General features: G+C 34.5%; 1 long non-coding RNA gene across 1 annotated transcript; it reads right to left on the bottom strand.

The window, feature by feature from the left end:
- Nucleotides 1–17,194: 17,194 nt before the first annotated feature.
- LOC116557258 lies at nt 17,195–36,169 on the bottom strand. Its single transcript, XR_004271448.1, has 3 exons — nt 36,159–36,169; nt 24,679–24,683; nt 17,195–17,937 (listed from the first exon to the last, which is right to left on the bottom strand). It is a non-coding gene; the product is annotated as an uncharacterized LOC116557258 (long non-coding RNA).
- Nucleotides 36,170–72,089: the final 35,920 nt, after the last annotated feature.

Raw genomic sequence — 72,089 nt, 5'->3', positions numbered from 1 at the left:
TAAATTTCCACTTTAGGTTTTCATTCCCATTTTAGGTTCGGGGTACATGTGCAGGTTTGTTACACAGGTAAATTGTGTGTTGTAAAGGGCTGGTGTACAGATTATTTTGTCACCTGTGTTATTAGCATAGTCACCAATAAGTCGTTTTTCAATCCTCACCTCCTCCCACCTGAAATTTTCAAAAAGGAAAAACTAGAGAGATAGATAGTAAAATGATCAGTGGTTTCCAGAGGTCTGGAGAGAGCGGAGAAGTGGTGAGTAGGTGAGATTTGTAGGGTGTTAAAACCATTCTACATGAAACTGTAATGGTGGATGCATGAAATGTTGCATTTGTCAAAACTGTAGAAAAATACAACACAAACAGTGAAACTTACTGTAAGCTAGGAACATTAGTTAATGACACTGTACCATATCGGTTCATTAATTATAAGAGATGTAGAACACTAATGCAAGATGTGTGCTGGCAACATGGGGAAGGAGAAGGGTATACAGCAACTCTGAACTATTTGCTTAATTTCTCTGCAAAGGTAATACTGTCCTAAAAATAAAGAGTATTAATTCTGAAAGATGATTTCTCTACCAAACTGAACAGAATTAGACAATAAAATAACCTGTGTGAAAAATATAAGTTGTTTGTATATCACAGTGGTTCTCCACCAAGGGTTATTTTGCGCCCCAGGAAACATCTGCAATGTCTCCAAATGTTTCTGATTGTCATGACTAGGGCACAGGCAATGCTAGTGACATAAAGTGAGTAAAAGTCAGGGATCTTGTTAAACATCCTATAATCCACAGAAAAGCTCCTCAAAATAACTGTCCCAAATATCAATATAGATGAAACTGAGAAAACTTGGGCTAATGTGTTTTGTGGGCCCAAGAGTGGAAGGCAAGACTTAAAACATAGGTTATTTTGACAACCATACTGAGAAATTTGAAACTTACCCTAAATACTGTGGATGTCTTTCAAAGGAATTTTAGCAAGATACAATGTGATTAAACTTATATTTTTTAAGAGTCACCTCGGTAGCAGTGTACAAAAGCTTTTCTTAACCTCAGTGTCTTCCCAATCCACTGTGTTCTGATTAGGAGGTATATTGCAAACTATTTGTTACTCATCATGCAATCAGAACTTTAAAAATCTTTACCAAACAACCATGCAATAAGTGAATCCAAAGTTAACTTTCATAAAACCATTCACTCACTTGCATCAAGTCATATCTTTGCAGAAGAGTTGCTAAAATGATGACTTGGACAAAGAGTGTCTTTCCTGAATGATATGCACCATGATGTTTAGGAGAGGTAGAATTACATTCATAAATAATGATGTAGAAAAAAACTGTAAAGATGGAAGAGCAATTACAAACTGTTTCTATCACCCGAGCAGATAATTTAAAAGCCTAAACGAAAGCAATGACAGCTGCAAGGGGAAAGGAGAGTAGGGATGCCAGAGATGGGGTGCCATGTGACTCTATATTCCCACTGTCTCTAGTATAACATGAAGACTATGTATGTGTGTATATATGTCTACAAATATATGTGTATGTGTGTATATACATATATATTAGACTTATTAAGTGAATAGTATGGCTGTTCATAAAAATAAATATTGGTATACTACACCATTATTCTAGCTAGTGCTGTCACTCAAAAAGATTGGGTATGGGAAGGAGAGAGAGAAACACAGAGAAGGTGGGAATTGTTTGCTCTTTCAGAGTACAGAAATGATTTAGAATACTAGCAGGGTTTAGAAGACAGGAAGCAGAAGCATATATCCTTGCTTCATTTCAGCATGGTATAGCCAAGAACATCCTAAGTTGTTAGCTAAGATAGTTTGTTACCTGAATTTTTATCCTCTGTGCTACTAAATATCTATGTGATTTTAAAACTCTCATTAAATTGACCAATAACAATTGAGTGTATTTATGAGATAGAATGTTATGTTTTGAGCTATGTGTAAATTGAAGACTGAGTCAAGCTAAAAACTATACCCATCACTTCACCAACTCATTTTTCGTGATGAGAACATTAAAAAATCTATTTTTAGCAACTTTGAAATAGACAATATATTATTACTGCCATCACTATGCAGTCAATAGAACACCAAAATACATTCCTCCAGTCTAACTGGAACTGTGTATTCTTTGATTAGTATCGTCCCTTTCCCCATCCCTCCTTTTCCACCACAGCCACTGGCAGCCATTCTTCTAGAATTACTGGGTATGCAATTATAAACAGATATTTTCTGTACACAGTTTGAAGTTTTTATTCCACTCTCCTATGGGTTCTGATATTGATGTTGGGTCAGCTGTCAAATTGTGATTACTTAGAAGGCAATTTGTATTTTCTTTGGTATCTTCTAATTTCACTATAATATTTTAATCTCCTTTTAGTTTATAGACTCCCTTAATCTCTCCAAAGTTATAAAGAGTTCTCAGGTGCTGTATCTTCAGAGATTTTCCTACTGCACTTGTGCTCTTTTTCTCCTTTTGGAGCTCCAATCAGATATCTATTAGACTATTTCTATTTATTTCTATGAGATTGTCTTTTGTTGATTCCACATATAAATGAGATGATAGGGTTTTGTGATTATTAAACAAGTCACTTTTCCACTCAAAGCCCTGTTCCCTTCTTTGTAGTATGTGCAAGTTAGAAGACAAATTATCTAAAATTCTTTGAAATCCATAATGTCAAATATACCCTCCTTTTCCTTTTCTGTATTGTGGTTCAAGCCATCATTATTTACTCCTTGAAACACTGTATTCATCCCTCTCCATATCTGACATTTGTTCTTGCAATTTCTCCAATCCATTCTCCATGGAGCAGGCATCAAAATCTTTTTAAACTACTTTCTATAAAATCTTTTTTCTGGATGGGTATGGTGGCTCACACCTGTAATCCCAGCACTTTGGGAGGCTGAGGTAAGTGAATCACTGAGGTCAGGAGTTCCACACACCAGCCTAGCCAACATGATGAAACCCCATCTCTACTAAAAATACAAAAATTAGCTGTGTGATGGTGCATGCCTGTAATCCCAGCTACTCACGAGGCTGAGGCAGAAGAGCTGCTTGAACTCGGGAGGTGGAGATAGCAGTTAGCTGAGATTGTTGTCACTCCAGCCTCGCCAATAGTGTGAGACTCAAAAAAAAAAAAAAAAAAAAAAAGCTTTATAATATTCTCACAATAAAGTTTCTGCAAATAACCTAAAGGCAGGTCTGTCTTGTTTATTACCTTCTTGTAACTGAGCTCTAATGACAATGTCCTCATTCTGTTTAGTTTGCTGGTTTTGTGGATTTTTGTTTTTGTTTTAGAATTATATTTAATTTTCCATCATTATAAAAAACGTTTTTGTTGGGTATGCAGTTCTACACAGGTATTTTCTCTAGGCAGTTTGAAACTTTTATTCCACTGTCCTATGGGTTATGACATTGCTAATGATTTAGCTGTCAGTCAAACTGTAATTTCCTAGAAGGCAAATTCTATTTTCTTTGGTATTTCCTAATTTCACTCTGATATTTATTTCTTTTTAGTTATGGACCTCCTGAACCTTTCTAAAGCAATAAAAAGTTCTCAGGTGTTATATCTTCAGAAATTTCCCCTGTTGTACTTTTGTTCTTCTCTCCTTTTGGAATTTTAATCAGATACCCATTAGACTCTTTCTCATTCTAAAATCCTGAAACTCTCTTTCAATTTTTCCTCTCTGAGATGCATTCTTGATAATTTGGTCAGACCCATCTTATAGTTCACTAGTGCCCTCTTCAGCTAGGTTTAATCAAATAAAAATTCATCCACCAAAGGTTTTCAAAATGTTTTATTTCTAGATGTTTTCGTTCCAATATTAATCATTGAATTTTGTCTTATTTGCCACAGCATATTTTTAAAATTAAACTTTCTATTATGATTATTGTACAGTCACATGCAGTTATAAGGTATAATATAGAAACACCACAGTTTTACCCATTACCCATTTCCTCCCATGGGAAACTATACAATTTTATTACATTTATATAGACTTAGAGTGATTCCTCAGGTGGCTCTTTGATAATCACATCAACCTCCCTGCTACATAGCTTCTCTCCTCCCATGTCCCCAGTCTGGTAACCACAAATGTTTTCTCTATGTCTCAAATGTTCTGTTTTTAAACTTGTTACATAAATAGAATCATACAATAGGTAACCTACAATGATTGGCTTTTTTTCACTCACCGTAATTCTCTGTAGATTCACTCAAGGTTTTGTATGCATTAATAATGTTTTCATTTTGATTGCCCAGTAGTATCTGATAATACAGTTGCCCCAAAATCTTCTCAACTATTTAGCCAACGAATGATACCTAAGTTTTTTCCAGTTTTTCCATATTACAAAGAAAGCTACTGTGACCATCAATGAAAAACTTTTTTGTTTGAACACATGCTTTACTTCTCTGGGATTAATGCTGAAGAGTAAAACCACTGAGTCATACGGCAATTGTCATCAGAATATTCTCTATGATGAATATCTGATTGGGTCTTTTGCCCACATTTTTAGGCAGATTGCCTGATTTTTTACTATTGAGTTTTGAGATTTTTTAAATGTATTCCAGATGCAAAGCTTTGCTTGAATTTTTACAGGAAAGGCATCTAACTTATAGGTCAATTTATGGAGTACTGATGTATTTTATTATGTTGAGTGGTTTTAATTCATGAATATGGTATGTCTTTTATTTAGGTCTTCTTTGATTTATTGCATCAAAAATTTTTTAGTTTCAGCATACATATTCTATACATCTTTGGTGGGATTTGTACCTAAATATTTCATCTTTTCTAGAACAATTGTAAATCATACTGTGTTTTTAATTTCACTTGTCAGAGGCTCATAATTGGTATACACAAATGCAATTTATTTTATATTTTGATCTTACAACTTGTAATCTTGCAAAACCCACTTATTGTTCCAAGGTATTGTATAGTTTTTGATTTTGGTTTCTATGTGATTTTGTATGTGGACATTCACATCATTTGCAAATAGGAATATTTGGGTTAGGCCCCCCAATCCAATATACATGTCTTCTTCTCTTTCATTTATTACAGTAGCTAGAAAAGTTTTGATATTGAGTTGAATAATAGTAGAGAGAACAGAAATCCTTGCTTGATCTTGAACATTCAGTTTTTCCCCATTAGATATGATGTTAGCTATAGGTTTTTGTAGATTTTCTTTACCAAATTGAAAGAAAAATCCTATTCCTAGTTTTCAGGGAGTTTTCATCATGAATAGATTTTTTTAAAACACTCTTTTGCTTCTATTAATATAATCATATGGTTTTTCTTTAAACTGTTTCTGTGATGGATTACATTTCATACATTTTTTTTCACTTGCTTGAATAGACCTTATCATTGCTTTTTGAAGCAAGTTATTACGGCTGCTTCAAAATTCTTGTCAGACGAACACAGCATTTGATTCATTCTCATATTGGCATCTGTTGACTTTCTTTTCTCATTCAATTTGTGATTATCCTTGCTCTTGATATATAATGAATGAATATTTGATTGAACAGTTGAATGTTTCATTTTTAAGTCCTGCAGTTCCTAGACAGCTCGCCTACTTGTTTCCACCTTTCGGAATCTTCCTATGTTTTTCTCATTGTTTTGCATTATGTTTAGAATTTTTTTAGTGGTAAGTGGGAGGACCTGTGAAGAATAAGCTTCTCTATCGTCATGGAACCAGAAGTCCCATATTTCAAGATATTTTTATTTTTTTGGTTTGTTTTTATAAATTTAATTGGTCAATTTTTATGTCTTGTGTTTCTGTCTCATATTCTCAATCATTATTTTTATTTGAATATATTTAACATATTTTACATGTTATTTCTGATATACCCAATATTTAATGTCTCTGAAACTGAATCTGTTATTTCTTCTGGCTCTTGTTGGTAGTGCCTTCTTTCTTTTTGTGTTTATTATGTTTCAGCAATCTGCTCATTTTCCTTTAAAATTTACCATGGAAATCATTTGATGCTTTGCCGAGTGTGGCTCCCTACATATTTGCATTTGCTTCCATCTGGTTGGAAGGGTCTGGTGACCCTTTCATTTGAATATAATTCTGAGCTTTTGATTTGAAATACCCAGTTAGGGGAAATTTGGGCTGCAGACTCTTGAAGGAGCATGGTTATTATTACCAATTCACTGGAATGTCTATCATGATTAATTTTTGTTTACACGAAGCATTAGCTTTCAAGACAGGCAATGTTTCTTAGAGTTTCCTGTTGGAGTGATTGGCTGGCAGATATTTTTACATATCTGTATAAATGATGATTTAGAATTTTTGGGTTTTGGTTTTATTAAGGGATGAAGAGAACGGTAGTTCATTAGAATGGTCTCTTTAGCTATGAGTGGGGCCTGGGCTTCCTTCCTTTCCTTAATTTGAGCTGCTAAGAATTAATTTTATTTCCCGTTCATTGATTTAAATTTGAAACATTTTAACGTTCTTGTTTGCTTTCTTAAACTGGGTATAGTAAAACATCTGCTCTACCACACACTATCCTCATCTTTTAAAAATATCCATCCTGATCTTTGAGAATGCTAGGTAGGTTTTGTTTTGTTTTGCTTTGCTTTATATCAGCTCTCTAATTGAGACATTTTAAAACTACAAGAAGTTCATGGCAAACTCCTACACAAATCAGACAGTATTAAACACAGAAGTCATGGTCAAAAATATTAAATGTTTAATTATATATACTTTAAAAAGGGTATACTGTTTTCTGCTTTGTACGAAGAAATATATACCTTTTTCATTACCATTTCCCACTTTCTCCTTAAGCTATAATATCTGTGTTTGCAGAAAAATATCAGAGAATGGAAAACAAACTCAGGAACATCAAAAGAATATTTCAAAACATGATAACAAGTTGTACATAAAGTAACAGCTGACTTACATTTTGCATATTTTTTTCCTAAATATTTATATGTAAAATCTGCTCTAAAATTTCTCATTTTTGAGATCTCAGTAAAGATTCAATTTACAAGAATTACATTATTGGCTAGTGTCTTGGGAGGCAATTTATAGTAAATTCTGAGCAAGTCATAAAAAGGCAAAATTGTTACTACAAATATACCCTTCACAGTGTTCCATCTAGATGATATGACAAGTGTAACTAATGAAATAGTCTGTGAATTTGAAAAATCTAATTAAATAGAAGCCCTTTCAACTCAGAAACAAAATATATTTAAAATTACATTTATAACAGTTAACATAAATATGGTAAAATACAGACTAATTCTTTCAATGGATATTTACTGAGCAGATGTGAACGGACAGTGCTGGACTTGTAGAGCTTGCATCCTAGTACATGAGTTTATAGAAATCTACTTAGTTGCAATTGTAGTGACACAAGGAATTTTCAAATATTCAAAACACTTAACCCTTTAAACACCTAGCTTTCCTACTGATACATTAATTTTACTAAACTTATCTCAGAATTTCACTTAATAGTTTCTCAAAGTAATGAACCAGTATGTATCTTGTTTCTTCCGTTCACTTAAAAATAATCTCTGATCACACATAGTTTTTCTTATGTTAAGGAATTTCTCTGTTCTTTCACAAGTAAATACTTTTTCTCTAATTAGTTATAGACACAGGCTACATTAACTTCTTCAGTGCCTTATCCCACTGTTATTTGTAATCTGTGTTTTTGAAATTGCTTTTAAGAATGTCATCAGTGACCTCTTGTCAAAACAGAATTGCACTGTTTCTTTTTCTGTGTATGTTCATTTTTATGTACTTAATATTTTTATTTGTATGAACTTATGGGGAACAAGTGCAATACTTTTTTACATGTATAGATTGCATGGGGTTGAAGTTACGGATTTTAGGATATACATCACCAGAATAACATATATTTTACCCATTAAGTAATTTCTCATCATCCATCCCTCTCCTAATCCTTCATCCATCTGAGTCTCCACTGTCTATTATTTCACGCTTTACATCCATGTGTACACATTATCTGGTTCTGACTTACACATAAGAGCGTGAAATATTCATCTTTCTAAGTCTCACGTAAGATAATGGCCTGTTCCTGCAAAAGATATTATTTCATTCTTTCTTGTGACTCAATAGTACTGCATTATATACATATGTGTATATATCTCACATTTTCGTTGTTCAGTCTAGTACCACATTGTGTATATACATCACATTTTTTTATACAGTCATTCATTGATAAACACTTTGGTTGATTCCATAGCTTTGCTCTTGTGAATAATGCTGTGATAAACATATGAGTGCAGGTATCTTTTTGGTATAATGATATCATTTCCTTTGGGTAGAGAACCAGTACTGGGATTGCTGAGTCAAATGGGTGTTCAATTTTTAGTTAATTGAGAAATCTCCACAATGTTTTCATAGAGGTTGTACTAATGTACTTTCTGATGAACAGTGTATAAATGTTCCATTATCTGTGCATCCTCACCAACATGTTATTTTTAGATGTGTTAATAGTAGCCATTCTGATCAAAGTAAGATTGTGGTTTCAATTTGCATTTCTCTGATGATTAGTGATGTTGAGCATTTTTTCATATACCTGTTGGCCATTTGTATGCCCTCTTTTGGAAAATGTCTATTCATCCCATGTGCCTACTTTTTAATGAAATTGTTTGTTTCCATGTTGTTGAGTTGTTTCAGTTCTTTATATATTCTGGATATTAGACCCTTGTATAATGCAGTTAGCAAATATTTTCCTCCATTCTGTAGGTTGTTTGTTCACTCTGTTATTTCCTTTGCTGTGTGGAAGCTGTTTCGTTTGTTTAAGTCCCATATATTTATTTTTGTTGTTGTTGTTGCCTATAATTTTGAGGTCTTAGTCATGAATTCTTAGCCTCAACTAATATCTAGGATATTTTCCCTAAGTTTTCTTCCAGTATTAGTCTATGGTCTTACATTAAAGTTTTTGATCCATCTTGAGTTGATTTTTGTGTATGGTGAGAGACAGGGGTTGAGTTTCATGCTTTTGCTTACAGCAATCCAATCTTTTCAGCATCATTTTTTGAAAATGACGTCCTTTCCTCAATGTATGCTCTTGTCAGCTTTGTCAAAGATCACTTGGCTGAGAATATGTGACTTTATTTCTGGGTTCTCTATTCTGTTTCATTGATCGATGTGTCTATTTTTACGTGAGTACCATTCTGTTTTAGTTACGATAGCTTTATAGTATAATTTGAGGTCAGGTCATGTGATTCCTCCAGCCTTGTTCTTTTTGCTCAGGATTGATTTGGTCTTTTGGGCATTTTTGGTTTCCATATGAATTTTAGGATTTTTTTTTTCTAATTCTATGAAACATGAAATTCATATTTTGATAGGGATTGCATTAAATCTGTAGATTGCTTTGGACAGTATGATCATTTTAATGATATTAATTCTTCCAATTCATGAGCATGGAATATTTTTCTATTTGGTTGTATAATCCATAATTCTTTTAATCAGTGTTTTGCAATTTTTCATGTAGAGACCTTCTATTTCTTGTCCTAAGTATTTTTATAGCTATTGTAAATGGGATTGCCTTTTTAATTTTGTTTTCAGCTAGGTCTTTATGATATAGAAATGCTACTGCTTTTTGTAAGTTTATTTTTATTTTTGAAATTTTACTAAATCCATTTATCAAGATAGGAGTTTTTTAGGGGAGTGTTTAGCTTTTTGTAGATATAAGGTTATGTCATCAGTAAACAGGGTAATTTATCTTCCTCTTTTCCAATTTGTATGCTTTTTCTTTCTCTTGCCTAAATGCTCTGGCTAGGATTTCCAGTAGTATGTTAAGTAGGAGTGGTGAGAATGGGCTTCCCTGTCTTGTTCCAGTTCTTAGAGGGAATGATTTCAACTTTTTCCTGTTCAGTATGATATTGGTTGTGGGTTTGTTGTAAATGATATTCGGTATTCTGAGGGATGTTTCTTCCATGCCTGGTTTGTTGAGCGTTTTTATCATGAAGGAATGCTGAATTCACTTAATGCTTTTTCTTTGTCAATTGAGACGATCATATAATTCTGTCCTTAATTCTCTTTAAATGAGTTATCACATTTATTAATTTGTATATATGTTAAATCATCTTGCATCACTGGAATAAAACCTTGATTACAGTGTATTATCTTTTTTGATGTGCTGTTAGATTCAGTTTGCTAGTATTTTGAAAGCATATTTGTATCTATGCTGATATGAAATACTTGTTTGTAGGGGTTTTTTTGTTGTTGTTGTTGTGTCCTTGTCTGGTTTTGGTATCTAGATAAGGGGAATGGGGCGGTCCTCAGGCCTTTGGTGAAAATGTTTGGATGAGAAGTCGCCAATCTGGGCATGCAGAGGGTGGGACAGTCCCTGCAGCCATAGCTACGACCCAGTCCCAGCATGGATTCCTGTCAGGCCATGGCTGTGGCAACCAATCTGCCACCCAGTCATTCCTAGCAGTTTGTGCCTATTCTGCAGCTAAGTCCTAAATTATAAGATATACGACCTGGCTTAAGACTAAGTCTCAGTGGCAACTCTTCTCCTGTTGAGGTCCCAAGGAGCAGGGTGGGGGATGTTGAGTCGGGGGTGGGGATACCTGGTTTCATTCCCAGCTTCTGGAGCCCACTCCACACTCACTTCTCAGAACTGGCTGCAGGATTCCATCCCCTGCTCATGCTCTGGTTTTGCAAGCACCACCTGAGTTTCTCCAACCGCTGCAATCAACACTGCTGGTTTCCAGTACCATCCATAGAGCTAGGATCAAAAATGACACTGCACAACAGCTGCCTAGATTGGAGAAGTTTCTTTTCACAGTCTTTTGTCTGCTACCCAAGTTGGACTCACAGCTTGGGAGATTCAAGTTGCTCTGCCATGTTCTGGACTGTACAAATCCCATGAGGGAAGATGGGCTGCAGAAAGGCACTCACTCACTCTCTCCTGTGATGGGGATTTACTCCTGATTCCCAGCCAGTGCCAGACACTCAGGCTACCTATTTTCCTTCTTCATCCTGGATTTCAAATTTTCCCTTTGCTTTTCTGTTGAACTCCCATGTTTGCTCTTCAATAATATATTGAAAGTGTGATAGTCTACATACTCTTTTGGTTCTTTTAAGTGGATGAAGCATGATGGAAACTGTTCCACTCAGCCATCTTGGAAAAAATAAAGACTGTTTCTCTTCACCTACATTATGAATAGTTTTTCCTAATAAACACCATTAGCCAGATTATTGTATATTCTGTTAATACTGCAAACCACAAAATTATGCTTTTAAAAGTATGTCACTTTATGCCACCCCCATGGGCAAAAGATCTCAGTGCTTCCCATATCAGGTAAGACACACTCAAAAAGTAGAAATCACGCTGTGAATTTCATACATAAGTCACTTAATGTAAATAGTTGGTTCCTCCAGTATTAAAAATGCAAAGCAAGCATAAGATCTAAAAGCAGCAGCTACGACACCTAAGGCTTGAGAACCAAAATATCATAACGGTCACCAGAAACTATGAGTTTATCAAAGCTACTCTGTTTCAGATAATTGGTATTAGTTCCTAGTGGGTTTATGTGATATATCACATTTCTTAATTTTGTATATATGTTATACCATCGTGCATCACTGGTATAAAACCTACTTGATTATCTTTTTACTCTCTCTCTCTCTCTAGTGGGATGGTGAGGGAAAAAAGAAGGCAGTGGGTAATAGGAACTTTATGGGTGGTCATGGGCCATCTTGGAAAGTGTCATTTGGTCAGTCCATTAATACCAAATAGCACGGGAGCTAATGCTATTTGCTGAAGCTAAAACAACTTGGTGGCAAGAAGAGTCTCCTGTCCTCTCTTCTGTCCTTCCAGTCTCACACTATTACCTCTCAGATGGTAAGGGAATCTTAGAGATGGAGTTGCAATCTCCCATCTTTGATATCACAGAGCATATTATAAAAATGATAAACATGGCATTGAAAGACACTAACCACCAGAATTTCCCTCCCTTACAAGAAACCTTCGTTTCCCTACTAATCTACTAATAAAGCATCATTAATTATTTTCTGTTTGATTATTTTCTATCAACAGAACATATTTAAACTTCCCCATATGGCTCATTATATCACAATCATTTTGTATCTTTGGATGGCATGTCCTATTCCTTCTCTGCAACTGCAAATTGGATCTATCAATCTTTCAGTTCTCCTCATAAATGTGACGGGCCTATAAATGTTATCCCTGTGCCCCCTGTTAAATTCTTACTCTTAGTACAGTGCTTTGCGTATCATATGTGGGAACTCTACGTATTGAATGAATAGAATGCGTTTTTCATTGACCTTTGTATATCTCTTCTGCTTCTTTCAAATAATTATTGTCATGCTAATTGCATCATTCCAAAAGTTCCTTCAGGATAGAAATTATGTCTTACTACTGTCCGCAGTCCTCAAAATTTAAGAGTTCATTAACCTATGCAATTTCCAAAACTAATGTATACAAAGACAAAAAAGCAACCAAGGTCTTATTAACACATGAATTTAAAGCTTAGGAACCTGAAAAGCTTAAAAAGCTTCTACAGAATACAAATTTCCTAGTTTGTCTATTTTATGTTTGCTGTTATTCAACTATGATTAATATTTAAGATATTAAAAATAGATAATTTTCAGCAGCCCCAGCAGCTCCTCTGTTTGGTGGATATCTGAAAATTAAAATGAATCACTTTATTATTTTTATCAATTATAACACTTAAGCCAAGAACTATTAAAGCTTGTGTTCCTGACTATATGACATCCCAATATGCTCCTCTCTGAAATCCACCCACTGAGTCTGAAGAAAAATGATGATCTATCAGTAATAATTTTCTTCTATAGCACAGAAAAATACTATGGGCCTGAATACCCTTTTGTTTTATTTCTGCAGAAGATCAATTTCCTCAGGAAAAAATGAGCATTTCAGTGATTTGTCAGCTTTGGATTCAATAAACAGATTTCAGTGCTTCACCCTCATGAATAATTTCAACTTCTATTTATTTGATCAGCAGAGAAATAATTTAAAATATGTTTCCCTCTTAACTTCACTAATATCCAAAATTACTAAATTGTAATAAATCGCTCACAGGAGAGAAATATCTCTTTTGAAATTTTTTCAACAAAATCATTATGTATTTGTTTACTAATATTCTAAATAAGTATTTTTAATATAAATTAAAAGTGTGATATATAGAAAAGCAAGTAATTATGTGAAAATATGCTAGACTATCAATACTGTGAGTGCTGCAGTGCTTGACCTTCTATAAATCATAAACACATAATTTCATTGAATTCAGAATTGGTTTTCATATATTTACTATTAATCATTTTGAGGTTAAGCTATTGCTTTTTGAATGTGCAAAGTAGACATCAAACTAGAGAAGAGACAACAATTAAGAAATCATTAAATGCTAATTTTAATAAGTAAAGTCAGCTTTATACATACATTCCACCAACATTTTTGTTTATAAATCTAAAATAATATTTGACCTAACATAGTAAATTTTATCATATAAAATTAAAATCCGAAGACGGGTATATTTCAGAATACTGAAGCAGATGAGAGACAAAGTCAAAAGATTATAATAAAGAATGTCTATTTCAATCAATCCCTTAACTTCATTTAAAACTCCATGTGGTTATTGATCTGTCCTTTGACATGTGTCCAACCTTTAAAATTTAATGTATCTTTATCCGTGACTGAAACCAATGAAAGTAACCCCACATAACTGAATTTCTTTGCAGTCATAATTCTACCTACAGCCTAATGTTACATTTAGAGGCTCCCAGCTCTGAAAGCACATTATGTACTAACATCGAGAAAATCCTTAGAGCTAATTTGATTATTATTGTACATGAAAGCATTCAACTGCTTGCTTCTTTCTGAGAATATCAGCTGACAAATCGTGGTGCTGGGGCCTATCTCTTTATGTGCTCTAATGAGACTGCAAATGGTTTCCCAATTTAAAGTGGCTTTGGCAGGCTTATCGATCTGTGAAATGTGGATGTTTTTAAAGGGAATAACTAACAAGAAAGACAGCGTTTATTGTAAAAGAGGTAGGTGTGTCACACTGAGTTATTTATCAAAGAGAAAAACATTTCTTTGATAGCAAAAGCAAGATGAACTCTGAGTTTTTATTGAATTACAAGAGTTTCACCAAGGCTCAATAATAGGCATCAATGATTAGAATGCCTACCAAAAAGCTTTTCTTTTAAAAAAAAAATCCCATTAGACAATTTTTGACAAAAAGTTTACATAAAATAAATGAAACTAATACATGCAATGTTTACTGTATGCAGGCAAATAAACCTTTCTGTTAGTTATTTACAGTCAGGTCATAGTAATCATAAATAGCAACAGTAATTTTATAGAAAATTGGGAAATGAGTATGAAATAGTTACTATGTATATGACACTCTTTACAAGATCTTCAATGTATATACATGCAGCATACTATTTCTATACTGTAAGACTATTAGTTTTAAACAGGCTAATTATATTGTGGATACCCAAGAAGCAAACAACTTGTTTTCTCTTCTTCTCTTCTCCTCTCTTCTCTCTCCGTCTCTCTCATTTCTAACTGTCTTTTTCTCTCCATTCTCCCCGCAAAATCTCATGGTACTAACACTTTTATAGAAAAGTGCTTCTCAAAACAAGTCACCCTAGATCCTTGTGGAAAAGTAGATTCTAATTCATTAGGGTTTAGGAATTTTACATTTCCAAAAACTTCCCTGGTGATGCCCACACTGCTTGTCCATCACCTACATTTTGAGAAGCAAGACTATAAAACTCAGTAGGGAAATGCTAATCCAGGTAACAAGTAATGAATGGGTGGCTAATCAGAGGGTGTTGACTATGAGCCTCAGAAAGAAGAAACGAAGATGAGTGATTTTTCGGAGCCATGAGTTTGAGCAATAAGGAGCCTCTGAAGGTTTTTAACATGGTTTCTATAGGTAAACTCTAATGTATTTTCAGAGGAAACTGACGTCACTAGATAATTACTAGACTGTACAAACAATAATGTAGAAAAGTGATGGAGATCTTGTCTTTGTGAAAACAGGCTAAATTGGATCAAAGTCACAAGCAGAAGTATTACATTTGAATGAAGAGAAAGTGCTAATCTGGAGCAAAACGAAAAAGAGGGAAAAAATTGAGCATGGGTCATTAATTTTTTCCGACTAACATGGGAGGCACATCATTTCCTTGAACACTGTCCCAAGTTTTAGACAGTAATTAAAGACAGGTTTTGGAGCCTTCTGAAGGGTACAGTAGGAGGAACTCTGAAAGTGGCAGAAAAGTATCTCTGGAGTACATTTGCTATTTCTTTACCAATCCTTAAATGCCTTGCTTTGATTTGTCTATAATGATTTTTCATGTCTTCAAAAAAGAAACAGGAAAGGAAGGAAAAAAACTTAGGAATGGAGGTGACGATAGCTCAGGGTTGCACAGAAACAAGGGCAGGCCTGTTTGCTGGCTTGGCACCCCCACCCCCAACTTTTGGCAGCAGACTCAGACTTCCCTTTGGTAAATGATTACTCTCCCATTCCCATGTCATCCTGCTGCGCTGTTTCTCAGGCCTCCAAGTTTCCAGGCCAATAAAACTTGACTTTCTAGGAATGTGAACCTTGAGCAGAGTTACAAAAGGACAGAGAATACTTAAATCATTGCAGTGGCGGCACTTGGAGGAGACTAGCCTTTAATTTATATCAGGGTGGTCCCTGCCCCATCTTTGTTTCTCACATGATGTAAATGATTAAATATCTGCTTGCACTGACTTCCTGCTTCAGTGTTATAAACCAGCTATTGATCTGATTATCTTCATTCAATACACACACACACACACACACACACACACACACACACACACCCACCCCTTTTGTTAAATGTATAATTATGCTGCATTTTTTACATTTTAATTGTCCATGTAACATGTCTTCATGGCTTTTACAATTTATATACTACCAATGAATTAATCAATTAATCTGTTACAAAGATAACTTAAATAAGTCTTCATGTTTCTAAATATACCCTGTCCTTTTGAGTATATTTAAATTCTGACTAAATATAAAGTTTATATGAAGACCCTCCAGTAAAAAGATGCTCTCCTTTCAAAGAAAGGAAACAATCATGAATATTTATACTTTTAAGAATCCAGGTACATTGTATATTTTCAGCATAACATGGGCAAATCAGCTCCAACCACTGAATAATCACATTCACATGTACATATGAATAGAGACTCCAAGTTATTGTTCTTTTTTAAATAACATTATTATATATATTCTGTGTGTATATGAATTTGTAAAATAGGAAGATGATTAATACCAGCTTCAAAGCATCATTGCTAATATTAAAGGAAGTAATCTTAGCATCTAAAACACAATAAGAAGTATGCATGTGTTTCCTGACTTTTCTTTTATCTACTGTTTTTGTGTTTTCTCCCTTTTCCCTGCTCTAATATACAGTTGACTCTTGAACAACACATGTTTAAACTTTGTGGGTCCACTTATATGCAATTTTCTTCTGCCTTTGCTACCCCAGACAGCAAAAACGACCACACACTTCCTCCTCCTCTTCAGCCTACTCATTGTGAAGACAACAGGATGATGACCCTTATGATGATCTACTTTCACTTAATGAACAGTAAATATACCTCCTCTTCTTTAATGATTTTCTTAATATTTTGTATTCTCTGGCTTGCTTTGTCATAAATGCAGTGTATAATACATGTAACAAACAAATTATTTGTTAGTTGACTGTTATAGATAAGGGTTCGGCCAACAGTTGAAGTTTCGAGCAGTCAAAAGTTATTTGTGAATTTCTTATTGTGCTAGAGGTGGGTCCCCCTAACCCATGCATTGCTTAAGGGGGTCAACTGTATATGAATATGTGCATACAAACACACAAGTACTAAGGCAGGTACACATCTGTGTGTGTGCCCATATGTAAAGAGGAATCTAGAAAACAATGGACATTCTGCATGTTGTCTTAGTCCTCAGAATACACAAAATATCAGTGTGCTTTAAAAATGTGCATATGTTGTGTACTGATGCTGAAATGGCTCCCAAAAGTAATTTTAAAGGTGATATCTAAGAGATTAAACAGAATACAGAGCAAGAGGAGCTGGAGAGTAAACGTGTTGAGGTGTTTGAGGTGGACTGATAACAATAAGCACACAACTAGGCACTGAGCTTCCTTCTTAACTAAAATAAAGAAAGAAAACTTTCAGTTGCCTTATTTTTCTTATCTGATAAAATGTATAAACAAATCTGTAGAGAGAAGGACAAACATTTCTGGAATTCTCTGTAAGGCACATTTGTCTGGGACCACATTTTATCAAGAACACAAAATCACTATTCAAAATCTAACATTTCTTGTATTATTACTCTATAAAAACTATTAACATTGATAAAGCTCATTTCAGTTTAGGTATGTATCTTTGGACGGTGAGAGGAGATTCCAAGTATTTTATTTTATGGAGACACAGCATGATATTTTCTGATTTTTTAACAATTTACGAGACTGTCTGTGTCAAGTAGTATAGGTCTGAAATAAGACTTTGATAGGAGAGAGCATGAATGTATTATTGAATTCTCAAAGTGTACAGATCATACTTCTTGTTATGGTAAGGACCATTATTTAAATGCTAGATGTGAGGAAGACAGAGTTATATTTTTTCATAAAAATATTTGAGATGATTTACTTATTCTTGTTGAAAACAAGGGCCAACTAACTTCAGTAGGGCATGGACAGCAAGAAGGAGTATAAATAGAACTGATTTTGTCATTAAAAATTACCAGTTTTCAAGTACTTGCAAAAAAATACTTATTAAAACATAACAGTGCTCTATGTGATGAAAAAGGATCTTAATCTGAGATTATATGGAGTCTAGTCTTATGAACTGATAGCTTTATCCACAAAAGTATTTGATATGTGATTTTAGATAGACCTATGTCATTTTGGGATCCAGCTGAACGAACTGAATAGAAAGGAGATTTTTTTTTTTCAAATATTAATTTACACTAAGATTTTTATCCTGAGGTCCACGGACTTACAGCATACTTAAATGGATTTCAGACAAAGTGAGTGTTCATTCCAAAACTTGTATGCATAATTTGTAAACCTATAACATTATTTGTGGAGATGTGGAGATGGTTTATAGTTTAATAATATTCTTGAAATGCCACTCAAACAATTAATGAGGGTGATTTAAAAACTGATGAACGACACTGAATGTAAAAACCAATTTTTTACTCATTCTGAGAAACCTGGTAGCAGAAGGAGTCCCTTTCTTATCATACAATAAGATTACATAACATTTTTCAATGGTACTGGATTTCAGGTTTCAAAATAGTGGAAAGACGCTGAAAGATTGTACTAAATGTTTAGATACAGATGAATGAAAGGGATGCTTAGAAGCAAAATACACATAATAAGGTATAATTTCAAAATGGATTAAATCATTATTTTCAACCCAACCTTTAGTAACAGTTAATTTTAGAATTCAGTAAGTAATTCTCTATTTGGAGTTGCATTCATTATTGCTTACTGGTTCATAAACCTACCTTTGCAACTGAATGAAAGACTTGTCAATTTAAGTAAATTAAGTAATGTGAGTTGGCAGATTTGTTGTTTGTCCACTCAATCACTATTTTGTTCAACCACTGTTTTGTTCAATTCCTTGTTAGCAGACCCCAGATTAAAAAAAAAAAATTCTTTAGATTAGGCAAAACAATTTGTTTAATTAAGGTGACCTCTTTTCCTCATTCCAGATCCTGAAACAGGTATGTCCTAAATGGTAATCTGACTGTTGCCAATGACTAATTTACCACTGTGCCTGACAAGAAGGCTTCATCCTTGTTCAAAAGAAAAAAAAGGGCTGAGAGCGGCATGCATTATGATTTGCTTCTCTTTTAGACTGATAAAAAACATGATATATTCAGTAACAGGATACAACTTAATTTAATAACAATAACATTTCCATTCCTGTTCATTTAAATTATTACATTATATTTATATTATGAATATTAATCACTTAACCTGGCTTTAAAGTTCTTTATGTTCCTATGCTTTTATACGTGGATGACTGAGGTCACAGTCTCCTTATTTGTGGCTTAGTAGTGGGATATATTCTACTAGTGCTGAAGTAATGACAGCTTCAGGCTGTGATTTTGCACCTGGTATCTTTTCCATTTCCCACTCTTCCTCCAGTTTGAAGTGCTCCAGTTTTACTCTCTTCTTTCCATTCCCTGAATTCTCCAAACCTGCTTCCATTTCAGGTGCTTGGCCATATCCATTCTGTCTGTCTGTGATTCTTTCCCCAGATATTTACGTGGCTCAACTCCTTATGTAATTTAGTCCTCAATTCAAAGTCATTGTTTTTTTTTTTTTCAAAAGTCTTCTCTTTATCCCTTTACCTAAAACACCTTATGCATTTCACTTGCAATCTTCCTATCATCAATTATTTTATTTTTATAGCACTCAATTTGTCTCAAAGTCTGACCTAACAGTATACACATTTTTTTTTTTCATTTGCTCATTGTCTGTTTTGATCCCTAGAATAGAATCTCTCTGAGTACTGGGATGTGGTCTATTTTATACATACATAGAATAATTAAACGACCACACTGTAATTGCTCATTGAATATTAGTTGAATGACTGACTGACTTACTGATAATAGTGTTTGTTTTCTTTATTTTTATATTCGATATGGAAGTGTTTTTAAAAAGCCATGCTTGCATTCCTTGACTTGACATATATTTAAACTTGTCTGTTGTGTTATAATATTGCTCTTATATACCAGTATTATATATATTATTAAAGTTTATTAAATCCCAGTTTTATAATGAAAAAATCAGGTTCATATACATCAATTAATTATTTTCCTGAATGCTAGTACTATGCATAATATGCTATATGAGAAAAACCTCCATAATTAAGTCATATTGACATAATAAATCAAATGAAGTATACAGTAGATAGAATGATTACTTCTATATGCTTATTGTATAGACACATTTTATGTTCATGGACCAATAGATAAGCTTAAAAAGACAATTCTGAGAAGAAACTGTCCTCATTATTTTTATTGTTATAGAATAATGAATATGTTTTAAACTTGGGTTTTTAGATGTTTTGATAATCCAGAGACATTTTGTGGTCAGACATTTGTTATAAAGAACTTTGATTTGTAATGACTAGTTTGAAGGGGAAAAAGCACATTCATATATATATTACTCATGTGTTTCCACAGTAACTACTCACAAGAGCCGATCATTAAATTTTCAAGAGTTTTGTGAAGCCCTTGTCAAACACAGCTATCACTAAAATTAAATTACCTTACACTCCTTATATTAAAAATAATAGGGAATGAAGATTACAAATCTATTACATCTGAATTGTTTACTACATTTCACTGCTAAGTCACTTAACTCCTCTCCTGGCCCCTACAACTCCTTATTTTCTTTTATGGTTTCATCTGTATTCTCTAGCAGTGGATCACTCTTAACCCACTACCCTACAAGGCTATTTATTTCTCAATCTCCTGACAAGTGTATCCATCACAGGCCAATTTATTAACACAGCGGAGCTTTTCTGCAAACTTATAAATGAATTAAATTGAATCATCAATGGCACTGTAACAATTATATTTCATTCTATTAACTAATAAATTCATTAGTGTTGTTTTTCATATCCCAAGGCTTTATATATCTTACATACAGAATTACACTTTGCTGCTATAATTCTACATGCTAGCGACAAAAATGTTCTACAGCTGGAAGAACTGAGAGCTGCATAGACAAACCAGCTAGCTTTTGATCATAAAATTAGTAAAAGATAGATCCAGGAATACAAATTTATTTTGCTATCATTTAACCCCAATAGCATGTAATAGAATTGCCAGTATTGAAATTACCTAATGAAATAGGAATTTGTGATATTTGTGAAGAGAACAGAAGGCAGTAACAGCTGATGACAAAGAATTTTGAAATCTAGAGTAACTAAACATTGTTCTTTCAGAATTATTTTTGAAAATGACAAGTTCATAATCACATTTGTCTTCGGAATAAAATTCTTAAAATAATTTGTTCATGAACTTTCTTGAGAAATAAATCACATAATTTCTCTCCTGTAATACACACATCACTATTATTTATTACTTTTTCTGGAAATTTCATCCCAGTGACTCCTCATGGAGAGTGATTTCTCCTCTCCCTGCCCAGGTCATTTGGCCCTTCTGGAGACAATTCTGATCATGACTGTGTGTGTGAGGAAGTTGCTACTAACAGGGACATCTCACTGGTAGAGGCCAGAGATCTGCCAACTAGCAATGTACAGAACACAACATCACTATCAAAAGATGTGCTATCAAAAAAGTCAATAATGTTAAGACTGAGGAAAAAAAACCTGAATTAAATCTGCTTTTTATTTGGTTGGTATACACCATGAGTATATCAGAAGGTAATATTAGAACGATAAATCTTAGAATCAGAATAATTTATTTTTTCAGATGATCATCGTACCAAAATCATATAATTATCACCTGAAAAAATATAGTAAGAAAACAAGCATTGAGGTATATATATGTAACAGAATGAGTTGCATAAGCTCTGTAAAGTACATGTACATGTGTTTCTAACAGCATATTCATAACATAAAAGTGGGAATAACTTAAATATTCACAACAGAAGAATGGAAAAATAAATTGCAGTGTAATTTACATAATGGAAAATATACAACAAAAATGTAATCAACTATAAGCAATGACAGAGCTAATTCTTCTGACATAATGCTGAAAAGACATAATAATGTATATATTATATAATTGTGTTAATAGAAAATGTAAAAGCAGGCAAAATACATCTATAGAATTAGAAGGCAGGGGTGTGCTTGTCTTTGGAGAAGTGGTAATAACCAGAAAGAAGCAGGCACATTGTCATGTTCTGGCTCTTGAACGTGGTTCTGGTTACATGCGTGTGTTTCACTTGTAAAAATGTATTGATCTGTACACTTATAATTTGCCCACTTTCTTCATTTTATGTTATCAATTAAACATGTACTTACAATATTAAAAATGGATCTGGTTACAAGCAAACATGCACAATTAGATCTTTTGTAAATATCCGTTAGTTTTAGTAATGCTAGTAATTGTTCTACTATACATTCACACACAGGTACACTCATAAGTACAAGACCGCACATACCAGAAGCAACTAAATTGGAACACATTTCACTAACAGACATTAGTACAAATGTTCTATTAATAGAAATTCAACTTTTTTAAATGAAGATAAATGAAAAAGGTAATATCAAACATCAGTATTACAGATATTTGTTTAGTTATTGCACTTGTTATTACTTAGAATTAGTAAAATTATTATTCTTTTATCACTTATAAATATCATCTTTTTCCTGAAGTTTTATACATCTATAATCTAAAAGAAAAATTTTGAATTTCAAGGGGCAATTTTTTTACTAGTATTACTGAAATGCTGCCTACTTATTTTCAGATGTATCAAAATGAATATATATATATATATATATATATATAATATATTATTTTGATATGAAAAGATAAACTCTTTTAATATATGGGTATTCTGGAGCTCTCTTTCATTTTGATTTGTTGAGAATATATATACTGTTTATTACTATTTCTTGCTAAGTTTTCCATAATTTTTCCCAGTTGATTTTGTAGTTTTATTCCATATACGTTCTAAAGCATTTGTGCTTTTGATTTTTCATAATCTGCTTAACACTTCCAGTAGAATTTAACCTCGACTTCTGACACAGACTTTTAAGGAAAAAAGAAATGATAGACCAAGGCTTGCAGAGTAAATGAATGGACCCTTCATTTCCTTAAGTACTTCTACCCAAGCCAAATTTCCATTTGTTTTTACACTGTCTTCTTAATATATTTATCAGCATCTTGATCATGGCACTATTTTATTCAAACTGAACCCCCTCATCCAACACATATACACACACCATATAAAATGAAAACTACAATGTGACATTTAATCCTACTTTTTAATTTAACACAATTCAATAAAAGCATCCTCTTCCCCACTTACAAACTACACACATACACACAAATATCAGGCCCTTATGTTTCCAAATGTCTTGTGCCAGAAAGGAATCTGTCATTATATGAGTGGGGAAACAAAGAAGTTTTCAAACGGAATGTGGCTTGTCCCAAATATCCTAGCCATTGAAAAATAGAAACTGGGAAGTCACTTGAGTCTTCTGAAAGTACAGTTCTTAGCTCATTTCTCAGTATTATTTACCACTGTATCTGTACTACTTAGTAAGATTCCTCTAACATTTGAATCAAGCTCTTCAATCTATTTTTAAATTATACGTTACATTGTATAATCCAACAAATCATTAAACTCACATTTATTACCTGATATCATTTTAAAACACTTCAAAATGAAATGGTCTACTTACAACAATTAGAAAATGAGTCAAATTCTAAGAACCTATTTTAAGAAGTGTTGTATTTTTTAAAAGATTAATTAGCATAAAGAGTTTGTTTTACTTAAGAGAAGAGTTTAAAAGGGAAAAATAAAAAAAAAGACATCAGTATTTATTGTATACAATATCAAGGACATTTACCAGGAAAGTGAAATTCTAATTTTTGAGATGATTCACCTTCCTATTTTACTAAGCATCTTTATAATGTTTCAGTTTGTTATGTTTAAACCTAAAAAGTGTAAGGTCTGTTTAGGTACTGAGAGCCTAGCAACAAGAAGATTGTTTTAAGCCATTTGTTACTTTGCTTGTAAAACAAACTTCTTTATATAGAAATGGACAAACAAGACTGTTCTGTTAAGGATCTTTTCATTTATGTTTCTGGCATTCCACTTGTTTCTGGTTGAATTACTGTTAACATGTAAACTTGTACTTTAAAAGATTTATTCTCCAATCCTTAATTTTCTGAAACATATATAGAATTTATGTATATCTTTAACTGGAGCATTTATGTTAAAATAAAGAGATTATAATGACATAAAAGAGTCAATCTGATTGTACAATAAAATAAATTGAATGATACGGATAGGAGAAAAACATCCTTCCTCATATAGCTTTATGAAGAGCTTTAATAACAAACAAACATGAAAGTTTTTGTGTGTCTGTGTATATGTATCTTAATTATATCATACATATGTTAACATGTATGTTCAAGTCAAAGTCGGGGAAAGAGTTGCATTAGATGAGTGGCATATACTCAGTTCCCCAGAACCTTTTTGGTCCAAGCATGTTCTTGTTTCCTACAGCAACATGTTCAACAATTCCAGCAAACACGTTATCACTCATGTAATACTTTCACTGCAGAATTTCTCCCCTTACTTATTCTTATTCTTTCCAATTCATTGACTTCCATACCAAACCAAAATATTGTGATGATTGAAAGAGAAAAATAAAACTATCCTTTCCTCCTACTCAATTCAAAGAATAAGTAATGAAACCAGACATTTGCTCAACCAACACACCTAAAGCCATACTTTAAATGGTCGCTCAGGGGGAATGGTTACATTTTCACAAATTCCAAGTTAATATTTTGGCAATTTTATTTTCCTTAACTGAAGGGCACTGTATCAACAACAAAGGCAACTAATTTTTATTGCATGTTGAGAATTAAATTCAGGAGCAAGACTGTATCAGAGCATCTGAAACAGAATACCAAATCTTATCAGATTTCTTTACCTAATCTATACTAAGGGATAATTTATTTTAAGTTTATTTATCATAAACATTTTTAACAATTCCTATCCTTTGTCTTTGCACTGGATTTTTTCTCGTAAAATTTGTAAGATTTAGAAGTATGGCATCTAAATCGTGTTTTGTCAGATACAACTAAGCCTCTGCATAAACTATACTATTGGCTTCATTAGAATGTGAAGGAAATTTCTGAAGCTTAAAATAACAAATACAGAGTTTATATTTTAGCAGCGACACAAGGCAAAGAAAATATAAAGCATAAAATGGTCTGCCTTAAGATATAATGAATCAGAGATCTGTATACTAAAAAATAGATCTTCCAGAAATGTGAAGAAGTTGAAGCTAAATCTTTCACATTAATCTAAAGATCATGAAAAAGATTAAACTTGTCAGTAGCACCTCTGATCATCATCAGAAAAAGACTAAAAATCTGTCAGGAAGCAGATATTTCCTATCTACTACCAATTTAAGATTATGGTATTCTCTATTACATTTAGTAAAATGTGAACTACAATAAAATTTCCTATTAAGAATGAGAATCAATAAAAACATTAACAATCTATTAAGTTAATATCAGACTTCTCAACAGCAATAATGGAATCTAGAAGATAGGGGAGTAATGTCTTCAATAAAGAAAGAACAAACTCTTATGGAGAGAGAGAAAGAAATAGGAAGAAATATGCCAAATGATTTACACTTAAAAAAATCCAAAAAACGACAAACAATTAACTGATATACTCCAAAGCATAGCAAAGTTCACCCAAACGAGAGATTTAAGATATAAAAAGGAATAATGAAGAAACAAAACACAAACTGAGAAAGAACATTTGCAACTAATATAGCAACACAGAATTTATAATCAGTATCCAAAGGAAAATTTTCTAAGCCAAACATTTTTTTAAAAACATGGAAAAAAAAAAGCTACTTTCCAAAAGAAATAATAAAAATCAAATCTGTGAAAAAATATTCAATCTCATTTATAATAGGAAAATGCCAATTAAGTAAGCAATAAGATACTAGTTTACACTCCTTGCTTAAGCAAGTATCAATACCACATGTTGGTGATGACTTGTAGTAAAAGGCTGTGTTATAGCATGTGATTGTGTTAAGTTGGTACAAGTGTTTCGGAAAACCACTTGTAATTGCATTTTTACTAAGTTTTGTGTTAGAGATGCTTTAACAGAAAAATTACAAACATCATACGGAAAATTGCAAACACAATACAGAAAAATTATACTAAAAGAATAAAAAGGAAAAAGGGAAGAAATATTAACACATGCTCAGAGAAATGTGGTATCTCACAAAGCAAATCAATATATGCATAACAGAAGTAATCAGTGTGGAGGAGATTTAGAAGTAGTAAAATATTCAAAGTAATAATATCTGAACACTTACTAAATTTGATGAAAATCATTAATCTACATATTTAAGAGGTACAACACACTCCAAATAGCATAAATGCAAAGAGATCCACACAGGCACATCATAGTAAAAATACTGGAAAGACAAAAACAAAGAGAAAATGCCAAGTGCTAGGATTATAGGAGAATCTTGAAAGCAATTAGAAACGTGACTCACCTCTTACAAGCAAGCCCCAATAAAATGCAGCTAATACAATGTCTAAAGTGATATTTATAGCTGTAAACTCCTATATTAAAAAGAAGTAATAGCTCAAATGAATAATCTGACTTTTCAGTTTAGTCACCAGAAAAAAGAAGAGAAAAATCAAAGCTTAACCAATGAGAAGGAAGGAAACTATAAAGGTTGGAGCAGAAACTGAAACGGAGAAGAGAAAAGCTTTAGAGAAAAATCAATGAATCCATAAGCCTATTTATTTATAACGATCAGATATTGACAAAATTTTAATTTGAGCGATCAAGAAAAAAGACACAAATTACTAAAATGAAGAAATGGAAATCCAAATAGACCCATAATAAGACCAGAGGTTAAACTAATATAAAAATTTACTTACCAAGAAATATCCAGGCATACATAGTTTCACTGCTGGGTTCTACCAAATTTTAAAGATTTAATATCAATTCTTTCAAAAACATAGAAGAGAAATAAACACTCTCTAACTCATTCAATTAAGTCAGGTTTACACTGATAACAAAACCATACAACTATATCACAAGAAAAAAATACTACTATAGCCCAATGTATTTTTTTGAGTATCAATCCAAATATCCTCAATTAGACACTAGCAAATCAAACCTGGTAAAAGAGATGATTATACATCATGTTCAAGTGGGATTTGTTCCGTGTATGTAAGCTTGGTTTATATCCAAGCATCATTTAATGTATCATAATAGAATAAAAAACAGAAACCACATGATCATGTCAACAGACACAGTAAAAGCATTTGACAAAATTCCAGTAACCATGAAAGCATGATTAAAATCACTAAAACTAGGAACAGAAGGTAACTTCCTCAACCTGATAAAGGACATCTATAAAAATTCTGCAGCTACCATCCCACGTAATGATGAAAGACTAAATCTTTCCTTCCTAAGATGGGAACAAGACAAGGATGTCCACTTTTGCCACTTGTACTCTACACAAAATCCTTCACAGAAAGGTTTCTGGCAGCTTTGTTCATAATTGCCAAAACTTAGCAGCAGCCAAGTTGTCCTTTAATAGGTGAATGGATAAACACCCTGGCAATAGCAATGGACAAAGCCACAAAGAGACATGGAAGAACCTTAAGTGTAAATTAAGTGAAAGATGCTAATTTTTAAAGACTACATACTGCATTATTCAAATTATATAAGATTCTGGAAAAGGCTATGAAGACAGTAAAAACATCATTGGGCTGCAGAGGTTTGGGGATGAAGTTGAGGAAAGAGACAAGAACAGGTGGAGCACAAGGAATTTTTAGAGCAGTAAAATTATTCTATATAATACAATAATGGTGAATACGTGTCATATATTTGTCCAAGCCAACGGAACGTACAATATATAGCAAAGGCCAATGTAAACTATGTGCTTCAGTTAATAATAATGTATCAGTATTAGCTCATCAATTATAAAAAATTTTCCCACACTAACACAAGATGTTAATAATAGAGAAAACTGAGGAGAGGGGGCATTTGAGGGGGTATACAGGACTCTTATTTTCTCTCCAATGTTTCTATAAACATAAAACTGCTCAAATAATAAAGTCTACTAAAAAATAAAAACAAGTAAAAAAAATCTATTCTCTGAAAACCATAAAATATTGTTGAGACAAACTAAAGATGATCTAAATAAAAGGAAAGATATGTTATAGGTTATAGTGCCCCCCCACCCCACTGATATCCTGACGCCTTAACTCTCAGTACTTCAATATATGAACTTATTTGGAAGTAGGGTTTTTGAGGATACTATTGGTGTAGATAAGGTCATACTATTGTTTGCAGTTAATCCAATATGACTTTCTTCTTAAAAAAAAGGACAATTTGGACATGTACATATACACAGAGGAATGCGATGTGAAGAATGGAGTTATGTTGGCACAATTTAAGGAACTACCAGGAGAGAGAACTGCGACAGATTCTTCCTGAGGACCTTCAGAGGAGTACGCCCCTGATGATACCTCAATCTTAGACGTCTAGCCTCCAAAATTATAAGACTACAAGTCTCTATTGCCCAAGCCACCCAATTTATGGTACGTTGATATGACAGCTCTAGAAAACTGATATAACACCCCATGTATGTAGATCAGATGACTTAATATTGCTAAGATAGTAATACTTCTCAAATTGATCTACAGAATCACTGACCTCTAAGAAGTCAGAAGTTTGGTTGAATTATCTGAAGAAATGATTATAGTGATTCTAAAATTCATATAGACATTCAAGGAAGCTGGCAAGCTGAAACAACCCTCAAAAAAAAAATCCAGGTTGAGCAACATGGCAAAACCCCAGCTCTTCTAAAAATACAAATATTAGACAGGCATGGTGGTGCATGTCTGTAATGTCAGCTACTTAGGAGGCTGAAACACAAAAATTGCTTGAACCTGGGAGGAGGAAGTTGCAGCAGTGAGCTGAGATCATGCCACTGCACTCCAGCCTCAGTGACAAAGTGAGACTCTGTTTCAAAAAAATAAATAGAAAGTTTGAAGACTTATATTTCCTGGTTTCAAAACATACCACGAAGTAAAAGTAATTAAGAACGTGGTTCTGGCATAGCATATTATATGTATCAGCAGAATAGAATTGGAAATCTAGAAATAAACCATCCCATTTATAATTTGCTTCAACAACAGTGACAAAACAATGAAATGGGGGAAATATGGTCATTTCAACAAATGGTGCTATTGAACATGCAAAAGTATAGAATTAGACCCCTACCTACCTCACAACCAATATAAAAATTTTCTAAAAATATACCATAGGCCTAAAGGTAATATAAAAGCTAAAAACTATTAGAGAAAACATCAGGGTAAAATTTCTGACCTTGGATTTGTCAATAGCTTCTTAGATACTTTACTAAAACATAAGCAACCAAAGACAATATTTAATTGAACTGGACTTCAAAATTTTAAAGTTCTGTGCTTCAAAGAACATAAAAAAAAATAGATACAAACCACTGAACAGATAAAATGTCAATCATTTATCTGATAAAGAAATTCTATCAAGATTATGTAAAGAACATTTACAACTCAATAATAAAAGACTGATCACTGATCATTTTTAAGTGGTAGAAAGATCTTAACAGACATACAAACAGCTAATAGGCACATAAAATTGCTCAAAATATCTGGTCATCAGGAAAACACAAATCAAATCCACATTGAGATATTGCTTCCCACACCCTAGAATGACTGTAATTAAGACAGGTAATAACAGGCTTTGCCATAAATGTAGAAATTAGAAAACTCATACACTGCTGGTGGGAACATGTAATAGTGCAGCCACACTGGGAAACATTTTGGCAGATCCTCAGAGTTAAACCTTGAGTTACCAGTTCACCTAGAAAACCTGCTCTTAGGTATAGACTCCAGAAAAATGAGAACATATGCTCATGCATAAGCTTGTGCACAAACGTTCATGGTGACATTATTCATACTAGACAAGAACTGTAAAGAATACAAACGCTAGGGTTAAAAAAAATATCCTCCCCCAGTTGACTCTGTTGTGCAGCAAAGACTAAGAACTGCTTATAAGAGCACCACTGGTTCTTAAATTATGGGTCCCCAGACCTGCAGCATCAGCATTAGCTGAGAACTAGTTAGAAGTACAGATTCTGAGTCTTCCCCTCCAGCCCAATGAACAAGAAATTCTGGGGCTGGGGTCCAGCAATTTGTGTTTTACTAAGCCCTCCAGGTGATTAAAACTAGGTATAATCGAATAAAACTAGGTATAATCACTTTATTAGAGAAATCAAGATGGCTTTCTTAAAGACGCTTTATCTATTCTGAGGCCTACAATTTAATTAGGTATAGGAAGGAAAGGAGGTGTGGGCCTGTTTGCCTAAGTCAATAACTGGGCATCATCTCTGTCTTCTCCACCTTCATAATGAATTGTTCATTCTGAGCTGAGGTTCTGCATTTCTAACAAGCTGACAACTGATGTTCATGGTGCTGACCACGAGAACAGTCCACTGGTAGAGGGGAGGCAGGGCAGGGAGGTGAGCCCTGAAGATGAAAAGGCTTGGTGAAATACATTAAGTGTCGGAGAAGTATGGAATAAGGCTTTAAAAAGAGAAAAAAAGCAAAATCACGTGAAGCCTTACAAGGCCTCTAATTTTATCCTAAGTTAAAACAAGTCAATAATGAATTTAAACAGTATAGTGATACGACTTGATTTGCATTTTAAAAAATTACTCTAGCCACTGAATTGGGAAACTCAAAAGAAACCAAACTTGAAGGCTGGAATATTAGGAACCTATTATACACATCCAGGTAAGTGTGATTTTGGGGGGGTTCCTAATATGGTAGAAAGATATACAAATGTGGACATATTTAAGATGCATTCTGCAGGAAGAAAAAATTATGTGTTGGATATGAGGTGAAAGAAAAGGAGATATGAACAATCAGACATATATGTAATAAAATATATAAAGTTGTAGATACCTACTATATAGCCAAGTGGAGATGATGAGTAAAGAGTTGGTTACATAGGCCTGAAACGCTCAAGAGAAATTTAGGTTCAAGTTCAAATTTGATAGTCTACATATCATATTGTTTGTATGTATTTATTTTTCCAAATCCATGACAAACTATAGATAGGACATACAAAGATACGCTAATCCACAACTGAGCCTGAACAGACTTCAACATTAAGAGATCCGGAAGAGAAAAAGTGCAACAGAGGAGACAAGAGTAGCAGCTAAAGGCCCTGCAAGAGCTCCCAGCTGACTGGGGTTATGAAATCAAGCAAATAAAGTTTCTGGAATAACGGCAAGACCAGCACTATAAAAAAAATTGCTGAGAAATGGAATAAAACTAGGACATAAACGTGGACATTTAATTTAACAACAAAAATCATTTGCAAGAACAAATCTAATGAAAAATTTAGGGAAGATCCAAGATTTTTTGTTACTATTGTTCAAGATTCAGAGTGAATAAGAGGAGAAGAAATAAAATGTATGTGGACAAATCTTGCTAAAATTATTGCTCTTAATCTCCTTCATAAAAATCTCATTCTCTTTCAATTTTCAAAATGCTAGACTCCTTTACCTCTCATTCTATATACTTTTCCTAAGCTATCTGAACTATATGCTTTTCTTTAAGCAAAACTTTGTCCTCAGAGCTATTTATATTCAACTAACTTCCTTCTGGAAGCCTCAAATGACTGAGGATAAACATATCTCAGAGGCATCTCAGAAAAATGTAGGCATCTCAGAGGGAAATAGCTAACAGTATGGATGTAAACGTTCAGTTCCAGTAAAGCCTAAAGCTGCCTGCCCTACAAGATGCTAGAAGGAAAGAACGAAGGAGCTGAAAGAACAGAAAGAAATGCTTGAAAACTTCAACACACAAAAGAAACAGGAAGGCAATGATAAGCCTGGTTAAAAGGTCTGGCTAAAACAATGCTGCTGCTGATAAACTTAGCTGCTCTCTTTAGAGAAAACATCACAGACAATATGTACAACCGTAAACATATAGGTAATCACCATGTAAGTAATTCTTGTTACAAATATTATAAACAGAAGGAATATTTGAAGGATCGGCATAAACTAATTTGATTTTTGCCCATTAGAGATTAACTAATTTGTAAGAACTATCAGAATGACATTGACGAGTTAGGCATGAGATGTGGGTAGCTTGAATGGGAGTAGCACCTGTCAGGGAGTAAATATTCTAAGACAGATCATACAAGTATCGTTGGCAAAACTCTAGATAGCAAGGTGTATCAAAATATAAAACAAACAAACAGCAATCCAAAATATGCTGACTCATCTCAGGGTAATGTTAAGAAAAATAATAACTTTGACAGAAGTAAACATTTTTCAAACAGAGATTAGGAAATTAAAGTAACGGCCTTTTCCATTTATACATAAAGGAGATTTCACACCTTTTGATAATTTCAAATGCAGTGAATTTGAATGGTAGGATCCTCCCAAAACCCAAATGAATCTTGACCCCTACAATGACTCTTAACATCTCCATAAATTTGTTACAAGTTTGAGTATTATTACTCAGCAAAGTTCACTACCAGTACACACCTATGTGCTGCAATTAAATAAAGTTTTTATCAATATTTGGTAAGGATTTTAGGAAGCTTTTGTTAAAAATCTAAAGATGCTGCAAAGTAGTAAGTAACTTACTAATGGGCTCATATCTTTAGGGGATGTAAAAATAACTGCTAATGAATTCCTTTTAACCAATCATTAATACACATTCTATTAGTATCAAAGAGGCTACGAGAGCAAGACAGCTTCTCAACCTCAAGAGGCCTTTAGCTTTCAGCAAAATTTCACTGTCTGTACAAGAAATATTATTGTAACATCAATGACCAATGTAGTTGCATAGAAAGATACAGGCACTTGAGGAGAAGATAATATATATACCCATGAGTGCAACGGAGCAGATGTAAAGGTCCCTAAGTGTCAGCATTAAAGTGATTTTTTTGTTTGTTTCTTAAGTGTGATATTTCTACTAGAGGCCAAAGTCATTTCAGGTTTTTTTTTTTTTTTTTTTTTTTTTTTTTTTTTTTTAAGGCAAATGAGCAGTCAACACAAAGTTAAACATTTCTGTATCCTTTTTTCCTGTCTCCTACCTCCTGGTTTCCTCCCTCCAACCCAACCTTCTTCAAGTATCCATTGCAAAAGAATTAAAATTTTAACCTAAAGCCCGTCAATCATATACCAACAGTTTTCAGAGGCTATCAAAGGCCTAAATCAGAATTTGTGAACCTTTTGAGCTTTTGAATTTCACGGTTCAAAACTCCTGTTTCAAAGTTTACTGTCTAACTCAATATAATATTCCAGTTTTTAAGAAACAAAGGGCATAAAAAACATTTTTTAAATGCTTAGCCTGATTCAATGCCTAAAAAGAGTGTTCCTCAGACAGAATTTGAACATCCCTGACAATCCATTGTTTAAAAAGGCTACATTACTGATGGAGTTTTCTAGTGACCTTCCAAAAAGAAATATTTAAAATGCTATTTTGGTCTATTTGAGGAGTTATTTACTGTGTGCTAGCAATGGGATAAATACAATGCCTAATGTGATCCAGCATTGCAGACAACTTCTTATACAGCCAACTATAATACAAAGTACAATGTGATAACTGAGGTACAAAAGTACATGAGAATGTAAGAAAGTGAGATAATAATTTCAACTAAGAAGTTGAAGAAAGACTACAGAAATATGCCTCAAACAATCAGGAGAAATATATGAATATATTTCATGAGGCTAGCTTTTGTGTACCCAATAATGATCTTGAAACTCCTTCTTTATAAGTTACATATTGCCATTCATATAGTGCATCTTGCCTTGTTAACTATTTCTATTTCACATGAGACTGCCACCATATATAATCTTGCCTGTTTCTATTTATTACTTTTTCTGTAATTACTTTTTCTGTATTACCATTTGTATTTATTACTTTTTTCAAGGATTTTTCTTACTTGCCCCAAAATATTACATATAGTATACCTGAAATTATCTGACAATAAAGTAAATGGATTCATTTATAGAGTTTTAAATCAATGATATAAATAAAAAGATAGTGAAAGTTCAAAATTTAGTTGACAGAGCACTATAAAAGTACAATGTTTATAAGTATTTTCTTAAGATGTTTTTAATAGAAATATACCCTTGTTAACATATAACTACTTGATAAATATTATGTTTATGTAGATTAGTTAACGGTAGAATTAACTAGTTAACGGTAGAATCTGTTATATACTATATGCACAATTTAAATCCATTAATTTTTAACTCAAATGAATTCTAGATTGTTCTTATATTATTTAAACAATTTTGGCAGCATCAGTTTATAAAAATTAAGTCAACATCCAGTCAATTCTAGTGTCCATATTACTGTGTAGAGGAGACTCACGCATCTAACAGGTTAGACAGGTTAGTTTTCCCTAGAGCTGCAAAGTTTTCAAGGATATAATGAAGAAAGCTTCTGAGAGGCCCTAATGGTCTCATGAGGAAGGTCTCGTCCCTTCAGGGAAACCTACATACAACACAACGATTTCATTCTAGACAAATAAAGGGAGTAGATGTGACATAGTGAACGTCTTAGGCAATTACGAGTTTTCCAAATTGTTAAGCCCAAACCCCCCACATCAATACATCTTCCAACACACACACACACACACACACACACACACACACACACACACACACACACCCAGGAGATGTTAATAAAAAGAAAAACAAAGAAGTCTAAGCTTCAGGAAACTTCTCTTTCAGTATTTTAAATCAAAAGGACTAAATTTCTTCCTTTAACTATTGGCTTTATGAACTAATGTCCCAAAAATGTCATTTTCTTTTCTTAACGTAACCAGTATTTTCATTGCTTCAAGCCTTTTCAACTCTAGCCTGTGTAATATGACTGCAGGAGTACACACACATCCTTGTCCATATTTTTATCACCTCCTCAGATCTAACTGTTACTGTTTTCATAAAGTAAGTTTCCTGACACCTGCTGGGCAGAGAGCTGGTTGTTGTCAGGATGTTGCCTCCACATGGCACACTTCCTTAGGAAGAAAACTTTAGGTGAATTAAAATCCTATGTATAAGAAAATGACTGTGTTTATTTCTAAATAAATAATCCAGATTCAGAATACTAGAATCCAAATAAAAATCTAACTACGATTCCAAAGTTTTATTCTGGAATTCATCTCTGTCATTTGGTTGAAGAATCACTGATATTGATGTGGTGTCCTGATATTGATGTGGTGTTTTATACAATATTTTGTTTGGGATTGTATTGTTATATAGATCAATGGGAGGACAGGTGGATGAAACGTGACATCTTTAAAAATGTGTCTTCTCATTTAGGAATATTGACTATTTTACTATTTGTTCAGTTATTTTATATTCTTTAGAAAAATATTACACATTTCTTCATAGAATTTATTAAGTTTATTGATAAGTTTAAGTTTACTTCTAGGTACTTTATAGTTTTTTCCAGTTACATTTGCTAATTGGTTACAGCTGGTTTAAGTGAAAGCTACTGATTTTCACGGACTGATTTTCCACCTAGCTGACTGATTTTATACCTGCATTTTCCAGTGAAATAGAGAAATTTTTTAAAAAACATATGTTTTGTCCTCAGGGCACTTTAGATGGGAGGGGAGTTAGATGCCTTTGTTCCTTCAATCTGCCATGATAATCCAGTTTCTTGAATTTAATATTTTCAATTTGGGGGAGGAAACTAATTTAGGTATTTACAGCCCTAGGATTCACTAAGGACAGCATAACTCATTTGTAACCTAGTAACCATGTTTGTCACCAAATTACATATTGCCATGCTTACTAAGTAACTGCTCCAATGTGCTCTTTCAGCAGCCGGCCTGAAAGAAGTAAGTGCAAAGCTGAGTTAATTTAAGAATTTCGTTTCTGGAGAGGTGATTGTATTTCTTCTCTAACCATGGCTGTAGGGAGAAATGAAAAGCTCTATAACATTAGATTTTTTATCACTGAGATTAAAAAAAAAAACAGCAATTTTCTATAGTATTTATCCTTCACTTTAAATCCATTTACCTAAAATATTCTATCCCACTTCATGTGAAAACGTCTCTCTCTCTATATATAAATATCTAAATATATACACATATTATAAGCCTAAGAATTATCCATGTTTTTCCTTAAGCAAAATGATTCTAATATTCAATCATGAGGAAAAACATAACGTTTTCTTTCATGTCTTTTCCACAGAGTGGTCACATTTGCGTATTTTTATACGGAAGACAACTTCATCATCAGTCATTTATGACCACAGGCATGAGTTACAAGTTAGAAATTTACCTCAGTGTGGCTTTTGGAGGGTTAACTTACCTTCAAAGTTAAAGATATGTAACTAAAATCAGCTCTTAACTTTGATGTGTTTATATATTTTGAAGATCAGTTTGCGAAATATAAGATTCAAGTATGAGGTGTGATGAATGCATTTAGTTCACTTACAATATTTTGCTGCCATTCAAAACAACAGCTTGGAACATTGTGATCAATTTAAAAAAGGAAAATCTGAGTTTTTTTATATATACTACTATTTACAGAAAGGAAGTTTTCACCTAAACAGTTTTTTTAACTAACCAAAAATACCAGTACTTTTATTTATATGCTAAAACTACAGGTAATCCTCAGAAGTCATCTTATATTGTGTTTTACAAGATGGACCTACGAACCGTATTATTTTTAAATAAAATATATTTTGAGAATATCATTAATAGAATAATGCTACTGTGGTAAAGTTAAATAAGAGTAGGAAGAATATGAGCTCCTGTGTATTGTAATTTGAGAAAAACTGATTATACTAATATCATTTTGTATAACAAAGTCAGGGAAAATCCAGTCAAATACTAAAATTGACAGTGAAAATGAGGATTTTCTCTAAACTTTATCTGATATCAACTAAGGTCAATCTGTGTTATTACTATCAATGTCACATCACGGATCATCTTTTTATCCATTTTGACATCAATGTGAATACTGTATACTTTGTACTGTGAATATATTTATCTTGTCTTCTGCCCAGATTTTATAATTCACATTAACATATATTTTTCTTGTCAAATGAAGCCAAATATAAACCATTGGTAAATGTTCTATTACCCATTATCTCAGGCAGGGCTTAGGACAAAAATCAGATAACATGACCTCCCAATTTAAAGATTTATTACATGTTATTGTGAGGGCTCTAGGCTCTTTTCCCTAAAGGTTCACTAAAAATTACTGATATGAGATGGATTGATGAAGGAGAAAAAGCAGACAAATCTATTTAACATGTATACAGGGGAGCCTTCCATTCCATCCATCTTTGACATATGTACAGTTATAAGGTTTTCTATTTATTTTACCTTAACTTTTAACATATTTTGAAAATATTTGCATTTTTTTCATTTTGAAGATTTGTGTGCATGCACCTTAGCTTTTATTTTTTTCCACATAATAAAGTTTTCTGAACAAAACATTGAATTTATTTCGATATTCCTCCATTTTCTGTTCAGACACACCCTGATGGTAACTCCAAGACTCTTTGGTAACCAAACCTTTCTAATTTAAACACATATAATTTAGAATTTTATGAAATGGTTCTGTCTCAATGAATTGTGTTTATACTAGGTTGATAAAAGTGCACTCCATTTTATTAACCTCATGACCCTGAGATGCAGCAGTCATAGCAATGCCTATGGACATGCAAGGAAGGACCACCTGCCCATATCTGAAAAACGTGGTTGGGAGTAAGAGCCTCCACTATCAGCTTCTTCTGTTTCATCACAGCTTTTGAGCTGGGGTCACTCTTCTTCAAGTGGCCACAGCAGATCATTGAGCAAACTAAGGTATAAATGTTGGGCTTTTTTTTTTTTTGCTTCACACAGAACTCTCCTAACCAGCAATGTTTCTTTCAGGCCTGCCTGTTGGGCTGGTAGATTTTATAAAACCGAAAATGTGGTCTGAAAGTTTCTCCTACACAATCCTGCCTCTTTCTCAACCCACGCACGCCCCTTTTTATAACAGGTATTACTCTCCAATTAACTTTTCTAGCCCTTCTAAACTTCACTGTCAGCCTCTGCAGCTCAGAAGACCTAACTTCACATAATGCAGAATTTTCTACTAGTAACACAGCCCAAATATTGCAGATTAATTATGCCATCTATCCACTGGGTAAAAACACATCCTCTTAGCCTTGATATTAAGTGGGATAATATAGTTACAAATTCTTTAAAATTACAGTATGTAGCAGGAGCTACTGCAAGAAACAGAGCTCTCAAACACAGAACTTCCCCGTTACTACGGAGTTTATTAATATTACAGCCGGGAGCCGGGTAATGATTTGTCTAAATGACCCAGCTCATCTAACAAAGAGAGACTCTGCGTTTATATAGGCTTACACTCTAGATATTATACATGAAAGAATCTTAGGTTTACAGCCTTAGAAATTACGGGTGAAGGGTTTTGGGTTTACAGCTCTAGTTTTGGGCTTACAGTTTTAGAAATCACATATGAAAGGGTTTTGGGTTTACAGCTTTAGGAGCTACATGTGAAAGGTTTCTGGTCTCCGGATGGAGGAGTAGGGTTGGGGTTTGATCTTGTTTAAGTAAAAACAGTGTCTTCCAGAGAGATTCCCCAATACCAAGCATGCTATTTACAGGAAGGTGATTCAGGAGGCGCCAGTCGGCTGGCCTTTCTCCTTCTATTGAAATGCAGTGTGGAAATCAAGGGAGAGGTGATCCCAGATGCCTGGGTCTCCTTCCTCAGTATCACCAACCATAAAACCATTTGTCTGGAACTATAAAAAATAATTGTAACTTTGAATAGTATGTGGCACACATCTGTAATTCTCAATCATCAGTTTAATTCCTTATGTATGTAATGGCTTGCATATTTTATGAAGCATTTCCAGATACTCAAAATAGAAAAAAACCTCGTATGTCCATGTTCTGAGTGCCATTTCTTCAACTTCAAAAGTGAATAAGGTCATTTTCAGTGTGAGAATGGCTGTCTCCAATTTCCATTTTTTATTTCAGCAACAGAATTTTAGAACACATCCAACCTTTCCTACCATATCAATTAAAGGAACAGCAGCAGCAACATCAGCATTATGTTGTCTTTTTTAGAGATCAAAACTACATTATTATTTTTAGATTTTGAATTAATTAATTTATTCTGTGGTAGAGAGCATGTGTTTACGTTTAGAAATAGACGCCTTTCATCATGATCCTGATAGGTCAAGGTTTGTCTCTCTTTTGTTTTTTACTCATTCAAAATGTAATCAATTAGTTACCTGTGCCTTCACATAACAGATGAACATTTATGGAGTGTTCTGTAAATAGCTATAGCTGTGTCTGTGTGCGTGTGTGTGTGCACGTGCGTGCACGTATGCAAATTACTAGAAGACATGTTAGTAAAATCAGCAAGGCTAATAAACTTACAATGATTTCAAGTGAGATATATTTTTTCTTTTCCATTTTAATATTTTCATTAAACATAAAATATCACAGCTGCTAATGTATAAGTTATTATATGACTCAGGATTCTACCAGTTGCAAATGACAGAAACTCAACAAAAATGAGCTTAAGCAAGATATAAACTATATTGACTCATTAATTAAACTACAGATCTCCAAGCAACCAGAACCAAAAATTTATAAGCCACTGGCTCAGTCGAGCATTCTCATTCTCTCTTCATTTCTCATATTTGTTTCTCTTGCCCTGCTTGTCTTATTCTCTCTTGCTGTCTTTCTAAAGCTAGAAACATTGATGGGACAAGTTCTAGGCTCTCCCCTCTTAAGGTTTCCATTCCAAAATAAAGGATCCTTATCACATAACCCCAACTTTAAAAATTCATGAGAAGAAACTTTTGTTATTTTGTTTGGTGGACGCTCACTTCCGTGGCCCAGAGCAGGGTTACTAAAAGGAGAATCTCATATAAAACTACATAGTTGCTCTGAGAATCCTGAGCTTTGGAAGGACAAAATAAATACACATATACACAAAATGTGCCTACAATTTTCCAACAAAAGATGGGAAGTATGGTAGCCAGGGCAAATCAGTTGATGTGCACATCTGTTCCTCTGATCTAATTCAGTGGAAGCTCCTACTAAGTATTTGATTGAAGTGATCAAATTTGCGGAAATAAAATTCAGTGGAACAGTTAGAATTTAATTTATTTAGTTTGTAAATGGTAAGATGAACAAATATTTGAGAATTCAAAAAACTGTTTAACCCTTTTATGAATAATTAATCAGGTGTTTCCTTAAAAGTAAATTCACCTTGGAGTAGAGGAATGGTGGTCTGCCTGTTGAGAATCAATTCACTTGCTAAAATTCAGAGACAATGATTGGACAATTGTTTGACATGCTAGAAAGTGATAGAGAAACATTTGATTGACAGGTTTGTTGCAGAGCTCCTCATTTTAAGTATGTGCTAAATCGCCATTTCATAGCTAACATTTATTGAGATTTTTTGGTCTTCCTTGTAGTAGGTGGAAGGTTTGCTCTAATTTGATCAATATTAATAAAAAACTACCATGCTACAATCAAGCACTGGCAAAAAAAATGAATAAATATTGCACAGATCTTGCTCTGTAACTGCACATAGCACAATTAGGAAGACACAAAGGTAAAACTAAAATTATATATACATAAATGTATCCACAGATGTGATATTTGTTATTATAAAGCTATAAAAGAAAATGTACAATAGGAAAATTATTTTTAAGATAATGTCTGGAAATTTGGGAATACAGAGAGGTTTTACTTTGGAGGTGATGCCCAGTGGACATTTGGAAGAATCAACGAGCTTATCAGTTATGAATAAGAATAAGGAATAGAGTCACAAAACATGTGCTAAGGCATAGAGTCACAAAATGACATCATATCTTGAAGTATTATAAATATTTAAGATTGCCCAGCATAGTGGCTCCCATCTATAATTCCAGCACTTTAGGATGCCAGACAGGTAGATCGCTTGAGCTCAGGAGTTTGAGATCATCCTGGGCAACATGGCAAAACCCCATTTCTACAAAAAATTTAAAAAATTAGCTGGGTGTGGTAGATTTCACCTGTGGTCCCAGCTACTTGGGAGGCTGAAGTGGGAGGATCCCATGAGCCCAGAAGGCAGAGTCTGCAGTGAGCCAAGATTGCACCCTTGCACTCCAGCCTGGGTGACAGAGCCAGACCTTGTCTCAAAAATACATAAATAAATAAGATAAATGAAAAATAAAATTCATGAGTATTACGGACAGAATTTAGATGGTTAGTAAACGCCAGTAAATCAATGATCTTGCAGGTTAGCAGAATTTATTCTATCATAATTGGAAGTTTGTAAATAGGAGTTGGGCTAGTTAGGGGGAAACGAGAAGATCAAACACTCATTTTTAAGAGATCTTACTGGTAAGACTGAAGAGGAAATATAGAGGAAGAATTGACTGTTGGTCATTAAATGAGACAAGAGGCAAGAGGGACAATTTCTTGAATCAAATCAATGTAACTCAATATTTACATTATAGGCTTTTATGGTATTCAGGTTTCTATTAGTGGAAAGTAACTAAAACCCAGCTAAGAATGGTTTACGCAACAGCTAGTAATGCATCACAACCCAACCACGATTACAATTTGAATAGCATAAAGAAGATAAAATAAATGGGGGATATGGATTGACTAGATGTGAATAGTGAAAAAAGCAGTAGTAGAGGAAATGGATTCAAGATATTTCTTTCTTGATGATTGGTTTTATAATGTTAACACAAATTTCATTTGGGAGGATAAGAAGAATATAAGATACAAGGCTGGCTGGATGATAATACATTTTATTTTGAGATGTAGAATTGTATATGCTCTAGGTATGCAAGCAGAAAAATCCTAGAAATAGGTTATATTGGTTTATTCTTGAATGGGGTTAAGTCATTTTAAAGACACAGATTTGGGGATAAATTGTTTACACTGTACTTTGAAAATAAATATATTGCCATAAGGATACAGTTAAGAATGAGAGGAAAATTCTAAAAATTAATAAGCAACTGATATGCAAGTATGAGAATAGTTTTTACCACCCCAAGTAGAACTCAGATCATATTTTTATAAGAATAACTTATTCCAGGTAGATGGAATTTATTATGAAGTTCTTGTGAAAATTGCTAATAGAAACTTGAACACCATTTACAGTATGGTTTCTAAGAAAAATATGCCCCAAGTTTTAGAACACTAAATAAAACAAATAAAACAATAACACTTTTTTCTTTATTATAGATTAGTAGCAGTGCATATTCATGGTTATTAATTAACGATTACTAATCTCACATACATTCATAAGCAAAATTTTAATTTGATTTAATGTACAGCAATGAAATAGAACTGAGTGATAATAATATATCAAAACCTTAAACTTCATATGGAACCAAAAGAGAACCCACATAGCCAAGTCAATTCTAAGCACAAAGAACAAAGCTGGAGGCATCATGTTTCCTGACTTCAAACTATACTACAAGGCTACAGTAATCAAAACAGCATGGTACTGGTACCAAAACAGAAATATACACCAATGGAACAGAACAGAGGCCTTGGAGGCAACACATGTACAACCATCTTATCTTTGACAAACATGACAAAAACAAGCAACAGGGAAAGGACACCCTGTTTAATAAATGGTGTTGGGAGAACTGGCCAGCCATGTGCAGAAAGCAGAAACTGGACCCCTTCCTGACACCTTACACTAAAATTAACTCCAGATGGATTAAAGACTTAAACATAAGACCTAATACCATAAAAACCGTAGAAGAAAACCTAGGCAAAACCATTCAGGATGTAGGCATAGGCAAGGACTTCATGACTAAAACACCAAAAGCATTGACAACAAAAGGCAAAATAGACAAATGGGACCTAATTAAACTCCAGAGCCTCTGCACAGCAAAAGAAACAATCATTAGAGTGAATCGGCAACCAACAGAACTGGAAAAATTTTTGCAATCTACCCATATGACAAAGGGCTAATATCCAGAATCTACAAAGAACTGAAACAGATTTACAAGAAAAAAACAAACAAACCCATTCAAAAGTGGGCCAAGGACATGAACAGACACTTTTTTCAAAAGAAGACATATATGAAGCCAATAAACATATGAAAAATTGCTCATCATCCCTGGTCATTAGAGAAATGCAAATCAAAACCACATTGAGATACCATCTCACGCCAGTTAGAATGGCGATCATTAAAAAATCTGGAGAAAACAGATGCTGGAGAGGATGTGGAGAAATAGGAACACTTTTACACTGTTGGTGGGAGTGTAAATTAGTTCAACCATTGTGGAAGACAGTGTGGCGATTCCTCAAGGACCTAGAAATAGAAATTCTATTTGACCCAGCAATCCCATTACTGGGTATACATCCAAAGGATCATAAACTGTTCTATTATAAAGACACATGCACATGTATGTGAATTGCGAGACTGTTTACAACAGCAAAGACCTGGAGCCAACCCAAATGCCCAACAATGATAGACCGGACAGGGAAAATGTGGCACATATACACCGTAGAATACTCTGCAGCCATAAAAAACGATGTGTTCGTGTCTTTTGTATGCACATGGTTGAATCTGGAAACCATCATTTTCAGCAAACTGACACAAGAACCGAAAATCAAATACCACATGTTCTAACTCATAGATGGGTGCTGAACAATGAGAACACATGGACACAGGGAGGGGAGCATCACACACTGGGGTCTGTTGTGGGGGGACTAGGGGAGGGACAGCAGGGGATAGGGAGGTGGGGAGGGATATCATGGGGAGAAATGCCAGATATAGGTGATGGGGATGGAGGCAGCAAACCACATTTCCATGTATGTACCCATGCAACAATCCTGTATGTTCTTCACATGTACCCCAGAACCTAAAATGCAATAAAATATTTTAAAAAATAAAAATAATGTATCAAAATCATCCTTCATGCTATGTTAAACTTACATTGGCCTGACATCAAAAGAATATAAAGCTATTAAAAAAGAAGTCTCATTAGTTCAAAATCACATTTGGCCCCTTACTGCTCTCTGTTATTTGGCACCTGTCCTATATAATAAAAACCATGTTTCAGCTCACACACAGGCATACTCTATTCCCTGGTTGAAGTTTTTTGTTTGTTTTTGTTTGCTTAAAGAATAGGTTTATTGACAATAATTTTATAAGTATTCTAAAATGACTTCAAAATTTCTAAACTTAAAAAATGTCTAAAATCTTCTGTATAATGGTAGAAATAGAATGTTAATATTAATTGTTTTATTACAACAGTCCAAGTTAACAATTTCCTTTTCCTATTTTCTATAGGTTAAAGAGTAAAACATAATTTGACTCTTAAATTTGTCCACCTAATTAGACACATAGTTCACTGATGTCTTAAAAGGCTTTTTTATATCTCACATAGAACAACATGACAGACATAATAAAAGCTTACTAAATAATTTTTAATGATTCAAGATGGTAATATCAGAATGGATTCACATCGTTTTCCTTATTCAAGGGAAAATTCTAATTAGATAGAAATGCTGGAAGTTTCAAGGAAAGACATACGTGTGTGTGTGTGTGTGTGTGTGTGTGTGTGTGTGTGTGCGTGTGTGTGTGTATTATTTTTTAGTAGAGACAGGGTCTCACCATGTTGCTCAGGTTGCTGGTCTCAACCAATCCTCCCATCTCAGCTTCCTAAAGTGCTGAGATTACAGGCTTGAGCCACCATGCCTGGCCTTTAAGGGAATATTCAATCAAAGTTGTTTACTGCCTGAGCTTGTGCTGCTTCTATTAGAACAGACTGACCAGATGAGAGATTTATTGGGATTTTTACTTTTGGCCCCATTCCATGGAATAACCTCAGGCAATCTAATTAATTTTTTATTTTCTTTCCTTTCTTTTGTTAGCTCAAGTATAGAGATATTATAAAGATAAATAATTAAGAATCAGAGAAGGACAGAGAATATTTCATTACATACCATTTAAAATCTACCTTGCAGAATGGTAAATAAAAGTAAAATAATGTAAGATGCTTAATATCTAAAGTTCTTTAAAATTTATCTTAAGGAAATATGCATGAATTGTACATTGTAAAATAGATTTTGATGTATTTTATTCATTTTACATATAATACAAACCTTTGCAACGAACCAATTACTTGAAAAGAACCAATTTAGTGAGATGCCTTATGGAAGTTATTGGTTCACTTAAACTACTAAATTGATTTTAACTTTTATTTTTAGACTGCAACTTCACCTGGTTAGCTGCAGAATTTTTAACTTGAAAGATGGAAAATTTTAAACGAAAACCTTAATCCATATGTGCTGGAGAAAATCTAGGAAGATTTCGAAACTCCTACATAAGAATGCAAACAATTTCATCCATAGCACATTCTAAAGACCAAGTGTTTTCTGACTTATTTTTATTTTTTTGAGACGCAGTCACATACAATGGCACTATCTCAGCTCACTGGACCCTCTGCCTCCCGGGTTCAAGCCATTCTTCTGGCTCAGCCTTCCAATTAGCTGGGATTACAGGCGCCGGCCACCACCCCTGACTAATTTTTGTATTTTTAGCAGCGATGAGGTTTTACCATGTTAGCCAGACTGGTCTTGAACTCCTGGCATCAAGTGATTCACCAGCCTTGGCCTCCCACAGCGCTGGGATTACAGGTGTGAGCCACCACACCCAGCTCCAGTTTTCTGACTTTAGAAGCAAGTGATCAACTCTTGTAAAAAAGAATGCCTTTCATAATTAAAAACAAAACTTTTTTTTTATTTGGCCTAATACTTATTTTTCTGTAAAAATGTAATTGTAGAGCTTAAAAAATTTGAAATATTCTTAAGGATGGAATGATTAAAATGCTAAAAGTAAGCAACTTATATAAGACTAATGAATTTCAGTGGAAAATTTTAGAGAGATAAAATAATTAAAATGTATTGGAGAGATCAAGAGACAGAGAGAGACAGAGAGAGAGAGGGACAGAAAGAGAAAAAGTTAGTCCAAAGCAATAACCTACTTTAATAATCATTGAAGATCAATGAGTATTTCTATTTCTGACAAACGCATAATTAAAAGAGTGACAGCTCATTTGGCCACACTCCATACAGTAGAGAAATTCAAAAGTGAAATACCTTTATCCATTTCTGCTTAATGCTACTTGTTGCAAATTCATAATAAATATTTATAGGATCCTTTTTACATCTTTTTATCTTGACAAGTTTGATCTTTGTTCTTTTTTTTTTTTTTTCAACAAAACATTAAGGTATGGACATTATAAAAACAAACTGCCGTTGATGAACTTTCACATTAGTGAAGGAACACTAAGCTTGCTTTTAGTTGATAAGCAACAATTAGAACATGAACATTTTCTTTTAAATTAGTTCCTAATATGAGGCTTTAGTACATTTTATTTGAAAAATCTTTGATCTACTGTGTTTGTGTATGTGACTCCTTCAGTCAAGCTAAATGTAATATTGTTTCCAAAGTAAAAGACATCTATGATAATAAATTACCTATTTGTGGCTCCTTTAAATATAGATAGAATCAAAACCACAGGATTTCAAGGGGGCTCTTTGTGAAAATAAATATTTAGTAAGTTCTACCTTTGATGATAGGAAATATAAAAACCCTAACTGTCTTTCCCACTCAGTTTCCTCATCTTCCCTTTTTGCCTTGAGTAATTTATCGAATAACCAAATCTCAGACTTTGAAGGAAATTGGGTGTCATCCAGCCATGTCTATTAGCCATTGTTTGGATTATCCCTACAAGGCTACAGACAGTTACTTATTCTTTACCCAAAAATTTACTGTGGCAAAGTTGAGGCCCTTTGCTCTGGAAAAGCATGGAATAATTGAATTGACCCTGTCAAAATGGAAGTAAAATTTGGTATTTCTCTTGAAATGTAGTACATGGAATTATTTATTAGAGCATATATATTTATTAAAACACGGGCAATTGAATGTTCTTAGCATATTGACCATACATTTGCATCAAGCAAATAATGTGATGTATTTGTTTAAAAGTTAATACTGTTATTTTCGGCATTTTCTTACTATGTATTATTAGCTACATATTTAATCGTAAATATAAGAGAGTTCATTCATTTTTGTAGAATTTTTACTTGTTTTCCAATCTGTCATTTATTTTAATTATTCATTGTCTTGACTGGCATCATGCTATTTGTAAAAGAGTTAACAAAAGCAGTAACAATTGCGGCAACAGATGATGGTGATACCAGAGGACATCCAAAGGTAGGTAGAATCTGATATGACCATCTGTCAGTTTTTCTTAAGACTTCTTGTATCATAAACAAATTTGAATGAATATCAACTTAATACTTCCAGATCTTGCAAAATACTGATCCTAATCCCTAACACAAATATGCCTGGGTTATGCTAAAAAAGGGTAATTGCAGAACCCTCCAGCCTAGGAAACTGACTTACAGTCAGGCTTCAATTGACAACGGCGATACTTTTTGAGAAACATGTTGTTAAGTGATTTCCTCTTTGTGTGAACATTATATCTGTACTTATACACACCTAGAAGGTATAGTCTACCACAGGGGTCCCCATCCCCAGGCCAGAGACCAGTACCAGTCTGAGGCCTGTTAGGAATCAGGTTGCAAAGCAGAAGCTGAGTGGTGGGCCAGTGTGCATTATTGCCTGAGTTCTGCCTTCCGTCAGATAAGCAGCAGCATTAGATTCTTACAGGAGCATGAACTGTATTGTAAACTGAGCATACAAGGGATCCGAGATGTGTGCTCCGAATGAGAATCTAATGCCTGATGATCCCAAACCATCCAACTCCTAAACTCTCATGGAAAAATTGTCTTTCCTGAAAATGGTCCCTCATGCCAAAAAGGTTGGGGACCACTGGTCTACTATATAACTAAGTTAAATGTTATAGCCTATTGCTCCTAGGCTGCAAGCCTGTATAACATGATACAAAACTGAATATTGTAGGGAATTATAACACAATGATAAGTAATTGTGTATTTAAACATATCTAAACATAGAAGGGTAATGTGTTATACTGAGACATTTTGACATTATGAAGGCTAAGACATCGCTAGACTACAGAAAATTTTTATTTTCACTATAATGTTATGAGACCTCCTTGTATGTGCAGTCTGTCCTTGACTGAAACATCATTATGTGGCATGTGACTGTATTTGAAAGTGAAAATTGATGGGATCAATAAATCATTAATTGCAGTAACATGAGTTGGGCCTAATTAATCCCAATAAATTACATAGTATGACTTCAATCATTCATTCTTTTATTTACTGAAAAACATCAAAGATTTCGTAAAAAATGACTGTTACCAATGATGATAATGATGATGAAGATGATGATGAACTATCAACACCACGTGCCAGGCATCCTCCTACATCTGGGGAATTCAGCATTGAACATGAATTTCTTTTCTCATGAAACTTAACACTTCCTAAGAGGGAACCAGACAATACAGCAAACATATAGTATGGTTTCCAGAACTGACAAGTGCTATGAATAAATAAAACAGGGTAACGTGAAACTGTAAAACCTTGAGGCAGAAACAAGTTTGGCAAATAAAAGAAAAAGTTTCATAAACTATAATGTTCAATAAAAGTTAGTTGATTGAATACATGAAAAAATGAGTTGTTCATAGGAAAAATGAAATGAAGGAATTAAGGAATAAATAAATAAATGAACCAGAGGAGAAAAAGACACAGTATATCCTCAAAATGCTCCCATGTCATCAATCAAAGTGAAAGCGGATAACAATTCCCACTCGTTTTCATACCCCTTCCCCAAAGCTGAATGACTGTCTGTAATTCACCCCCTGACTCCCAAAGGCTATACTTTTATGTTGCTTTAACAGGGATACAAATCTTGGAAATGGGAATATACTGTGCATATTCTTTGAATCTCTTTCAGATTTTACCCCCAAACTTTTCCCCAGCCACGGACACCATTTCTGAACAGCAGGCTGGAGCGCAGATGGACAGTGTACACTAGGATGGCACAGATACCCAGGAAACAGGCGGGGGAAGGGGCAGGGAGGTTGTCACACAATTCTTGAAGCATTTCTGTGTAAAGCCCTAAAGTTTCAAATGCAAACCTGAATGAAACATAATTAGCATTTACTTTCCTTTTCCCAAGGAGTCAAATAAGGTAAACTTTTGTGTCACAATGAAAAGAAAACTAAGTCAGAGCTCCCTTCACGATGATTTCAACTGTTAGTATTAATTTCTCAGTTGAACAGCATCTGCAGGTGGGATTATTCTTCTGCTTCTGTTCAACTAAAAATATTTTCTGACAGATGGTGATAGCAAGTAAATAAGACATGTATTTCAGAAACTGGAGAATTCCTGGGCTCATGAAAGGAACAATAGTCATAAATAAATATATTTCAAGGTGTCCCTATGTTCACTGAGCTCTGAGATGTTAGAAGAAAAAATCTCATTCCTATTGCAGGAAATCAAGTTTCCTACTTCCTTCCCCACTTCTGACTAATATTAACAAAAAGCTTGTAGTGTATTCTTGGCAGAAAACTCTAACCACAAAATAGCTGACTGTGTGAACATTAAATACAGTGCTTTTACAAGAATTATTTGGTTCAAGATTTGTAGCTGAGTAAAAATACCTAGACAATATTTGATAGTCTAACTTTAACACAGTCAACTGAATTTAAAGCAACATTTGTAAAACCAACTATGCTTATTTAGGAAAAAGAATGAAAAAATAAATAATAGGTACATTAACCATTCAATGTATTAAACGCAACACTGTGGAAAAATTCCTGGATACACAAAAACCTTTTTATTGTTTTTCAAAAAGTCACAGCAATGCCTAAACTTGGCTACAAAAGTATATTGAAGGTATTATTTTTTTTTGACAGAATGTCACTGTCATTGCCCAGGCTCAAGAACAGTGATGTGATCTTGGCTCACTGCAATCTCTGCCTGCCAGGTTCAAGCAATTCTCCTGCCTCAGCCTCCTGAGTAGCTGGGATCACAGGTACGCACAATGATCCCTGGCTAATTTTTTGTATTTTTAGTAGAAATGCTGTTTCACCATGTTGGCTAGGCTGGTCTCGAACTACTGACCTCAAGTGATCCACCCGCCTCAGCCTCCCAAAGTGCAGGGATTTCAGGCGCGAGCCACTGCATCCAGGCCTACTGATGGCATTTTTCAAGCAACTGAAGATGATGTTGCTACAGAAAATAGAGGGAGACCACTTTATATGAGGTTCTACGTTTGAAAAAAATTAGAGTCTGGAATGTCTATTTTATTCACAAGTGTCATTTTCACCATGTATTGCAAATAAACTACGTTCTCTTTCTGAGTTGCTATAAAATCACTGAACTTAAATAAATTTAAAATACTAGGTGAAGGAGCAATCATCACACTAAAGCGATGAATTAAAGATGACTAGCATTCCATTAGATCTGAACTCGATTTCTTAAGATTTGAGTGCATCTTATAAGAACCTGATTGCTGATGCCCTTGTCCCCTCAAAGATTGTTTAAAAAAAAAAAGGACAAAATCTATTGTTGCTTAAATCTTCAAACAAAAAATTATTCTTAGGAAATTGGATTCTAAGTTTGTTTAACTCTTTAAACATTTTCAGAGACATTAAAATGTAATTATAGTGAAATGTATCATTTGGATGACAGAGAAGAATAGGTACATACTTATCTTTCCACCCTAAACACAAAGCATGGAATGAGTGTTTGCATATTTGTGTATATATACATATGAGTGGGAGCTTGCAGAAAGTGGGTTAACATTATATAGGATATAGGAAATCCAACTAATGCTTGTATTACATGATAAAAATAGGTTAGATGGATGGTTTTGAACAGATTTTTTTAATGATATACAATATGCTCTGCTAAAGGCTTATTTTAAAATAGAAACTATAATTTGTAGGGGAAGTATGCCTCTTGAAAATAAATCTCTTACAAGGCAATCAATTTTGAAGTTTATACACTAAAAATACAAGTCTGAAATCCTCCCCTCTTGAAGATTCTACACATCCAATAGGTTTTTGAATATACTTCTTCTCTGCTTAACCCTATGCTTATCTCTATTTAATTTGTATTTAAAATACAATTAAGAAATATTCAAAACATCCTTAATTTAAATAAAATTTTATTCTTTGTCCATATCATGTATATTACAGCCACAGTCAGTATAATTTAGAAAACATTTAGTTAAAATTAATATAATCAAAATACGTACATCTGGATTCTAAAACAGAAATTGATACAATAACATAGATTGAAAATTAGGTTAATCATACTATTTCTCAGAGACACCTGGAGCTACTTATTTTCCATGCTCAATTTTTCTTCTCAATTGCTCTAAATAGGTATTCGAGTAACACTAAAAACATAGTTGAGTTATTGCATTAGTTAATACCCTGAGACTAACACACCCTTCACCAAGGATATTTGTTTTCCTTTCAGTGTCTCTAGCACCAAAAGATGCATTAGAAAAAAGTAAATAGCCTTTTAATTATGTTTATGCAATTAAGAAATTATAAGGTATTAAAGTAACCATTTCAGAGATTACGGCCCATATTACATATGATGTATAAGTCACATTCTCTTAAGTGATCAAAATAAAAAGTAGAATTTTAAATTTAAGATGGGTTACATATATATACATATATATATATATATATATATATATATATATGTATATGTATATATATATGTATATATATATATGTATATGTATATACATATGTATATGTATATATATATATACACACACACAAATTATAAAAATAAATTTAAGATATATTATTTATAATAAATTTAAAACATTTAAGTTTTAAAATATTTAAAATAAATTTAAAACATATTATTTAAATTATATCATTTAAATTAACCAAGTATTATAAGGAAGGAATTCCTCTTAAGAGTTTCGGATTTGGCTCAGATCAAATAAAAAGGCAAACATTACTGGGAAAATTGCCATTTGTCAACTGTTCCATGACATATCATGTGGTGATACAGTTCTCTAAACAGCAAATGTCAGAATACTGACACTATACTGTACAAACTAAAACAAGTACAAAAGTGAGCATAAATAACCCAAAAATATTGGCAGCTCTGCATTTGTAAATGAGTGGTGTTTGTGATGACTAATATTTTCTTCCTATGGTTATAACATGCCTGCATTTATTTTCTATAGGACACCCCCAGGGAGAGGGGGCAGAGAACACATGACAGTCATTTTTAAAATTAACAACAACAACAAAGATTTTAAATCTTTGCTTAATTTAAAAGGGAATAGTACAAGTTGATGACTCACTTCTATCTTTAAAAGCTGAACATTGCAAATTATGCAATATCCGAAAAGTATAAAGACTAATTCAAATGCTACTTCACGTAATAATCTTCAAATATATCTCAAAACTCTCCTACTTAGACTATTTGTTCCTATCAGTGAATTGTACTTTAAGTGCAAAACATAAACAAGACAAGGGAATTTATTCCATCAAATAGGTCCTTATATGATCATGATAAAACCATGCTTCCCTTTTAATTGATCAAAAAAGTTAAAGTATACATTTTTCAAATACGCAAATCTTACCTTTAGAGAAACATTAACATGAACTGTTTCTTCATCCAACTGTGATTCAACATTCCCTAGCCAGTAACGTACTAATTTATGTACAAAAGCAGAGGTCCTGTGTGTTACGTTTTATTCAGAAATATAGATGACATTTCCTTTTACTAGGTAGCTTAGAGTGACTAGTTCTTGTCACAATGTTGTCATAGTGATAGTGACATCAATGTACTTCATGATAATCAGTGCAGCGATTTATCTGAGAAAAATAACAGCACCAATTTCTAGTGTATTTTATATTTCAAAATGCCATCAAATATCCTAGTTAATATATTACAAGTAAATGGGTTTCTGAGGCAGGGCACCCCAGGACTTTAGATGAATTGATGGCTATATGTATCTGTGAAACGTAGACAAAAACGTAGTGTCTGAATGGGTGATGGGGGTATTGGTGAACATAGCCAAGAGATCATAATTAACTGGTTGCTAAGGAAGATTTTGCTCTCATGTGCCTTTGCCAAATACAAAATCTCCTCCAGTAATGAGCTCAGTTTAATTATTTTGTTAAATCCTTTTTAATTTTTTTGGACTCCAGGAGTGATATAGCAGTGATAGTCCAGAATTCTGGACTCTTTCCTACAGAACACTGACCAAAATGCTTTCAGTCATCATCTTTCATGACAAAGGGCTATTATTGAAACTTCAGATGTTATTTAGTGGTTCAATTACCTCTTGCTCTGGTGCTATGCAGGTTGCCATTACAATGAACAATGAGAATAACATTAGCAGAACCTCTCAGAGATAGAGAGCTCCAATTTTTAGGTCACCAGCATAGCAAAAATTAAAAAAAAAAAAAAAAAAAAAAAACCCACAAAAAATGTGTTACAATTTCTAAATATTTATATATTTTTCTATAAACTATTTTAACACTAAACTATAACACAAAGTAATAGAACTTTTTGGACAAATGTTATAACATTTATTTTTGAAATAATAATTCATAATGAACCATGGTATTAGGTCATTCCTACACTGCAATGAAGAAATACCTGATTGAATAATTTATAAATAAAATACACTTAATTGGCTCATGGTTCTTCAGGCCTTAGAGGAAACATGGTGCCAACATCTGCTGCTTGGTTTTAGGGGAGGCCACAGAAAGAGTGTAATCATGGCAGAAGGTAAAGGGGGCGCAGATGTGTCACATGGCAAAAGCAGGGGCCAGTGAGAAAGGGTATGGGAGGGAAGGTGCCACACACTTTTAACTGACTAGATCTCATGTGAACTCAGAGTGAGAGCTCACCAAGAGGATGGCCCACGCCGTTCATGAAGCATTCGTCCTCATGATCCAACACCTCCAACCAGGCCCCCACCTCTAACAATGGGTATTAAAATTCAACATGAAATCTGGAAGGGAACAAATATTCGAACTCTATCAACCATGAATGTTGATCATGAATTGGTCCCATGCTGACATTTGGAAGAAAGTTACTCCCTCTCTAATCTTGGAGGCATCTCTGACTGCTGTGCAGCCTCATTTTGAGAAGGCCATGATGTTGTTTACAAATGTGTGAATCTGGCCAGACATCAAATCCTTATCTGCTAAAATAATTTTAACTAATTATAATTAAAATAAAGGGATATCAGAGGCTCTCTGGGCAAAGTAATGTTATTTTCCTAAATTTTTTTTAATGTGTGTTAAAACCATTAGTTTGTAGAAGATAAACCATGAGAATTGCAATGCAACTACTTTCAATGAACTATTCACTTTATTTATCATTCTTATTGGTTGGACTCTGAAAAGTCAAATTGCTCCCTTGTCACCCTTGTAATTTTACTTCAAAAACAATGATTTAGATATGATTATACATAATGCTCTATACTGCAAAGGCCATCATTGAGATGATTAAGAAATTTATGTGTTTACTAGGGGCTCTATTAAGAAAGGTTTTCATAAAGCTGATTTTGATTCCATATTGTTAATAAAGAATTTTCTTTCCATATAGGAAATGTCACAAACCACAGATTTGACATGTCATGTTTTGAGTATTTATTTTATGCCACACAATCTCAGACCGCTTTAGTGTGAGCCATTTGAGACAGAAGAGGCAGAAGATGGTGTGGCCATTTTGGCTTCTAAGCACCATCTCTTAGTTGATCTGACCCTCGAGGACAGCCTGAATCTCTGCCAGTCTCTCACATTTCCTAAGGCCTGATAGTCCTACCTTTATGTTTGCAGGGCCTGCCACTGATGCAGAAAGTTGCAACTGTTTCCAATAGAGCAGAGCCAGGGACGAGGCTCTTTGGCGACCACTTTTACTCTGCTATTCCCAACGACTGTTAAATCTGAGCCCAGGCCTATTTCGGCCAATCGGCCGGGGAGGTGGCGGGGTGGGCTTGCTTCCTTATATTTTCAGAATCTAAGACGGGACTTCTAGAGCATAACATATAAGAGCTACTTACTCTATCTATTGATTATTAGGAAAAAAAGACTCAATCTTTCCTGAATGCTACTGGGCCAAGGCCTTTGCGTATGTTAGCTTTTCTAATCCTAACAACCTCAGGAACGATCTGTATTTTTATCTTATAAGTAAGAAAAGAAAGTTCAAATCGCAATGGGCCCAGTCCAATGTCTTACAGAATTGGAGAAGGCTGATTAAACCATGTCTAAGTCAGTACATTATTGTAACTAAAAATAAAAAGTAGATGAGTAAAAGCTCTGAAATCATAAAGAAAATTCACTTGTCACTATGCTATGATACAGTGCCATACAATGTGTAGGCACGTCTGCTTTAAACAGTGTAACTTTGTGTGGCTATGCTCAAGAGACATTTGCTATTGCAATACAGGGGGCATCAAGAATTTTTGCATAGTGATAGAGACCTTGACCAAGGATACTCAACTTAGAGTTTGCTTCCCTTCCACTCAAACCAAAAGGCCTACCAGACACCCCTCTCTGCATGATCCTAGCAAAGGACTGAAAGTTTTCTGGGTTTCTTTTTCCTACTATGTCCAAGTTCATACCAGATAACTAAGAACAGAGATAGAGACCTCATTAGAAATTCATGAAACTATGCTTAAACTGAGATTGAAAAGATTACTCATTGTTATTAAGAGATATAATACAGGGATTTCACCATGTAAAGATTATATAATTTATATAATATTTTTAACAAATTAAAAAAATATCATGAAAGAATGGGAGTTTGAGGTCCAGATCTAAAATAAATAATACCTCCTAGCCCCAGTAGTTTCACTACATTGTTAGTGAGGAGGTATTGGAGGCCTAAAGCAGCACTGAATACATGTTACTAACAGCACATTGTATTTTACATTTATAGAAACACACTCGTGAACATACGCTGTTTAATAAAATGTACATTTTTGTTGCATCATTTGTGTTTGGTCACTATCACTTCTTTTGCAGTCTCACATTTAAAAGGTTACCTTAGATCAGTGCTTCCCAAACACAGGCTATTTTGTCTCCTGGAGACATATGCACTGTCTGGAGACCTTTTTGGTTGCCACAACTGGGTGAGGTGGAGGGGTGCTACTGGCATCTAGTGGGTAGAGACCATGGTTGCTGCCAAACATCCTGAAATGTATAGGACACTAGATCCCTGATAACAAGCAATTATACTGTCTCAAATGCCTCAAATATCAACAGTGCCAAGATTGAGAAACACTGCTGTAGACATACACACACACACACGCGCGCGCGCAGGATACGTAAAAGTGAACGATAAGGCCACATTCAATGACTCTAAAGAGCAGATGAGATCATTTACATCTTATAAGGATGTTAATGTAACACAGCTTAATCTTAAACATGATATGCAATGTACCGTCCTAGTTTTCAGACACATTCTTAGGCTACCTCAAAACCAGTACCAGTGTTGAATACTGTTTCTTATAGGTTATATAAGACATATATGGGCATGGGATTTATTGAATCAAACTGAACAGGTCTTTTATGTCTTTCTGCAATGCATATGTAATTAGGAAACTAACTATCCTTCAATTCAGCAAGCCTTGCCAGAAAGGCTAATCCCAAAGCATGGACTGTTTATACCATGAACAAGCCCTGTCTGGACGGCAAACCATCTTGTGATAAATATATTTTCAGAGCCATCCAAGGAAGGCTAATTGGTTTTTTGAAGCAGCATATGCTTGGTTTTTGTTGTTGAACCACAAGTGTTAAAAAAAAACATTTACCACCCAGAAGAGTAGAGGTCAAATCTAAGATAACATGTTATTTCCTGTCTATCATAACAGATACTGTATCTGATTTCTTCAGTTTGAAAAAATGAAAAAAAAATTTCCCCTATGTTTTGTGTGTTACTTCCCATAACTTTTTCTCCCAGACTGTCTGATCTTATACTTATGTTAACATATATTCAAATAAAATATCTCTGGTATACTCCATAAAACTTCCTAACAAATAGTGCCAGGAGTAAAGGAGGTAATTAATAGGCACACATATTCTACAGAAAAGATCTCCAGTCATACTTCCTGCTGTGAAAGAAAGTCTCTCTAGCACTGGCTAATATGGTAGCAATCAGTCATATGTGCCTAGTGAGCCTGTGAAATACAGCTAGTTACTAAGAAATTAATTTTTAATTTTATTTACAAATTTTCAGTTAATTTAAAATTTTAAATGCTTTGTGTTTAATTTCGACAAGTAACTACTGTACTGAAGAATGCAATTTAGAATACCAGTAATAAAAAAACTGAGGCTAAAAGAAACATGTAAAGTAGATCTGAACAGAAAGAAAACTAGACACTAAGACAAAAAATAGAGTATTTATGAAGAATCAATACCTATCAGTTTAATCTTCTTTTGACATTTGGGTTACATGCCCTTATTAAGGTGGAAATGCCATATTACCAATTTCTGTTTGAAGGTAAGATTTTTTTTTTTTTAATTTGAGGACAATTCATTTAGAAAATTTCAGATTTGAGCAAAGAATTCATCTAGTTGCTTTAAAGTAAAAGAGGAAAACTTACATGTTTTATAAGATATAGTTTTTTGATGGTGGGACACAGCACACTGATACTAAAATAGATGAAGGCAGAACGTTGTTATTTACAGCTCGAAACAAGAGAGGACTGCCAGGTAGGGCCACTTAGGAAACTGTATGCAGGGACAGGGTAATAACAGCCTACAGCTGAAGGGGCAAGGATGCGGTTAGCTGATTTCACAGGCTCCCTGCACATCTGGTGGTTAGTAAGTTTGCAGTCTCTTGGCATAAGGTGGGTGTATAGTGGTCCCAGAGTACAAGAGCCTAAGTTGGTGCTGGAGTGTGTTGGAGTATATATGTATGTGTGTATTTTTTAAATATATGTGGAGTATATGTCAAGTATACATGTATGTGTGCATATAAAATATATACTTGATATATATACATATTTTATATACATGTATACACACGTTTTATATATACATGTATTTTATATGCACACATACATACTCAATATATCAAAATATACTCAAAATATATATTAATATATATATTTGTATATATATTATATATATATATACTCAAAATATATATATATTTTAAAATATATATTTCAAGTATATATATTTTATATGCACACATACATATATACTTGAGATATATATATATATATATATATATATATATATATATATAGAGAGAGAGAGAGAGAGAGAGAGAGAGTTGCATCTGATCCCTTGTTGTCTTGACATTAGTGATGAACCCAGTTATTAGGGATATTACTGTGGCCCAAATAGTAATGGAGACTTTTAAACAGTAGGGTGTAAGCTTCCCTAATCTATACTAAAAAAATATTTTGGTACAGAAGTAGAAAGGAAGGAAACAAGTAGAAATATAAAGAGTCCTTGCAGGCCATCCTGTTACCAAGCTTCCCATTTATATGGCAAAAACAGTCTAAAATGTTAGGGTCTCTAACAATATCTTGGTGGAGTTATAAAGCATGCTTTCATTTCATTATTATTTTATATTGGGCAGCCTCTTAAGCCAGAGTAGGCTCAGAGGCTTCCAATAAAATAAGTTTAAATTATGCATTATATTATGGTTTTGTGATAACTCAGTGTATCTCTTGAATCAAGGTGGTAGGTATAGCAGTTTTGCTGCTGGAGAATATGAACTGAAAGTGTAATAAGGTATAGGTAAACGTTAGCAGTATTTGCAACTGGAGAGAGGAGGAGTTGTGGTGGTTATGGTCAGATAAGCAAGGCAGGAGGTTGGGGTGGCAAACTGGGGGATGCCGGACGGTAGGAGTTTTCTGAGGGGTGAGAGGTCCTGTCAAAGTGTGAACCAATATGAGGCAATAACACACATTAATTTTAGAATTGCACAGACAGCGGCAACCTCTACAAGATTTCTCTTTAGGCATGCGAGTGCAGATAGAGAGCAAGGAGCAGACCAGGATTCTGAGCTAAGCAAACAGCAAGCTCAGGAAATGCACTATAAAACCTAATATCAAAAAAACTATAGTAATAAATGTCCAGTATCCAACTTGTCAGAACGTTAGTGGAGGTATCCTGGGAGTGTTGTTGAGGTACTGGTCTTGGAGTTTGAGATGAAGTAGTCTCTGGCACAGGGGGTGAAGCCATCGCCAATTCCAAGGTCTCAGCCTGGGTTGACATTGCCTGAGATGATGTCATTGCCAATGGTGAACTCCTATAACAGGTCAATATGATCTGGTCTGTGAAACAAGGGTATGTTTTTCAAGTAGGTACCCACTTGAGTTGCTCTGGGTTTTGTTTACCAATATTATGGTAAGGCTGAATCTCTTGGTTAATTTTAAGGCAATGTTGCACCTGGGAGTTTGACTTATAAATATCTTTTAAGACAAGGTTTTATGAGTACATAGATAAGAATGGTGATATTGGCATTTGTGATGTTGTGGTAATTGAACCAATGTCCTGTAACCTGGCTGGAACAATTAAGGCCTTAATTAAGAGTGGCTGAACCCAAAAGTTCCTAACAGCCCAAGGTTTTTATGGATGGGTGATGAGCAGAGTTTTGTTACAAATAGGTTTTAAGTGATATGGTCAGATTTCCATGTTGTGGTTAATAGGATGTCACAATTTTGTCTATTAAAATACGTGTGGTTGAGCCTAGAGGATCAGCATCAGCCTGTAGGGCTGGTTTGGGTGGTAATGGGCAAACCAGGTGGGTATTTTGTTTGTAGGGTTTCTGTTCACCTCGCCAAACTCAATGGAATGTGGACCTAAGCATTTGCTGTGGTCAAAACAATGGCTAACTTAGAGAATCTGAGCCTCTGAGCTGCAAACCAATGGAAGTATCCAGACCTATAGTAATGCCACCAATGGTTAACAGAATGCTGTGTAGCCGCACTTGACAGGACTTTGTTGTCTGATGCTGATTTTCCATTAGCACAAGTTATTGCCAGTGAGGGGCTGTCTGCGTTTGTCATTATGGTATATCACGTTGATTTCACTATTATCTTTGAATGTTACTTTTATTTTATTTACTGAGGTTCACTATCTCTTTTCTTGGTAGTCCACCTTGCCTATAGGAATTTTAATTTTTTCTGGAGAGAATCAAGATAGAGCCTGAAGTAATCAACCAGTTCATACAATGTAAGTATTAAAGAAAGTCTTTTGGATGGTGGAAATGTTGACTCAACTGCTTCCCATAGCACGTGGGTGGGTTCTGGCCTATGGGACAATCCATGGTTAATGTCTGTCAAAGAAGTTTTTGCCTAGATCTGGTGTATTGCCTTTGTAGGGCAGAAGCCAAATCCATACAGATAGGAGGAGACAATAAGGGGTCACATGTATAACGAGTCTGCATAATAATGGAAATGAGACATTTCCTCTCTTTAAATATAGCAGAGAGTGATGTTTTATTTTTTTTTTTAATTATACTTTAAGATCTGGAATACATGAGCAGATAGTGCAGGTTTTTACATAGGTATACACGTGCCATGATGGTTTGCTGCACCCATCAACCCATCATCTACATTAGCTATTTCTCCCTTGGCCCCCCACCCCCAACAGGCCCTGTTGTGTGATATTCCCCTTTATGTGTCCATGTGTTCTCATTGTTTAACTTTCGCTTATGAGAGAGAACATGTGGTGTTTAGTTTTCTGTTCCTGTGTTAATTTGCTGAAAATGATGGTTTCCAGCTTCATCCATGTCCCTGCAAAGGACATGAACTCATCCTTTTTATGGCTGCATAGTATTTCAAGGTGTATATGTGCCACATAGATGGGCATTTGGGCTGGTTCCAACTCTTGGCTATTGTGAACTGTGCTGCAATAAGCATACGTGTGCATGTGTCTTTATAGAATGATTCATAATCCCTTTGTTATATACCAAGTAATGGGATTACTGGATCAAATGGTATTTCTGGTTGTTGATCCTTGAGGAATTGCCACACTGTCTTCCACAGTGGTTGAACTAATTTACACTCCCACCAACAGTGTAAAAGCCTTTCTATTTGTCCACATCCTCTCCAGCATCTGCTGTTTCCTGACTTTTTAATGATCACCATTCTAACTGGGGTGAAATGGTATCTCACTGTGGTTTTGATTTGCATTTCTCTAATGACCAGTAATGAGCCTTTTTGTTGTTTGTTTGCTGCATAAACGTTTTGTTTTGAGAAGTGTCTGTTAATATCCTTTGCCCACTTTTTGATGGGGTCGTTTGTTTCTTGCAAATTTGTCTAAGTTTGTTATAGATTCTGGATATTGGCACTTTGTCAGATGGATAGATGGCAAAATTTTTCTCCCATTCTGTAGGTTGCCTATTCTCTCTGATAATAGTTTCTTTTGCTGTGTAGAAGCTCTTTAGTTTGTTGGATCCCAGTTCCTATACACCAATAACAGGAGCCAAATCATGAGTGAACTCCCATTCACAATTGCTACAAAGGGAATAAAATACCTGGGAATACAACTTAAAAGGGATGTGAAGAATCTCTTTAAGTACAATTACAAACCACTGCTCAAAGAAATATGAAAGGACACAAGCAAATGGAAAAACATTCCATGCTCATGAATAGCAAGAATCATTACTGGGAAAATGGCCATACTGCCCGAAGTAATTTATAGATCCAATGCTATTCCCATCAAGCTACCACTGACGTTCTTCACAAAATTAGAGAAAACGACTTTAAATCTCATATGGAACCAAAAAAAGAGCTCATATAGCCAAGACAATCCTAAGCAAAAAGAACAAACCTGGAGTCATCATACTACCTGACTTCAAACGATCCTACAAGGCTACAGTGACAGAATAGCATGGTACTGCTACCAAAACAGATATATACACCAATGGAACACAACAGAGACCTCAGAAATAACGCTACCCATCTACTATCATCTGATCTTTGACAAAGCTGATGAAAACAAGCAATGGGGAAATGATTCCCTTTTCAATAAATGGTGCTGGGAAGACTGGCTAGCCATATGCAGAAAACTGAAACTGGACCCCTTTCTTACACCTCATACAAAAATTAACTCAAATGGATCAAAGACTTAAACATAAGATTTAAAACCATAGTAACTCTACAACAAAACCTAGGCAATACCATTCAGGACATAGCCATGGGTAAGGACTTCATGACTAAAACACCAAAATAAAGTTTGTTTAAAGTAGGTATTTGGTGTGACTTGGCTGAAGGGCCTTGAGTTGACAGATATTAATGCCTGGGGCAGGACAGAGATACCCATTTAGGGGTTTATTTGTTATTTTGCAACTTAAATACAAGTTCTTTGAGGAATCCATTAGGCCTCACAATTAAACCAGTCGTCTTGGACATATTTGGGATATGGAAGTCATATTGAATACCTTCTTCTAGAGCCTAGTGTGATTCGGAGGAATGAAATGTGTACTTTGAATACTACCACTAGTGTCTGGAACTCCAAGGGGTTTGCTGAACACTCAGTTAATTCCAAGGGGCTCTTCATATAGCCAAGGGGTTTGAGGGAAAGGTGACTTCATCTAACACCATAGCATCTGTCAAGGAACTAAGGACAGTGGAGACCACCCTTTCCAGGTATATTGAGCCAGAGGGACTAGTTTCAGCTCCACATCATATTAAGGAGGCCTCAGTAGCAGTGCTGTTTTTGGGATACTGTTTTTATGACCTAAGGCATAATGGACAACTGGTTATAGAGAATCACAGGCTCAAGGTCTGCAAGGGCCTCTATTTTCAGGAGGTCCCAGCATGTGGCCAACATTTTTTGATGTAATGGTATATACAGCACAGGACCAGGAAGGCCAGCTTCTTGTTTCCAAAGTCGGGGGGCAACCTATAGCCATCATAGTTTGTCCAGAGACTTCAGGAGGCATGAAAGGAGGTTGCTAAAGTCTCTATAATGAGTCTGTGAGTGCACTAACACAAGTACCTGTCATTTTTTCCTAAGTCAATGATTGCAATAGCATAAATGTACTTCTGAGAGAAAATAACTGAGCTCATTGGTCTGTAGTCCTTTAAACTAAGCAATCTGATTTTTAGCCGAGAGTAACTATTGAAGCTGTCGAGATCAATACAATTCAATGACACTCCATTTTTATGCACAGATAAACCTTGTTCTTCTTTCCTCTTACCAGGGTATTCTACTGAGATGAGAGGCCAAATTTCGTTTTTCAGGAGACAGTTTTACTTTGATCTTCACTTTCTTCATGTCAAGCTCATACACAATAGCATGCCTTGTAAGACTTTGTTTCATAGCCAACCTTTTGCCACAGCCAGCATGTTCACACATAAATGAGTGCTTCTCCTTAGGAAAAAAAAGAAGATAGTTCTGAAGATTAAATACAGTTCTGCTGCAGTCTTCTCCTGGATGTTGACATACATCTCTTTCTGAGGCAGGAGTTTTCATAGGTTACTTGAGATAATCTTCACACTTGAATGTTTTCTGGCACACATCATATGTTATTTCCTTTTTATGGATTTCTCTCATGTGCTTTGGAAGCCCTGTCCATGTTTCTACCACAAAAGAACAACCCTTTTGACATATTTTTCTGGTGAGCCTGCCTCTGTCCTCTCAGCCTGCTGGGTGAAGCTAAGTGTTTTCCACATGCTTCAAGGTTACACTTGAATAGTGGTTTATTTTCATGTTGGCACTGATGGATTTTTCAGCTGCCGATGCTTCTTAAAGGTCTTCTTACATCCTCCAAAATTGCATACATATTACTTTTGCAGATTTTCATGTTTGCATGCAAAATGTTTCTTCCAGTTTGATGTTGTGTGGGATTTTTTTTTTTTTAATCACCGCCACTAGCTGCACAAATAAAAGGCCTTCTCCAGAGTAAATCAGGATGTGGCGATCCACATGGTAGCTCCTGATGAACGCTTTGCCATACGCTTTATAGTCACAGTCCCCTGCAGGATCAGCTGAATTTAAGTTGCACAGAATTTTGAGCCTTTTATTCAAGGAATTCCCATTTAAGATGAGCTTATTTGAAAACAGCAGTATCAAAGACATGAAGTAGAATTTGTAAATAGGAATATGTTGCCCTAGAATGAAAAAAGAACTAAAAGATGTTGAATGTTTATGTTAATAATGAGTGTGTCAAATAAACCCCTTGGGGGAAGATGTTATCAACCTGTTATCAAACCTGGGCTGCTAGAGAAAGGTGGATGCAGTTCAGCTCTTGCCTGCAAAGACTGCATGCAATGGCAACACCGACGTGGTGCCCTGTAAGGTGGCCTAGGAAAAACATGATTTTTTCCTTGGAGATAATGGCAAAATACAACCAAGAGGTCATTGAAATAGCCACAAAAGATAAATAATAGCAAAATCTATAATGGCAAAGTATTTATTGGTTATTAGCTAAATAATATCATTAATTTTAACAGTATTAGGTATGATGCATGGGGACCACAACACATGAAACCACAGCACTGTAATGAACCACCCTGAGGCATCTGTCTTTATTTTTTTTGAAGTTTACAAATATTAGTTAGGTTTTATATAAATAAGTCTCAATTCTTGAAGGTCCTTTTAAAATCTACATTGGAACATCTGAACTGTTTTAACAGGGGGGACCACAGGGTCTTGTTTCTCAAATCAATTTTTCAGTGCCTAAAATTTTATTTACTTTTAACGTATTACTCATTGTATCAGAACATATATGCCCAAAATGGAATTTAGGAAACACTGTAATGAAAGTAAAGAATACCTATTTTTTCTCTGTTTAAAAGTTTTTCGAAGTTTGTTTTTAAAAGATGGGGTCTCATTATGTTGCCAACGCTGGAGTGCAGTGGCTATTCGCAGATGCAATCATAGCTCTCTACAGCTGCCAATTCCTGGCCTCAAGTGATTCTCCTCAGCCTTTGGAATAAATGGGACTACAGGCATGTATCCATGCACCTGGCTCTATTTTATATTTAATCTTCCAAGGATATCAGAGGTATTATGTTTAAACGTAGTGAGATCCCTGAGTAAAACTGTAAGTTGAGACCCGGTATGATTAACTCTGTAAAGCTTTGTAAATGGTGTGTTTTAGCAGGTCTTAAAGTTAATTTGAAATCTATCTTTTAAAGGCACAAAAGCCAAATCAGTACACTTTTTATATTACTGTTATCAAAAATATTTTAGCAGATTTTTGGAATTCTAATTGGGTTAATTTATGTATAAATTTGTGTGTGTGTGTGTGTGTGTGTGTGTGTATATATATATATACACACACACACACACACAATGTATTTTAAAATTTCTTCTCCCGTATGAAGGTTTTCTCTTTATTCCATTATTTTTCCTCTGTTTTGGGCTTCTAGTCACCTGAAGTCATGGTTTTCACTTGCTGTCTGTATCTAATAGTTCATAATTCAAACCTAGGTGGTTATAGGAAGGAGTGGGGAAGGAGACGTGCCTCATAGGCAGCCATTCCTCATTCTGAGGCTTCTCAATTCACCTGTGAAAGATTGGGATTTCACCTGAGATCTACAGTCACCTCTCCTTGAGACAGGGCAGTAAATTTCTTTAAGTTGATACTCATTTAAATTTGTGATACAAGAAATCTTAAGAAAAACTGATAGATGATTACCATCTAGATTCTACCTATCTTTGATTGTCCTCTGGTATCACCATCATCTGTTGATGCCATTGTTATTACTGTTTTTGTTAACTCTTTTACAAATAGCATAATGCTGATCGAGACAATGAATAATCAAAATAAATGACAGACTGGAAAACAAGTAAAAAGGATCCTACAAAAATGAATGGATTGTCTTATATTTAGGTTTAAATATGTATCTGATAATACATAGTAAGAAAAAGCCCAAAATAACAGTATTAACTTTTAAACAAATACATCTTACTATTATTGTTTTGTTAACTCATACAAACAGCATAATGCTGGTCAAGACAATGAATAATCAAAATAAATGACAGACTGGAAAACAAGTAAAAAGAATTCCACAAAAGGTAAGGGGCATTTACTAAGGCCCAAACACACTGGCTAGGGGCCTTGCATTATTTAAGCAACTGGATAACTTTTGCAGGTGTTCAGAATGGGGTTTCTGGGGTGACACATTTGTTTCCTGGCCACAGACGGTCTCTCTGGATTAAACATTAAATGGCTGGTCTCCAAGGGGTCAGCTCATGATATTCCTGAGGATCTGGGGAACTTGGAGTTCCCATAAAACAAGAACAAAATAGTCAGCAAAGAAGGGAGGTAAACTCCTATCCCACCAGAGCAACATTGATTATGAGACGGTGCCATTTTACCATGGAGGAACCCAGCCAACATCTTTATTCACAATGATTGTCTGAAACACATGGAGAAATCAGCATTCTGCCCTAAATAATAACTGTAGACCAAAAAGTATCTGAGACAAGTCTCAATCAGTTTAGAAGTTTATTTTGCCAAGGTTAAGGACATGCCTGTGACACAGCCTCAGGAGGTCCTGACAATATGAGCAGAGCAATTGTGCTACAGCTTGTTTTAAACATTTTAGGGAAACAGAAGACATCAATCAACACATGTAAGGTGTACATTAGTTCGGTCTGGAAAGGTGGGACAACTTGAAGTGGTGGGGGCTCCCAGGTCATAGGTAGATTCAAAGATTTTCTGACTGGCAATTGGTTAAAACAGTTTATCTAAAGATCTGGAATAGAAGAAAGTGCCTGCATTAGGATAAGAGTTTGCTGAGAACAAGGTTCTTACTGTGCAGATGAAGCCATCAGGTAGCAGGCTTCAGAGAGAATAGAGGGTAAATATTTCTTATCAGACTGAAAGAGTCTGTTCTATCAGTCCTAGGGTCTCTGTTTTAATGTTCATGCTGGTCAGTGGTGCCTGAATTTTAAAGAGAGGAGAGTATAATGAGGCATGTCCAGCCCCTACCTTCCATCGCGGCCCTGAACCAGTGTTTCAGGTTAACTTTGGAATGCCCTTGGCCAAGGAGAGGGTCTAACAGTCATTTGGTGGGCTTAGAATTTTATTTTTGGTTTACATAACAAAAGAAGAAACAAAGAGGTGAGAGCATCATAGTAAGCCACCTTCTGGGGTCAGCCTCTATTGAACAGTGACTAGAAAGAGGACAAAATGCCCAACCTCCAAATGGGTAGTTCAAGTAGCTCATCACTCCCATTTCCATGGGGTAGGTCTCCACCAAGGCTTTTATTGAGCCTCCAGAGTTTAGTCTGTTAGCACTGTTTATTAAATTTTTCTGAGAGATGTAAGGATACATGGCAAGCACAGACGGACACAGCAGCAGTCAACAAGGCCAAAGCACAAGCTCAAATTCTGTCCAAGCCACTGTCACAGAGGTCTGGAACCAATTAGTAAGCCAAGAGCAGCCTCTTGAAAAGCTATCTGAGAGTCAGCAGTCACAGCCATGCTATCTGCTCACATTGCAAATTGTTTTATAAGACTTAAGGATTATTTTGATGGCAGGATACAACACACTGTCACTCAAATACATGAAAGGCAGAATTTCTTATTACTTTCAGCTATTAATAAGAAAAGGCTGCCAGGCAGGGCCATATAGGGAATTGCACTCAGGGACAGGGTAGCAGCAATGGAAAGCTGTAGGAGGCAGCTATACAGGGTACCCATGGCAAGCAAGGCAGGGTTACATAGGTTTCTCAGACTGCCTTCTGGTTGGCTATAATGCTGTGCCTAATTGTCTGGTATTTGGCCTGGGGCAACTGGGGATTGTGTATAATGACCCACAGTCTAAGAACCTGATTAAGGAAGCGGATGGAATGTGGAAGAAATCGGGCTCTGAAAAAAGGCAATTGACCAGTCTCTAGCCAGAACCTCAAAACCAAGTAAAGATATTAAGAAATTAAAAATCTCAAACCAAAAAACTGTATGTCTACATTATATCACAGGTAAAACAGGATTATAAATAATGGTAATAATTTTTAAAATTCAGTTTGAAAAGTCTTATTATAAAATGACTGAATTAGGAAAGTTATCTACATATTTTAAAGATGTATTCCCAAGACAGGAAGAAAAAAATGTTTGTCTTTCACATTTCTAAATTGTCAAAAAACTACAGACATAAATTACTAGCTAAAACAACATAAATGCAAATAAAAAGCATCTCAGCTAAAAGAACAAGCATTTATGCTCTTGTTCTGATGACTCTCAAAAGTTGCATATATAGCTAATACGGTAAATTCATATGGTTATCCAAAATTTCTATCTTTTAAACTGACTAAATGGTAGTGACAGTTAAAATAAATGCTAGGTCTTTTCACAGATGTATTGCACAAATTTAAGGGGAAAAGCGGCTTTACGGAAGTACAATTGATATACAATAAAGTATCTATATATAAAGTAACAAATTTTATACTTTTTTAATCAAATGTCAGCATGCATCTCTTCATATTTACATATAAAAAGAGAGACCATGTAGTTAAGTAAGTAGGTAGGTAGGGAGATAGACGATAGTTAGATAGGTAGATAATAGTTTGCTAGGGTTGCCATAACAAAGTTCTACAAGCTGGGTTAAACCACAGAAATTTATTCTCTCATCATTCTCGAGGCTGAAAGACTAAGACAATAGCAAGGCTGATTTCTCCTGAGACTCTCTCTTTGTCTTATAAATAGTCATCTTCTCCCTATGGTCTTCCCTCTGTATTTACTGAGTCATAATCTCTTCTTCTTATAATGACACCAGTTATATGGGATTAGGGTTTACTTGAATTACCTCATTTCATTTAATCACATTTCTAAAGACCCTGTCTCCAAATACCATCACATTCTTAGGTGGTGCTGGGGGTTAAGACTTCAACATGCGAATTTTGGAGGGATGTCATTCAGCACGCGCATGCGTGCGTGAGCACACACACACACACACACACACACGCACACACACACACAACTGACCCTGTTTGCAGATGACATGATCCTACATCTAGGAAACCTTATCATCTTAGTGAAAAGCTTCTTAAGCTGATAAGCAACTTCAGTAAAGTCTCAGGATACAAAAATCAGTGTGTAAAAAATTGCTAGCATTCCTATACACCAACAGTCAAGCTGAGGGTCAAATCACCAATAAACTCACATTCCCTATTGCCACAAAAGGAATAAAATACCTAGGAATACAGCTAACTAGGTAGGTAAAAGATCTCTGCAAGAACTACAAACCACTGCTCAAATAAATCAGAGAGGATGCAAACACATGAAAAAACATTACATGCTCATGGATAAAAAGAATCAATATTTTTAAAATGACCATACTGCCCAAAGTAACTTATATATTTAAGGCTATTCTCGTTATATTGACATTCTTCACAGAACTAGAAAAAACTGTTTAAAATTTATATGTCTCCAAAAAAGAACCCAAGTAGCCAAGGCAATTCTAAGCAAAAAGATCAAAGCTGGGGGCAACACATTGACTTAAAACTATATTACAGGTCTACAGTAACCAAAACAGCATGACACTGGTACAAGAACAGACACATATACCAATGGAACAGAATAGAGGCCCCAGAAATATGACCATACACCTATCTGATCTTCAACAAACCTGACAAAAACAAGCAATGGGGAAAGGATTCCCTACTCAATAAATGGTGCTGGGACAACTGGCTAGCCATATACCTAAGATTGAAACTGAACCCCTTCCCTACTCCATATTCAAAAATTAACTCAAGATGGATTAAAGACCTAAAGGTAACCTAAAACTATAAAACCTGGAAGACAAGCTAGGCAATGCCATTCAAGACATATGCTTTGACAAAGATTTCATGACAAAGATGCCAAAAGCAACTGAAACAAAAGCAAAAATCGACAAATGGGTTCTAATTAAACTAAAGAATTTCTGCACGGCAAATGAAACTATAAACGAAGTAAATAGACAACCTACAGAAGGGGAGAACATTTTTGCAAACTATGCATCTGACAAAGATCTAATATACAGGATCTATGAGGAACATAAACAAATTTATAAGGAAAAAGAAAACCCATAAAAACATAGCCAAAGGATATGGACACTTCAAAAGAAGACAAACATGTAGCCAACCATCATATGAAAAAAAAACTCAATATAACTGATCATTACGAAAATGCAAATCAAAACCACACTGAGATACCATCTAACACTAGTCAGAATGGCAACTACTGAAAAGTCAAAAAGTAACAGATGCTGGCAATGTTATGGAGCAAAAGGAATGCTAATATCCTGTTGGTGGAAGTGTAAATTAGTTCAGCCATTGTGGGAAAACAGTGTGGTGATTCTTCAAAGAACTAAAGACAGAAATGCCATTCAACCCAGCAATCCCATTAATAGATATATACACAAAAATATAAATCATTCTATTATAAAGACATGGGCATTCATATGTTCATTGCAGCACCATTTACAATAGCAGAGATGGACTCAACCTAAATGTCCATCAATGGCAGATTGGATATATAAAATGTGGTATATAGACTTCATGGAATACTCTGCAGGCATAAGAACAAGAATTTGCATAATTACATATTTAGTCATAATTTTGGTAAGTGCTGCAAATAAAAATATGGTATCATGACATATATATATGGTACAGTACAGGTATACTCTATATTATATAACTGTAAAAGCATATTGTACTCTAGTAAAAACTCAGTATATGGCAATTTTTTATGAATGAATAAAAAACGATATTATTTTATGAAGTCACATAACAATATTGGGTAAAATGTTCTGTAATATGTAATCAGATCCATGGTTTAGGAGTTTTTACTTCAAAGGTACCTTGCTAGTACTGTAGATGTTATTATGTTACATGTTTTCATGTATAATTTATAATTCACTTAAGGCAAGGATTTTTTAACACCATATTTAATTTCAAGCATTCTTCAGCCTTAAATTTATGAAGATAACTGACTGAATATATCAGGGACTATGATTCCTTGACATGAAAAACTAACTTTAGAGTAAAATTCCTGTAAGTGGTACTTCACTTGCTAACAAAACTTTCTTTTCTATTTGAAACGGATCTTAAGTATGAAATGTTTAAAATGTTATTGTGGATTTTATGTTCCAAAGCAAAATGCAATACAAAATAATAGATCTTGGAATAAGATAGGAAATATTAAATATTTTATTTGCATTTCATTAGAAAATAATTTAACATCAAAATACAAGGAATATTAGAGGAAAAACTAAGGCGAAATACATCAAGACTGCAAGTGTACTAATGACAAAAATAAAATAATTTGGGTGTATTTGTTATTATTTTTGAAAGGAAGCAGTGACTTTCCAGTTCCACTTTTGATGGCCAATTCTTAGTCTCTCTATTCTTAACATATCAATATTACATCTGGTTGATAATGCCCTCCTTTGTCTTTAAGGATATCACTCTCTTCTGGGTGTTTTATTAACTTACTGGTTTTCTTTTTGGTCTGTCTGCGTGACTTTCCCTCATTTCCCCAACTTTAATCCTTAAATGTCTAAGGGCTCAGTCCTGGGTCCTAATATCTTTTTTTCTTTTCAATCTACATCCATTCTCTTGATGATCTCAGCTAATAAAGCCTATCTTTAAAAAGCCGTCCATTCACTGACAACTCTGAAATTTATTTCTACAGTGGTACTCTCCAGTGAAGTTCAGGTTCATATATCCAATCATCTATTTTATATTTATAATGCCAAATAATGTCAATCTTCATTAGTCACACCAATCATATCAAAAATCAAACTCCCACCCCCGATCCCCACCTCACTTCCACATTTTGCACTCTTGCTTATACAAATAAGTCAAAATGTAACCCTTCTAATTCCCAGTTGCTGGAGGATAGAGAAGAGTCATCGACTCTTTTCTCATACATTTTTCTCATTCCCACAGTCACCCATCAGCAATTTCTGCTCACTCACCTTCAAAATATACCTAGTATGCTTCTAAGTATCCCACGTCTTCTTCTTTGTCCAAGTGACCAATAGTTTTTACTTGGATTATTTAAATATCCTCCTAACTGGCTTCCCCGCTTTCACTCATCCTTCTAAAGGATATACTTCACAGATACGCCACAATCCTTTTATAACTAAATCAGAACATGTCTTTTCCCTGCTCAACTATTATAGCGGATTTTCACCTTAATTAAAATAGGAGTCAAAGTCCTTACCAGGGCCTATAATCCCTAATTGTTCCATCTGATGCTGCTAACCATCTGACTGTACATGTATCACCCTCTTTGCCTCTGTCTCACTGGCCTTTCTGAACTTCCTTGAATGTACTCCAGTTTAATTATTTTCCTCAAAACGTCCTCATTTAAGTCACCTGCTCCGGTCTTTGCTCAGATGTCCCCATATCAGAG

This window comes from Sapajus apella, unplaced genomic scaffold (genome assembly GCF_009761245.1).
Source record: "Sapajus apella isolate SASKATOON/1434 unplaced genomic scaffold, GSC_monkey_1.0 scaffold19, whole genome shotgun sequence".
In the NCBI taxonomy this organism is placed as follows: domain Eukaryota; kingdom Metazoa; phylum Chordata; class Mammalia; order Primates; family Cebidae; genus Sapajus; species Sapajus apella.
The sequence above is the reverse complement of the archived record's forward strand: the minus strand, read 5'-3'. Positions and strand labels throughout refer to the sequence as shown.